Source organism: Micrasema longulum, unplaced genomic scaffold (genome assembly GCF_059751315.1).
Source record: "Micrasema longulum isolate JH-2025_06_02 unplaced genomic scaffold, ASM5975131v1 h1tg000506l, whole genome shotgun sequence".
Lineage (NCBI taxonomy): Eukaryota > Metazoa > Arthropoda > Insecta > Trichoptera > Brachycentridae > Micrasema > Micrasema longulum.
This window is the reverse complement of record NW_028277703.1, coordinates 6,548-78,636: the sequence shown is the minus strand read 5'-3', so window position 1 is coordinate 78,636 and position 72,089 is coordinate 6,548. Positions and strand designations below refer to the sequence as shown.

Here is a 72,089-nt window from a genome sequence, read left to right as displayed (position 1 = left end):
ACACGCAATTTACTGTATTAGACATCGATTATTTTGCTTCGCTGGTGCTTTCAGGTCTGCAAAGACGTAGTTGTTGCATAGAGATGATTTGAACACTTGAGACATTCTGCTATCGGATTTAACAGAGAAAATAGTAATGGTGATTAAACTCCGCCTTGAGGTACCCCAGCGACAATATAAATTCATTCCGATTGATGATCTGATGATACTCTTTTAAATAAAAAAACAACCAAATCGATTCAGTTTTAGAGTGCGTAAAACGGAACAGCAAAAAGTCGTTAGGTGTAATCATTTCGTTGTAATCAGTTCGCTGTGCAGTTGTCTTTTTCGCACAGTAACGGGAAGGTATTCACGATAGTGACAGTAAAACATATTCAAATACCTATTCTTCAAAATTCTCAACCACCGCGTTTCCTTATATTCTTCCATGCGTAAATTCTTAAATGAAAGCGTTGAAGCCTTTAATGATGTGAGTGCGATGGCACTTAATTAATTTACTTACTAAGAAACGCCTGAAAATGATTTCGAAGCGTTTTTTAACTCTTCTCTTGGGGAGAATCCTATAAGGACACTTACGAACGTAGTTAAAACAGCCAGCCATAGAAAAGTGAAACTGAGATAATAGCACTTTTGTAAAAGTGCGAATAATTTAATCTACACAAAAGTTGGAATGTTTTTAACTTTAACAAATGGTAAATAATGCATGCATTCGTTTTCTCATAATGAATAAAAAAATATATCATTAAATATTTAATGATGTTTAAAATCTGGCGGACCACACAACCTAAGATGTGCATTTTACAGAAAACAGCTAATCCTAGTAAAAATCTTATGTGTGTTATGTTATTATATATTAACCACGTTTATATTAGGGTGCTTGTAAAGAACCAATAAATTATTTTTTTATAAGATCTATAAAATAAAAACAATGTGTTTTAACCTAGTCGGACCGAAGCGGGGGATTCGAATTCCCCATAGACCGATTTTAATTCGATAACTCGAATATTATTAAAGCTATTGTCCCTATATTTTTTGTAATCTTGAAAATAACAGAAAATTACATTTTTCTGTTATTGGTTTTAAATTTTCAAATCGTTTAATATTAAAACAAAAAAGATGTAAATGTTACAAGGGTCAAATTCACTTTATGTACATAATTAGCATTTGGCAAACAAAAATGAATAAAATACACGAATGAGTAAAAAATGTGTACGTGAAAACATGAATAAACTATTGCACGATCATAAACACTTCCAAATTTTTATTCTCGTGACTTTTTATTCTATATACAAGCAGGCGATGGGGTCGTTTGGTCCTCCCGTACTGATCATATGTAATTTTTGGGTGCTTAGTGAGGAAGTTCGGTGATTTTTTTAAGTCTGGCTGACTACACAACCTAAAATATGCATTTTTTAGACAACAGACAGATCTTATATTGAATGAAATTGGTGACATTTATTTTCATCACATTTTTACATAGTAAATTTACAGAAGGTGATTATTACTTCTTTTTGTAAGCGACCTGGGGGGGTATTCTGGATCCTCTTTACCCCCTAGAGAGTGATTACTTTGATAATTTTAATTTGCTTCATATAATGGCCACACTGATGATTAAGGTGATTCTAAATGAAAGTACGAAACCAATTATTAATGGGTGGCGTAAATATTATAATTTTTAATTGAAAAATGACATTTTTACGTTTATTATTAATGGAAATTTTATAAAACTATTTTTGCGGAAACTTTACACTATATTCATTGTAACAAATACCATAACAATGTATTTTAGGTCCTTTTCACAAAATGGTGTACAAAACTAAAAAAAACTTCTTTTATTTTTTACTTATTTCATATTTTCGTTTAAAATCACCTTAAACGTCAAACAAATACGAACACGTGCAACTTAATGTTAAAATTTTAATTTACACTATTATTGCGACAATCGCTGTGTATCTTGATTATTGTTTTTAGATGAAGGTAAGATGACCGGTTTTACGCTTTAAGTCTTACGTCCAGTACCTCAATAATGAACGCTATCTTCATCTGTATATATCGAGATGGTATACTTAACTTCTGTACTATCTGTATCTTACCTCGGTATGTTCTACCTACTTGTCATATCGACATCATATGATCGAAACAAGCCAATGGAATGACCGCAAACAATTAGTCCGCGTTCCTTACGTCATTAACATTTAAAATAGTTTTCATTTATATTTTAAATAGGGTTCTGTAATTAAAAGTGCTCACTTCAAAGCGATTTAAAACTCTAATAAATCCCAATTCAAACAAAAAATGCTCGCTTGAACATGACTTTTGGAAATTATCTACCGATCTCTACCGATCGACCACAAAGCCGGCTCTTATAACGTCTCGATACATACACTCGGAAAGATAGTAAAACAGATGGAAAAAATATAATAACTAAATTATTTTTTAAGAGTGGTAACTTTCTGACGCACATAATCTGTGTCTGACGCCTAGATACTCATATTTGTTAATGGGAGAGAACCTAGCGACATTATTTCCACATCTAGGCGTTCGTCATATTAAAGTGACAGTTATGTCGGAATTTAATTCGACTTTAAAATTTACATATTTCTCTCATATTATTAATAGGCTTTTAAGAAAAAAAGTGCCAACCTCAAAACGATTAAAATTTTTAATAAATCATAATTAAAGGAAAAATTGCTCGGTGGAATAAAATTTTTGACACTTTTAAGGCGTAGATAAACGTATCGAGGGGATCTAGACTCGTCGGTATAAAATGATGTTAATGGTGGGGGGGTATCGATACTTTATCTTTGTAGCCGGTCGGGAGACTTTTATCGTCAACTATGACGTCATACTGAAGCTATGTCATTTTAAAGCGTAGATAAGTGTACCGTGACGAACGCTTACCCTTAAATCATCATATCAATGTACCCACCCAAAACTTGAAGGTGGGGGGGTTGGTAGTATATCTTTATAATCGCTAGAGGGAATTTATCTTCAACTATACCGTCAAGGAGAAGGTATGACGTTTTTATCTTCCCATCATAATCGAGGCCCTGGTACTATCAAATATTCAAGTGTAAAAACACCTTTTTAAATAAATATTTTATGTCAAGGTAGGCAAACGCGCTGACCACTACAACACGAGGCCGACATACTATAATTACACCAGTTAGTTTAATTAACAGTAATAATTTTGCATTGTATACTGTTTGGACATTTAGTATTTTTATTTTTTTTAAGTTAGAAAACTTAAAAAATAAAGTATTTATTTCTCTATCAAACAGAGTTACGTTTGTTTGTATATTTGCAAAAAATGTGTAAGTCCGCTGAGTGACTTTTAATAATAGGTATACAAAAAAATATGTTATATACCTTTGCTTACTTACGTGTCATTTACTTTCAAATATACCGTATATTATTATGAATGCATAATTTTTCATTACTTTTATTCATTACGTTCGTATGCCAAATTTATTATTTAAGGCAAATAATCCAAAGCTTCTGGAAATTTCCGTTACCAGTCGCTTAATTTTACTGGATGCAACAAGCACTACTGACATCTATGGAAAATAAATAAAGCCTCTTGTTTAGATTTCCATCAGGATTAAAATATTTTCTTGAATGCTTAGCGCGATAAGTGATAATATAATAAGGTTTTATTTAACATCCATTTAAAACCATCCACAAAAAAGAAGATGCTTTAAAATGGCATAGAAATTTAAAATATAATTCTATTTATTATTTACAATTATAAACTTGTTTTAAAGTGTAAAAAATTAAATATATTAAACGATGCAATTAAATAATAAACACAAATTAAAATAATATTTTTTTATAAACATTTTGGTCAGCTAATAAATAATAAAATGTCACATCAGCGCATTGACAAAGAAACGGATATGTCAGTCTCTTCTTCAAAAAAAAATTGTTAATCGGGAATATTTTGTGAAAATTAATTAAATTCTCTAAGAGTTTTGCATTGTTTTGTGTCCTTCGTCGACGCATAGATAGACCCGTTTTTTTCATACTAAATGCATCTCAGTTTAAAATATTGTGTTTCCATTTGTGTAAGAAACAGATGCTAGAAAGGCAATTAATTCAAATCCTATATATTGTGCGCTGATAATATTTGTATATATAATAAAACGTCTTTGGTAGCAATATTATACAAGTGTTGGTGCACTTAAGTCCTGTGAAAGCTCAGATATTCATATGTGTTTCCTAATTTTTTTGCGTATTGCCGACCATGATCCCGATTACAATTGAATGTTAACATAATATCTTCGATTATTTTCCATAAAGTAGCCGCCATTTTTTGTTTAAAAAAAAGATATTCATAAAATATTGATTTTGTAATATCTTCAATTGCAGGTTGCTGGCGAAGATGCTCCAAATTTTGCTACAAAGTGCTACTTACACATTAATTTTAGTACTAAATTTTTTATTTTATTTAATTTTTTTCATATAAAAATCATATAACACAAAGTATTTTACAAGTATAATACGTTGAATTACATTCCCAGGAGTTACAACAACTGAATTCGGGACATAAATAATTTTAGCATTTAGAAAATAACACATATTGAGAACAACAAAGAAACAAAGCAAATTTAGCACCTTTATAACTAAATATACAACAACAGAGATGAAGAACATTTAAAAGAAGGTAATATAAAAGTCTAGGCATCTACAGGGCTTATGACCTGTCAATGGCTGGTTTAAGTGGCCACAACAATATATACGCCTAAAACCTTTTCTTACACAAGCATAATAAATATGTATAAAAAAACGCTTTTAAGAATAAAAAAAAGTAGTGAATATACTACGGGAGATAAGGTCATTAACATCACATGCCATGCAGATGATGCTGCCATAGTGATGATGAGAACATATCCATCTCAGTTAGTAAATATCTGGATGCCTAAGAAATGTCGTATAGCACGTGATTATTGGAAACATAATTTGGATATACAAAACGTGTCAGACCAAATCATGATGTATACATCAGAGGCGAGGATAGATTGAAAGAAAATAAAAAAAAATAAAAACCAAGTAGAAAAAATAAATAGAAAATCTTAATAGAAAAACCAAATAACTGCTCAGAACGTCAGAGATGAAAATACTAAAGACAATCGCAGGGAAACCCAAAAGAGGCAGAATCTAGAGTCAATAAGTTAGACGGATTTGCGATACCCATTGCATAGTAAAAAGATTATGGAGAGATTACGTCAATAATTCCATTAATCGACAGCTTTAAAATTCCCTATACCATTGCTCACGAAATCCCGGCCGTTTGCCGTCTGCCTGGAAGACCACCAAGGAGAGGGAAGAACAGCTAAAACTCAAAGTCTCAGGAGTTAGCTTTTAGCTGATACCAAATTAATCGATCTTAACAGAGAAAAAGGAGAAGAAGATTAAACTTTCAGAAATAATTTTCACTCAGATCTTCCAAGTAAAGGTTTAGGTAAAAGTCCTTGAGAACCACGCTTTGCAATTTACGCATATAGACTATTAAAGATAAATTTATGAACTTTCCATTGTTATCGAGGCCCATGTTTTATGCATAACTTATCGGCCGTTTTCAAACTACAGTAAAAATCTACACGGCATTGCACAAGGTGGAGTGATATTTATCGTATTATAATGTTTTTTTTTTTTTAATCTCTACTCTATGTCCTTCCACAACATGTTTTACCTGCTCTTAGAAACTTAATAAATCAAGCGAAAAAATAAAAAAAGGAAATAAGTATCCACCAACCGTAATTTTACCTGGTCATGTGGATTGGGACGATTAATGTGAAATGGGCCATCTTCCACATTTTCTTTCGGGTAATCACGTTTCTACATACTTCCGTGTTCCAATTAACATCATTAAAACATAATTAGATCAAAATAACATATTTGATTAAAGGTATTATGCGCAAAATTGTCATAGAATATTATATTGCGGTAACTTTGCGGTTTACTATCATTGAAATTTCATTTTATGGATTCGCTATTAAGAACGGATGTTAAGTAGGTATTTTTATAAATGGATTCTTGGAAAATGTCTCTACTGGTATTCGGTTGAGGTATGGATTATTTAACCACAATTTTGCTTTCATGATAACAATAATAATATATCTACCTACAAAGACATCGTTTGTCTGGATTCCCACATACTCGACAAGGCAGTTACAAAATGCAATCCTAATTTTTACATATTATAGACAAGCTGGTAATATAACATTTGATGGTAACAATGAAAACGCCTGCCTCTTTCCTAAAGCTGTTCATAAAGATGAAGATGCCCTTAAATTCTAGGCTCTGTAAAATTAAATACCACAACAAGAAACCTAAGAACAAATGGTTTTTCATATTGAACACCATAGAACTATTATGGTTTTCATTCCGCCTTACCTAGAATTATTAGATCAGCCAAGAAATATCCTTGTCATGATATTTTCGATCACAAGTTGTCTTCTTTTTCTCTGTTTTCCATTCCCAACTCGTCCAATTTTGCTACCTCTCTGCCTCTCTTATCAATGGGCTTATATTCTTGTTCTTTTACTAAAACAATAACTTTTTTTTTTCAATGATATATGTAAAGCATATCGTTATTGAAAATGCCCACTGGGCGAATATATAAATCAATGAAGACTAGTGTAATTCTTTCTGATTTAGCATATTTACTACGAATTAAAAAAACTTAAGATGAACAAATTACAACAGGGTTGGACAATGCCTTAAATGAGGGAATATGGAAGTCTACGCATTTACAAGGCATATGACCTGTCATTGGCTGGTTTCAGTGGCCACTTTACACACTGTGTAACATTCATCATTTTGCATATGTTTAAACATCCATATTTCTTCAATTCTTCCATTTGTTGATTTTAGTGAAGTTAAAAAGCTGAAACCTTTATTGTTGTGAAGAGATTCATCTGACTGACTAGGCAACGCCTGAAAACAACTTTTCAATTTTTTAACTTCTTCGAGGACCAGTTGGTTTCATTACAATATTTGAGTTTGTCCAAATGTTCGTAGATAAAAGACTGGATTTCACCCCTTCGGGAGTCATAAAGATTAACAAATTACAACAGGGATGGAGAATGCCTTAGGAATTGAAGAAATATGGATGTTCAAACATTGGCAAAATGGTGAATGTGACACAGTGTGTAAAGTGGCCACTTAAACCAGCCAATGACAGATCATAATCCCTGTAAATGCCTAGACTTCCATATTCCCTTATTTAAGGCATTCTTTATCCCTGTTGTAATTTGTTAATCTTAATGACTCTGGAGGGGGTGAAATCCAATCTCTTGTCTACGAACATTTGACAAGCTCAAATATTGTAATAAAAAAAAACTTATTTTAAGAAAATTTAATATGTCTTTACAACCAAACCGCGAAAAAGTTAAAATATAGAAACGTTAAAAGCTTTTGTTGTACCGCTCTCTGCAGTATTATTGTCAACCGAACTCACATGGTCAGTACATTTACTTCATTTAAGTTTTCCCGTGTAGCAGTGAATGCAGAGTCAGTTCACAATCGGGACCGCGGCCATATTTCCCGTATTCTGCTTCGAAAGGAAGAAGAACGTAGTATTACAAAGCACATAAACAATAGACAAATATCACTTTTTTACAATTATAAATTAATAATATCAGCAACGAAAACCATTTTATCTTTTTAGTAGCATAAAAATATTTTTAAATTTACAATTTTGAATTCCTGAGAAAACGATTCATTGCGTTGACCACGCCCCTTATACGTCACGATTTGCTTTAAAGTTTGACGGTTTGTCATTACAGTAAGTACTTCGTATGAAGAGATCGTCGTATATTATTTTATACGCGTTTATTTACTTATATTAGTGATTCTACAATTATTTTTTATGCATTATGTCTTGAATAAAGTGTTATAAATATTATTTAGTAGTCATTCACATCGTCAAAACCTTTCGTGAAAAACCACGCCACAACAACGGCCCAAACAAATAGTAAGAAAAAATGCCAAACATTGTAGAAAAAACTAAATCTTGATGACACGCATGTCCCGATCAATCGTGTCGCATTTTCGTGAAGGCGTATTTTTTAATGATGTTTTTCTTAAATCCATGAATGAAAACATTTGCTAACTGTTCGTCGGCAGTTCATGTCAGAACTACGGGACGCGAACCTGACTTGGGAATGATGACTAACAATTTATATTTATTTTTTTTATTTTATTCATTGGGGATATCAACAGTAATACATGTAACAAAAATACAACAAATAAAATATGCAGAGAATAAAACTAATGACAGATATCCACAGAAATACATTAAATACACGTACAATACATACTAGTGTGTTTGTGTGAGTGTAAGTGAGTGAGAGGGTGGGTGTTATATTGGAATGAGGGTGGACATGTGTGTAAATATTGCACAAGTATCAAGTGTCGAAAATAAAAATATATTTAAAATATTAAGAATTAGAGATAAAATATAATAAAATAAAATAAAATAAGATAAAATAAGACTTTATTATTGAAACTAAGTATAGGGAAAGGGTGTACAAAATGACACAAGCGGGTAAAATGACATAGTAATCATATCTCAGAAACCAAACTCATGTTTGAACCGGCACAAGAATGAGCACTGGTTCGACAAATAAATACTCACCAATATTTAAGACGCTTATGGCGACCGCCCGAGGAGGACGTGTTGCGGGTTATTTTGTGAAATAAAACAATATTTTTGTTGCGCGGACACCGAAGGTATTATTATTATTTTATTTGTATTATTCTACAACACAAACTAAAAGGATATGTTGTGTCATTGTTAATCTTCATGAAAAACTATAATTTTGTAAAAATTTACTAAGTGCAATGTGATATTTTTTAATGTTTTTAAAAACTCACGTAGTGGGGCAAAACGACATATGTACCGGTAGGGTTATATGACAGACTATGTAATTTTTCCCCACTTAATACTTTTTTTTCTTTAGAAGAATAATAATGCTTCGCAATTATGTGCGTTAAACATGACATTTGAAAACAACTCCAAATATATCAGAGGCTAAAGTTAAAGGTTCCAAAAAACATATCCTGGAAAAGTGTAAACAAGGTATATGTAAAAAATTGATTATTGATTCAGACACTGGAGACTTTCTACTTACAGTTGATGAAGATGACTGCTCATGCATTTATTGTAATGAGTTATATACGAGATCAAAGCCAGGTGAAACATGGATAAAATGCATGAAGTGTGAAAATTGGGCTCATGCAGAATGTGCTGGTTTAAATAAAAAAACGAAGATTTTTGTTTGTGAAGTGTGCATTTAATATTTTTATTCTTTAATATTCATAAAAAAACTTATTAATTCTGTTTTTAAAAAGTGTTGAATAATCATTCCATCTAAGTATATATCGTATGTCATTTTGTACACCCGGTGGGGCAAAATGGATTTTTTCAGTATGTTTTTATTTTTGTATTTTTATTTGATAGATTTGTATTTTTTCCTACAACAACAGTGCTAACATGTTAAAAAATAGTGTACATTTTGAACCAAAGAGGTTTTTTACTAAATATGTTACCATTTTTTTTTCATTTTACAAAAAAATCTATGTCATTTTGTACACCCTTTCCCTAAGACAAAAAAGTATGTTTTAAGACGCGCATTTGAAATGTTATTTTTTTACAATCAAATGGATCAATAAGGGGATTTACGAGAAACAAAAAAAAACAATCAAATATGTATTACCATGAGGTAATTATGTTTTGATTAAGAATTATGTAGTTAGAGAAAATTGAGCCTATTATGAATTAAATAAAGTAAAAAAAACTATTTTCCTATTGCATTTACCTACTTGGTAAATTATACCACTAATTATTACAGTTTTATTCTTACAAACCACAAAAATTATTTTTTTTTGCCTACACTTATTAAACACAACATCGCATTTTATTTTTTTATTTCATTTATTGACCATATTAAAAAGTGTAAATATCTTTAATTGTAATTATTTGTGGTTAGGTAGATACGAACTTGCTATACCTAACAATAATTATCAGACTTAGACTCTAGCTCTTTTACTTCACAAAAGTCAATAGATGGAATAGTTGAGGAAATGTGGTAAGGTAAAAAAAATAATTTAATCATAGGCAGAATGGTTTATGTGGCAGGTCATTTTTTCCGATTAATCCGTGCTATTACGATCAACATACCTAGGCGTAATGGAGAGTATTTTTTTAAAATGTTACTAATGACTGCCTTAGACATAGGCAGCTTAAGCTGTTTTATCTTCCTGCTTGCAGATCCAACCTCCCGATGGTAATGCCAGTAGGAAGAGCAATGTCTTTACTCAACCGTATCTCTTCGGATATCGACATCCATCATATTAGTGAAACAAAGTTCAGAGAGGATAGCATCCTTTTTCTATAATTGCTGGGTATTTTTATTTTGCCATCTTTTTATATTTAAATTTTAGTATAAGAAATCCAGCCCGTCTCCAAACATTTGGTCATACTCAAAACACTGTCCTTATAATTTCCCAAATCTTAACTCTCGAATTATTAAACGCAGACTGCGTATAGTTACTGTTTAGACCTGTACATTAAGACATCGCCTGATCAACATTGTTCTATTCAAATTATTATAGCCTTTTTTACTATACACACATAATATTATACCTTACGAATAAATTGTGTTTAATTAATTTGGATTACTAAATAAATAAAATCTCAATGTTTCTGCTTAGCACGTACCCCATTTCTATCGTACTCGATTGATAATAAAGTGGACCCGTTAGAATCCTGACACCCGTCAGTCTTTTCACTTTTTCTATGATTCGATTCTATTAATTTCGGCAAAAGATAAAGGTAGATAGACGGAGTTTTGGAGTGATAAGTAACGAATTAATATGTTATCGCTAATGTATACGCGAACCTACTTGATAATAATTGTCACTCAATTATAATTATTATCAATCGTAGTTAGGTATCGTAAACCATTGGTTATGTTCAACTAAACATAAAACTGTGTACTTTAGATACACCTTAAATGCAATCATATCGAGTGATTTAAGTGTACATTGTTTGTTTCATGTGTTAGGGACAAAGCACCAATGAATGACCGTTTAAGGTTCAGCTTGTAGTGAAATCCACATTAAGGGTATAAATTTCATTATTTAAGCGTACAAAATAAAAGAAAACAATAAAAAACACATTGATTTTTCTTAGTACTTTTACTTTTTATTGAAATACGAGTATTACAATAATAATTAGTATTAATCTAAAAAAATAGCAGAATCACCAGTGAATAACCCATACCTATCCTAGTAAAAATAATACTCAGATTTAGTTATATCATAACATTATAAACCACCCTAACACATTAGAATATGGATATATTCAAAGAATGGCATAAAAAATAGCATAAAATAAAACACTTACTACACCTTTCCTTACAACTCACAGTTCAAAACTGATTGATTTGTTTCTTACCAAAAGATGTGTCCGCCTACTGCCTTTGTCATAGTTTCTGGTGTTAAAAGTTTTTTGACTGGACATATGTAGCAATTCTTATTATATTGTGTTTTATTAACCAATGGTCATTAACTGGGGGGTGGTCATTTATTGGTGCTTTGACCCTAGGTGTTACTCTTTAAAATTATTTTTAAACATTTAAGTGAATATACCGATTCAAATCGTCTTCTAAAAAAAAGCGTTGCATTTTTAGATAAAATGTTTGTAAATTAAACACTCGCCTAATTAATAATAAATAAGAATGCATTTTAACAAGACATAAAAATATATAATGAGCTTACATAATACCTGTATATTTAAAAAAAATATATTCATATATTTTAAGTCGAAAAACTACTTTACGGTCTAAAAAAAACTGCCTGTATTTAATATATATCTGTCTAAAATATGATAAATTAGTTTCACGTAAAACAGCTCCAACGTGTTTTGAAATATTAATTTCATTGGTCCGATTAAAGCCCCAGCTTATTTTTGCTACATTTATTGCGCATCCGAATGGTATAAATCTTATAATTGAAAAATCCATCAATCTTAAATGGTCGCATACCCCTAACGAATACTCATCACACGTGACGTCGTGGCTTCTGTATTTAAAGCTGTGATATATGAGGAGCTACTTTGGCGATAATGGGCCAGTTTCGGTAAGATTCCTGGCTAAATATGTGTTCAGCACCAGGAAAGAGGGCCTCTTCCTTCCGGATTGAAGATATTCTCAAGACCAAAGGAACTAAGAGAGAAAGAAGTGGCGCCAAAACACCAGAAAGACGACAAAACGTCGAACTATGCGATAAAGCCAAAGCATCAGGGAAGAGGTGCGAAAGTTACTACAAAAATGACGCAATCTTAAAATCTTACGACTCCGAAACAGCAGAAGACAAACTATCTCTAATATCTCAAGTATCTCATTTGATCAATAGTGAAGATGCGAGGAAATCTTTGGATTTGATGGACCATAGAAGGCTTCTGGAACACAATGAACGAGTTTCTGCTTTTACGGGAGTGGAGAGATTCGGAGCTTTTGGAAGATCTGGAGGAACTTGCCAAGGCTATGGGCATGGCCCGGCTAGGGTTTCATATCTACCAACCTCTCCTTATTTTGATTCCTATAGTGCTGCATATAATACCGGTAAGTTTAACACTTTCAATACTTAAAAATTAACTAACTAATGAACTATGTTTTAATGGCATCTCCTTGTACGGGTGGGTACTACGCCGAGAGGATAAAACGCAATACCAATGTATATTTAATATTTGTACTACGAATATAATTTACCTGTAGGTATTACATTTTGCTTTTTCTGCACATTTCTCAAACAGGCTTGCCGATTGTACTGACATTTGCATGCCCACTTCAAGAATTTCTTGAAGTTGATTGTGTCGTGTTTTTACTGGCCTTTCTAGGCTTCAACACCCATCGATGAACATTTTAATTTTTCTGTCGTAAATTTGAAATGTATGCCAAAATCCCAGAAATTACCTCTATTCTTTAGTCTAAACCATCGCAGCATCCGTTGCTTGTTTTTGTCGATGGTATTTATCGTAGCCCTAATGTATCTGCTTATACGAAGATAGTAAAACTTAAAAGCCCTTAAACATATGGAAAATCTATCATAAAAGCCAAGAGATTTGTCAAACTATATACGTATTTTTATTATCATAATCTAATGTGTACTTTAAAATAGATACAAATACCTTTACTCCCAGGCAAAGTCATTCAAATTTATTTTCCATTCATAAACGATCGTTTGATTTCGTACAAATGGAAGGAAAGAGTGACGCCACGAGTGACTAGTGAAAATTAAAGCGGGAAAATTATAAATCTTTTTTTTTAACTGGTTGTCAAAATAACTTATATTTAAAAAAACGTTATTCTGGCTGTTCCATTTTATAGATTTAAATTCGTTACCATTTAATTTAACTCTTAAAAGACTATGGTGAATAATCCCTTTGCGCGCGGTGATGTAACATCGTGTTACCACTAGCAAGAGACGAAATATCATAAAGTTCAGAGATTTGATAAAAATAAAACATGGAAACATACAATTCAATTATTTTTTATCCATAATTTATAAAAGTAAACATTTAATTAAGCCCTGTTATAGCAAAATAAATTAAAAATCATCAATGTGCAGCTCATTTTGCATGCGTGCGTCCCCCATCACTGTCAATAACCTACTGAATCTATTTCTAATAAACACTGGCCACAGAAGATTGTCTTTTTCTTCCTTACTATGAGTTCTATTATACAGATTTATTGCTGTATTGGCGGACATTCATTTTTCGCGTAGCAAAGGAATTACATTTTTTGTATTAAAATACAGCATAGTTATACAAACTTTACTTTTCGAATTCAGTGTGAAAATGTGCATTTGAAGATTACAAAAGAAGTTCGACTTCATCATTTAAAAAAATTAGAGAAATATTTCAAGCCTTGTTTCCTAAGTAGACTAGTGTGACATCATATCCGCATAAGAGTCAATCAATACTCGCTTACAAATCATTCTAATTTCTACGATATTGTATTATAAATAGGCACTTATAATGATTTGATTTATTATCAATAGTATGAACATTTATCGTGATTTTGATAAATAGTTCACTCCAATCTAGCGTATTTTTAATTCTAACAAATAATTAATCAGGCTAAATACGAAATCACTATTGTTGATTATTATTTCAACTGATAAAGGATATAAAATTACATAAAAATTGCTATCCATTATGAGCCACTTTTACATAAACAATGACAACGGAACATAAAAGTCTAGGCAAATACAGGGCTTATGACCTTTACAATAATTAATGTCAAATTAGTTTAATGTCACTACATTTTTAATTCTTTGAGTTCATAAAATTCAACAAATAAAAATATTGTTGTCCATTCTGAATGCAGCTGCCAGGATAATCTTTGATGTTTCAAAGTACAATCATATTACACGGTTGCTTCAAAGTCTTCACTGGCTACGTTTTCCAGAAAAGGTCGAGTACAAGCTATAATGGTTAATGTACAAGGCAATGCATACCACGGCTCCTCAATAACTTAAGGACCTCTGCGTTCCGGACGAGCTGGCAGATAGGCGCCTCACTCTCCGCTCAGCCTCCTGTTCTGCTGTAGGGAAGGTGATACAACCTCATTTAGGTAATCAGAGTTCCAAATTTGGCGATAGGCCTTTTGCAATAGCCGGACCTTTGGCGTGGAATGCTCTACCTCCAGAAGTTTGAAATTGTGCAACAGAATCGCTTTTTAGAAAAAAACATTATAAACTAGTTTATTTGTGAAATCGTTTCCTGATTTGAAAACTGCTACTTTTTAGATGTAATTTTTAGAAGTACAGACATTATGTGTATTATACATGATTTGTAAAATTTGTATGTTAGTAAATAGTAATTAAGAGTTAGCCTGTAGATAGACCTTATTTTTTTAATGAAGTATAATGTACAGCGCCCTTGAAATGATTACTCACGAAAACGGCGCTATAAAAATTGACGAATTTTTTAAAACTTATTTATTAATTGGGGTGTTCTGTAAACAAAATTACAAATGCTTTTTCACTTATTTAAAAATTATTTGTTTTTTTTTAAAGATATTTAAAAAATAATAATTAATTACCTAACGGTCTTACTAGACGAAAGAGGTGAAAAGTAATGTATAAAACAATAAATTATTATGAACGCTTTACTTCGCATAAATTTTTTAAAAATTAAAACACGTTTTTCGTAAACTTAAGTGTTTTTTATTTTATTTGAACGATTGGAGGGTATATTTTTATCTACAATGTATTGAGAATGTCCAAATGCTTGTAGACAAACTGGATTTCCTCCCTAGGGAGTAATCGAGATCTAAATTTGTTGCGACAGAGAGGGGAAACATTTTGAAGAGTTGAGAAAATGCGGATGTTTAAACATCGGAATAATAGTGGATGTTGCACAGTGTGTAAAGTGGCCATAAAAACCAGGCGACGACAAGTCATAAACCCTGTAAATGCGTAGACCTCCATATTCCCTTCTCAAAATGTTTTACTCCTTTGTTGCAACAAATTTGGGGTATATTTTATTTATATGTTCTGAAGAAGCTAATTTCATTGTTTAAATCTAAAGTAAGAATGAAAAGTCTAAAAACAAACTGATAGCGAAATATCAATTTAATGATTGTAACCTTTTTTAAATTAAATAATCTCTTTTTAATTTGCTATCTTGATCAACGTGCAAAATATACGGTTTCGTTATTCAATAAGCATGCTTTATTTTTTTTGTACACTTAGAAATACCAAACTTATATTTTGATACAAAATAATTATTTTATTTATCAAGCAATACTTCTTTTTTGAAATATTTCTATGGTTTTATTTATATTTGGTCATGACCAACAAAAATAAATGAGATTTTCTCATCTATGGATTTCAGTAAGGATATTATACCACAAAAAAAAATATCGCAAAGATGTGTTGTACATCTTTGCGATATCCAAATTATTTTAACTTACCAAAACTTCATACTAAACAATTCCTGCAAAATTACGTTTATTTAAGCACAAAAACTTTAATAGCCTCCCTAAAGAAATTAAGAAAAAAAACGTGAACTGAAAAAATAATTGCCAAAAAAATACAATTTTGATTGTATAAAATATTTATAATACATATACCTACTATTAACTTAGCGTTAGTCCCTCTTCAAGTACAAAAGCTTGTCTGTTTTTTGGAGAGGAACAGTATTAAAATAACAAAATACTAAACATTAATATAATGTAATAAAAAAACTAATTAATGTTACTTAATTGTTTGTAGTTTATAAAATAAATAAATCAAAATAAATGTTTAGGTAATGGGTACATATTTTATTTTTCAGTTTAATTGGGCGGGTAGTGTAATACAATACCCAACCCCCATATATTTAGTACTTAGTAGTAGCGAAAATATTTTTTTTTAATAACTTAAACAAAACAGTATTTTAAGATAATAATATAACTAAAATGTAAAATAATCCAACCTGATCCTATCTGCCTCAACCTAGAATATGTATTTATATCTAATGTCTATTTATATTATCAGTTTATTATTTTTGCTAACACGCACGATCGAGTGCATCGATCGATGTACGATCGTATTATTTTTTTTATTTGAAATCAAAAATTGGAAATGATTTTTTTAATATTACACAAACAATAATTTATTTAAATACGAGGCCCATCAAGTGATTCAAGAATGTTTAAAAGTGTATAGCGCATATTATACTTGTTGTAATGAAGATTCTTTATATATTACTAGAACTAACATAAAAAAAAACCGTTTTGTATGTACAGCAATAAAGTTCTACAAATGACCTAAAAAATATACAAAACATAGATGTACTTAAAAAACACCTAATCAAAACAGTTCTTACAGCCCGTGTTAGTGATATGTAATGTCAAATTATCGACTTTTTATTAAAACTATCGTGTCATAATAAATTGTATACCGTCAGCTCAGCACTTTTGCTGTTTATACGAATACGAATATTTTGTACAGAAAAAAAATGTAAAATAATGAAATACGTAAAGTTGAAACGATGTATTTTGTCATTTTGATTTTGAATTAAATTTCAAGCTCAAATCAAAACACGGCTGGATTAAAGGATGACTGAATTCGCGTTGGGCATCAGTTAAATGTCATAATTTTAGAAGGCTCGGGGTAAAACGCTGTCTGACTTTTCTGCATCAACACGCATTCACGTTTTTTCTCCAAAGATTGTGGCACTACAGTAGTGATTTTTGCACGATTTTGATTCGAGCACGAAAAGGCATCTTAGCCAATCACACGTGGAGATAAAACAAAAAAACAAACCCTTATTACGAATATATATTTTTTTATATGGGAGTTGCTTTATTATTTACCTTGCTTATAATATACAAGGTTTATATTTCAAAAAGTGGATTTTTCTGCAATTAAATATCTTAAAATTTATCTAAACTATTGGGATCAGGAGGGATATATTAATGTGGGCTAATCAGGAACTTCTCAACATTTGCTCATGTGGAGAGGAAACCACTCAAAACTCTTCAGGAGAAGCCGGCCTGTTGGCAGTAATCAACAGGCCTTCCGTTCCACTAGAGAAATGTTCGGCATTTTGTTCCCTACTTTGGTTTATTTTACCAATTACGATACCATTATAAAAAGTCCAAAATAAATTACGTGTGTAATTAATAACGAAAAAAATGGTTGTTCAACTAGCTAATAGCAGGCAAGCTAACGTTTAGGTAGAACAACGTCTGTCAGGTCCGCTTGTATATTATAAAAATATTATTACAAATTATTCAGTTTTTTTTTCAAAATGTTTGCTTTTCATTTTTATACACTTGGATACTTTATACGCATGGATTCGAACCAATTATCGAAAGAGTTTTTCCACTCTATACAAGAAAGTGATATCTCCAAAACCATGTTTTAGAGATGTAATTATGGATTATAAAAATACATTTTGATTGTTCAAAACGAACTTGAGCAAAAGCAATTAATTAGATATATTTTTAATAACTTCCTAATCTAGCCCGGAATTAGTTTTAAAAACTGTTTTGTTAAGATTATAATCTTAAAAATATCAAATGATATTTGATCTTGAATTATCAAAATATATATCATGTTCCTTATAAAACAATAAATAGTTAACCTTCAATATCAAATTATCGGTAGTAAATTCATACAATCAATATTTAAAAACAAATAAAATGTTATGTATAAATATATATTATTACTAGCTTAACCTGGCTTTGTCAGAAAACAATACCTTAATTTTGATTGGTTTTAGATAAAAAATATTATTGAATTATTTTAGTTCTTATTACTTACCTTGCTAGGTAGTTTCGCCCCAGAATTAAAGTAAATTTTGTTTTTTTTTATTTTTCGTCACTGCAAATTATTACACTGAATATGAATAAACCGACGAAGGCCAAGAGGAAATTGGATTTAAAATAGCATGGTGGACCTAGAAATGGCATATAATGTTGATTCTAAATTTCACGTCACCCTTAAAATGTTCCATTTTATACCTAAATACCAAGCAAAATTTGGCTTTAAAATAGCAGTGTATTAGGTATGCTTCATAATTAACTATAACACGGCAGTTTTATATAAAAAACGTGGTAAAATTAAAAAAAAAAACAAAGCAAACGAAAAAATAAAAAAATTAGACAGTTACATAAATTTTTTTAAAAAGAAATTGATTCTTTTTTTTTTTAATCGCAAAATATAAATATATTATATGCAAAGAGTAATAAAGTTATTTGAAATCTCAAAAAAACAAATTAAAATCAAAACTAAAAATGAAATATTTGCGTAAATACACAATAGTACCTTTACAACAGCTGTAAACATAGAAAGAAAAATAATTAGATAAATTTGAATTACCGTCCACCATCTTTGAAATGATAAAATAATAGAGTTGATTTCTATTAACTATACTTTATGTGAAAAATATCAGCAACGTCGGTATAGTTATTGCCGAGTACATGGAGTCGATTCAGAATAGCATTATACGAGTATACGGTTCGCGAATTGTTGCAACTAAACGGAGGTACATTTGGGCAGTTCCATGTAAAGTTATCTTAAATAAATTCAGTAAATCTATAATTTTTCTTCTCTCAGTAAGTTTCAACAAGTTTAAAGTATTTAATACAAAATCATAGCATTGAAAACCTTACCTGATAATAATTATTCGAACTCATTTATTTTCCACAAAAAAACAATTATGGACAATCCATAAACTTGTGGTCACAATATTATAATCTGATATTATCTTGTTGTGTTTTATTCAGTTGTTCTCAACAAAGGGGCCAAAGATTTATAGTGTGATATTTTTTTAAAAATAAATATGTATATGAGCAATTCCAAACAAACTTCTTTCGTATATAAAGTTTATATTTGAAGCACTAACTTTGTGGTTATTCATTATAATAAAAAAAATAAAACAACCTTGTTTTTAACCACTAAATTAAGAAGCTTGTTTGCTTTGAAACCGGTCAGTGAAAAATAAAAATTAGTGGTTAAAAACAAAGTTGTTTTATTTTATTAAACTTTGTTCGATTTTAAGACACAATTAAGGGTAACTTAAGTTCGAATAAAATTCATTATTAAACAGCAATTTTGCTTGTTTTATAAAATAAGAATAAATAATTCGCAGATTAAATAATGATTTTGGTCCTCATTTAATGCAAATTACGAAAAATATATATGATATTCAATGTTGCTTAGGATTTTACGCAATACGATTAAGGGCAATTGCAGTATTAAAACTTGGGATAGAAAAAGTATAATGTTTAATTGAACAGTTATTGTCAAAATGGGTACAGTTATTTGTTTTATTATTATTTTTTCTTGTCCATTCCATTTTGTCCGTTTTTACGAAAACGCCGCTCTGGTTTAATACATTTTTTTACTTTTTCTGCTGCCCCTAATAAATTAAGTTTTATCGGTGTAAAATTTAATTTGTATGAATTGTATCAAAATTTTACAATTAAACATGATACGAACATTTGTTGAGAAACCTTGTTACTTTTTTAATTACTTTTTTTTAACCAATTAAATGTTCAACAAAAAATCGAAATGATATATAATGCTAAGAACTTTTAAGTTAAATACTTACCCAAAGACAATTATATTACATTAACCCAGTGCCTCGATTATGAAAGCTATCTTCATATGTACGTTGACACGATATACTTAACCTCTATACTATGTGTATCTACCTCGGTATGTTCTACTTACTTGTCATCTCGACATCATAGTATCGAAACCAACCAATGAATGACCATAGTGATTTAGTCCGCGTTCCTTGATTCGTTAACATTTAAAATAGTTCTCATTTATATTTTATATAGGCTGCTGTGATAAAAAGTGTCCACTTCAAAGCGATTATAAACTCCAATAAATCCAAATTCAAACAAAAAATGCTCGCTTGAACATGATTTTTACATGACTTTAATTTCAATAACCTAGAAGGTACGTTTAACGATCGTCTGTATTTATCTACCGATTGATTACAAAGCCGGCTCTTTTAACGCCTCGATACCTACACTTAGAAATGTAGTAAAACAGATGGAAAAAATATAATAACTAATTATTTTTTTATGGTGGCAACTTTCTTACGCCTAGATTCTCTTATATGAGGGCAGACTCTAGCAACATTACTTTTTGCATCTAGCCGCTTGTTTTCAAACTGACAGTCATGTCAGAATTTCAATCGACTTCAAAATTTACTTTTTTCTGTCTCATATTTTTAGAAGGCTTTTAATTAAAAAGTGCCAACCTCAGAACGATTGAAAAATTTAATAAATCGTAATGTGAAAAAAAATTGACACTTTTAATACGTAGATAAACAAATCGAGGGGTTCTAGACCCATCGCGCGTCGGTATAAACCGATGTACTTACATCAAAACTTGATGGGGGGATTGGTAGTGTAACTTCGTAATCGGTCGGAAGAATTTTATCTTCAACTATGACGTCATAATGAAGCTATGTCATTTTAGTGCATAGATATGTGTACGGTGACGTACGCTTCCCCTTGTTTCATATCAATGTACCTACCCAAAACTTGAAGTTGGGGGTCGGTAGTGTATATTCGTAATCACTAGAGAGAATTTATTTTCAACTAAATCGTCAAGGTATGATATCATATTTATCTTCCCATTGTATGACGTATTTATCTTCCCATTGTAATCGGGGCCCGCGACGAGTGTTTTCGACTCGATGGTTCCTCTCAGATGAAATTCCTGAAAAAGGGAATCAACTGTACTAATCCTTGAGGTATTGAGTTCGATTCCCAAGAAATTCGTTAAAAAATTGTCATAAATTTAATTATCAACTTTATTTAACCGTCCCTGGTGATTTTATAAATACAGTGTATTATTTGATGATGCATCATTAAGTCCAGGGATTCCTTATCAGATCGGTTTATAAGGTATACCTATTTCCTGACGAATCACTTCCCTTGTGGCAATGTGGCTTCTTCCAAAGTTCAGATTGAGAAAATAAACATATTAATGTATAAAACTACGTGTAATAAAGATTATCTTATCAATTAGATTCCAGAAAAATATCCTTTTTACGAAAAACATCGGACTGAAATCGATTTTAAATCGGACAGAGGCTTTCCTAAAACAGCAAAATAAAAGGTTTATTGTTTTTTAATACATAACGTTGGACATAAAGGCAGAATTTTTCATAATTTAGGTAAAAAATATATTATGAAAATATATATTATTTTGACAAACGTTTTTTTTAATTTCCAGGTTTAATATTATGTTTTTTTCTGTTTTATTGCTTAATTTACTCGTGAATGTCTATGTTAATACTCTTAATTTCTATTACCTACCAACCATATTTGTTTTATGTAAAAATACCCCTGAGGCGTAAATTATTCAAACAAATTAATCTAAAAAAATATTAGTAACGCAGTTTTTTTATAACAGACGTTCATGGTGTGTAAAAATAAGAAAAAAGTCACATTTTGATTAATAACCGGTTAATTAATATAGGTAATCGAACAATCAATTGTGGGTTATTGAAATAAATTGATATATTACAATACAAATAAAAGATTTATTTTACATAATAATTTTAGAATAATAATAAATAATTTGGGTCTAACTAATGTTAGTGTGTAGTATGTAATGTTAGTATGTAACAACTTACCGACTTTTTACGTCTTCCGGTTTCGAGACGTACCCGTCTCTTGGTCAGGACACTTACTACACTAACACGCAAATATTAAATCTCTCCTTCCCCTCCTCTTTCCAACCTCCTACTAATTTTCCCACAAACCACTTAATATTATTGTGTGACAACTGTCCCACACATTGAAGGAGATATGCCATTTTAATTGCTCATTGTTTTGGCTATTTTTTTTTTAATCTTTATTTTAGTATTCAAAATTACGTTTTTATAAAGTTGCTATTTTGAATAAAAATAGAAGTATTTCATTTAATTTACAAACCTGGGTTTTATTGATCCTCAATCAAAAAGTATGCCGTCTCTACGGGTTTTTACCCTGTATTTTGTAAATAAATCCACAGAATAGATTGATTACCCATTTAAATCTTTTCGCTTGGATTAAGGACTTATCATTTTCAAATAAATCAGACTTTTATAAGATAACTTTTTTTCGATTCAGCTTAATATCGCATTTCGCTTTATACTTTATAATAATATTTTTTAAATCTGATAAAACATATCAACAAGTAATATAAAATGATACGAGATATGGTGAAAGATTATGGGTTTTGCTGCTTTTTTGTATAAATTGGTCAAAATGATTCGGCAGTTGAAGCTATTTTTCTTCACAATAATCAACAGTTTGAAAAATTGAAGACATCGTGTAAAAATAAAATGAATTCAGAATTCAGAATGAAAATTCAGAAAGTAAGTTGTTCAAAAAAATTAACAACTATTAACTCCTTTACAAATATCCGGCATATTGTTTAGAGTATTTTTATTTTTTTAAATTGTATTAATTTTATTATTATTCATTCTTTCTGTTGACACACACATGGAAGTTTGTTTTTAACAAAAAATATTGCTATCCCACAAAACGATGCCAGCATTCCAAATCTCAAATCAGCAATCAAACTCAACAAACATTTTTAATCCTTGGATCATGGATCTGTGAACATAGACATAATGGTTACCCAGTGTGAAGTGGAGTATAAAGTGTTCACAAAAATCAGCTAATAACTGGTCAACTAGTCATAAGCCCTGTAAATGTATTGACTTGGATAATCCCTTATGAAAAGCATTCCTCATGTTCGTTCAATTTTCTGTTAATTTTGATGCTTTGAACAAAAGAGCAAAAATTTTCATTGAAATAATATTTTTAATTACTCAATTATACTTTTAAAATACTTCATTGACCAGTTGGTATAACCAACAATAATTTTAGTTTATCTACAAAAAATTCAGAAGCTCAAAATATTTTTTAATCAATTAAGAAAATTGGTAAATCTCAAAGACCAGAAATGAAGACCTATTTCTTGAATCTTTTTGAAAGTGATAGTTTTTAGCTCAGTTTCTGTGAATAGTCTATATATTGTGTTTTAGGTTTAAATGTTTTTCTTTTCTTTTTTTAATACTAAGTTCACAGAATGTTTAAATGTTTTTCTTTTCTTTTTTAATATTAAGTTCACAGATTGTTTGAATGTTTTTATTTTCTTCTTTAATATTAAGTTCACAGATTGTTTAAATGTTTTCTTTCCTTTTTTAATATTAAGTTCATAGATTGTTAAAATTTGTTAAAATTTTTATTGTTTAAATGTATACTATGTATTGTTACAAGAAATGTACTATTTTTTTTATGTACCGTCCCAAATGAGTTTTCTCGTACAACTCCTGGGAATATAATATCATGATATTCATGTCTTATATGTTTTATTAATAAATAAATAAATAAATAAATAAGTTAACATGTTCTAAATTAGCGATGAAATTATCATTCACTAAAAGTATGTAGTACTTTAGACCAGTTTATTATCAATATAGTTTGGATTAATGATTATTATTGATAGTCTTAATCAGAACGTACAAATATTCATTGCATTATCTAAGTCTTCTTAAAATGAGGAATTTTGCAAATAGGCTCATATCAGCTAATAACTAATAAATAGGTTGTTACATTTTAATTATGATGTTATAATGATATCTGGTGACAAATCAACCAATCATTTTTTTTAAAAACATAACTAAACATTTTTAACATGAAAAAATGAATAATATTTTTTTAATTTTTTCAGGATTCTTACCTGAGAGTAGTCATCGAGTCGAAAGCACTCATTCAAGGTTGATATGTTTATTTCATCCACAAAACTGAATTCTTCATCTATAAGATGTGTCTATACAATACATAGTATAATCGAGAAAAGAAAAGTTAATATTAAAAAGGACGAAAAATACATAATATTTTATTTTTTTATGTGCTTTTTTTTTTTTTTAATGCATATTCTTTTTATATGTTGATATGCTATGTATTTTTTTATGATATTTTTTGCTGTGTATAATATAATATATGGTCTTATTGGTTGTTAAAGTGTCATACATATGTTCGTCCCAACTCAACACAGGACTTTGGTTCCATGGAGTTGGGATTTGTACCTCAATTAAATGTGACATAAATACTCGTTTATTGTAAATAAAATAAATGGACAAACCTCAGAGTAATAATGCGTAACCTAGAGAGAATCCCAAATGTAGGAAAACCATTCTATGACTATTGGGTATTTAGTTAGCTACAGTTGGCAGCAAAAAATGTTCCGTATTCAGGTCGAGAATTGCCAAATGGATATTAATTTGCATTGTAAATATTTTTTAATATGTACCTGTTTATTTATTATTGCAGGGTTATTCAAATTTATTTTTTTATAATTCACCTATATTTATTTTATAAAACTGAAAATACATGTGTGTTTATTTTTTATTTTATTCACAATATACTTATGTTACATTTATTGAGACATAAATCCCAACTCCATGGAACCAAAGTCTTATGTTGAGTTTGTTTGTTTGTCCGTCACATCTCCGAAATGGCGAGTCGTAACGGCCTGAAATTTGGACACGTCATTTAAGATGCGATTTCAAGGTTAACATTGCTATTTTCGAGTTAAATTTGAATCGACCTCTACTCGATAAAAAACTCAAACCTTATATGGATGCCTAGTGCGGCCTTGACATTTTGACCATAATCAGCTGTCATTATCAACAGTTGACATACTTTAATTCACAAATTTATCTCCCAAATTAGGAAAAAATAGTATCTGAAGTAAATATGTTGATATAAGGAAAGTTTTTAAGCAACATAATACACGTGTCGGGACAATAAATGCCAAAAATCAATGTAAATCATGGCAAAATATTCGAAAACAATTACCTGTGAAAACTGACTCCTTTAACACCTTCAAAGCTCCTACTGCTGCAACCAAACATACTGCAACTTACCATAGTCGATATTTATTTATTATAACGTAAATATCCAAGTTATTTACAAACAAAGCCAAGCACAGCTACAAAATCATCCGATCGAACCGTTATGTTTATGTTGTCAAATAAAACAAAATGGCAACCAATTGGTTGCTAACCAACAAACCAACATCGCTTGCGTTCTATGAAACATGGTGGTAGGGCTTCTCTCTAGGTTACGCATTATTACTCTGAGGGACAAACACTGTGGAATCCAGGTTGATTATCGATGCAAGGAATTTATTCAATATTTTTTTTTTATGATTGGTAAAGTTATTTTATCAAGAAAATCACCACTTTGTTTATTTTTCAGATAGGATATATGTCTTTATGTCCTTAGCTTATTATTCATATAGAGTTGTCATTGGATTATTTTTAGTAATCAGAGTTAAGATTTTGTAATGTAACAATGAAAATTGTGGAAACAAGTATCACTTGAAATCATTTTAAAAATACAAACAAATCACTATTCGAACATTAGCTAAATTACACTTTACACAAATAAATGCGAACGATCATGTTCCCTTTTTTTTTTGGCAATTCATCAATTCATCCTATGAAGTATGATTTCTGCCACCTACGTAAATGCTTTGATGTAGACTGGGATTTTTAATGTACAATTAAAAATATGTACACTTAACATTACATATGTACAAAACGATGATTAAATAGCAGCCTCCTAAAAATTCACACCATTCTCAATCAGAAATCTTCCTATGTGATGAATCACTTCGGGGTAAGCGAGGATAGGAGAGAAGCGACATTTATGGGAAAATTTGTGTATTTAAGTTTAAAATAATTCCTATGTCCTTCAGTAATTGGGCAGCCAAAAGGCATGTGGTCAGGCGTTTCCAAGTCTTGGCCACACTTCCACCGTGGACTCTGAACAACGTTAATTTTAAACAAGTGACTGTTAGCGCAGCAGTGTCCAATTCTTAACCTGCAAATGTTGGATACAAATCTAATGGATCGTCTTACCTTCATGTAACAAAAACAATCAATATACTGTGGGATTGGTGTACCATTGCAGTGCCCTATGCATTATTAGGTTTGGAAAGGAAATGATGATGAAATACGAAAACGTGACACCAAATATGATGATTTTCACTTTAAACATTATTGCGACCCAAAAAATCGTAATTAAGTAGAATTGATCAAACCTTATTCGTTTTTCAAAATCATGTTGAACAGTGAGTGTTGGCAGTATTAAGCAGATTTTCTACATTGGGCCGTGTGAGGTTAAATTATATTTACTTATCTATATCCATCTCGTTTATTCTTTCATTCCAGCAATCAATCAGTATCGATCATTGTGTATTATTGTTGATAGAGTATAATCCTTGCAATTTTGATTACAGGTACCTATCGCGAATATTTAATACGTTAATAGCATGCTTACATCGGTAACATTGACTTATGAAAAAAACACATAAATTGTATCACTTTTTTGCCGTATGGTTTATTTATTTAGTGAGCAATCAAAATAATATCACGGATAAATAATAGTGATTAACACAACTAACGTATGCTAAAAAAGGATTAAAAGAACGTTTGAGTATCCAGTACTTGTGTACTACTATTATTAGTGAAATAAGTACTAAGTTCAAAGTACACAAAAATACACAATGTTCGTTTTTTACTAAGTGTTTTGTGGGTTAATATTTAATTTAGTTAGTTATTTATTGTTTTGTGTTAATTTTAATTCTTAATTGTTCAATAACAATTACACGCCATGCGGTTACAGGCGCATAGGCGGTTGGTATTCTAGTTGAACGTTTCAATAAGGTTAAATTTTAATGATTATATGGGAGCTAGATTACACCACGTCTTGCAGCTACATAGCGCACGGGTGTTTAGAAATCTAGCCCCGTTTACACTGCACAAAAAAATGAGTCAGACGTGTTTAATTTATAAACAATCGTTTACAAATAGCATCTAGATTACATGTTCTGTAGCTACAGAGCGCATGGGCGGTTAAATATCTAGACCCAATTTAAGTCTCTATAATGTCTCAAATCACGTGTAGATGAGTAAACTTAAAATATTTTTAAGTATGTCTGAAATTGTTACAGCCAAAATTATTATGCACAAAATACATTTATTAAAATTATTCTGAAAGTCCCAGTCAGATCAAGCTCCCTCGATATACATGAAAAAATAATGTTTTGTCTGTAAAACAAATTAATATAAAAGTTCTACTACTATATGTATTAAAAATTTCGCACTACCTCCCATTTTCACAAAGCAGATGTGCTAGAATTACTAGACACTGCACTCTGATTTATTATGTAAATTACGCGCAAGAGAAGCGTTCCCTACTTTCGCGAGAGCGTTCAGAATACCGGTCCAATTAAGTGTTAAAACTCCTTAATTAATCATTTTGATACAAAGTAGGTACTGGGTTTCTGACACCCGCATAAAATCTGTGGTATTTATGTAACGAGGTACAAGTCACTAAAATTGAGAAAATGACTGAAATGCAGTCCCACTTTAAAAGGTTTAAGAAAGGTTGAGTGAAGAAATCAAAATTCAGATTATTTTTTTCAATTCAATATTTCAAAAATTAAATCGGTTAACGTCATATAATTGTAAGATACTATTAGGTAAAAAAATTGACGTAACTTGTACAAAAAATGCTTTTAACAACATAAAAGAAACAAAAATGAGACGAAACACAGTATGGCTTGTACCGCTCCACATATTTCATTCCTAAAGTTACGCATTTAAAGTTCATTCTAAAAACGTACCCAGATTTGCATGTTAAATAAATAAACCAGTAAGAAAGTTTAAATGGCTCCCCAGCACAATTAGCTAATAGTAACAGGTACTTATTTACCTTAATGACGCAAATATATCAATCAAACGTTTTGGCTTTCTACTAGTTGTACATACATATTACATATTATACTTTTCCTTTTAAACTGTTTTTAACAGTTACTTCGTCAATAACGAAAGAACTTAATGGTATTGACTTTATTAAAAGGGAAAAAAAACTAATGAGTTTGATTTGCACAGAACATTCGTACCAAAATTGATGAATGTGTAGGATTTGATGCATAGAAGCTTCTACCCAGTTAGAGGTGACGGAAGAAAACGATTATATGTTTTAATGCGTGTTTATTACATATCTTATAAGCAGAGTTACCAAAATAGTAACTACGTAAATGTTTTACGGTAGTTAATAACTGTGTAAGTACTGAAATATCCGACTAAAAGATGGAACTAACTTTATACGCTGACTAACTAAAGATGCTACCACTTATATGTATACAGTTACTGTCCAGTATTCATTTTACGTCCTAGTGGGATCCGAAGATCGTGTACTGATTCTGTGTTTCTCGGCAATTTTATGTATATCTGCTCATATTAGCCGTTTGTTATTAGTTATTTTAATTTTTAGACATATATTGTCAGCATTCAAGAAATGTATGTTTGTATGTCAGTTCATAAAGTCAGTTCCATCGTGTAGTCGGATAGTTCAGTACTTACACAGTTACTAACTAATGTAAAAAGTTTACGTAGTTACTCTTTCTGTTACTCTGTTTATACGACGCACACATCAAAGCATATCATCGTTTTTTTTCTGTCACCTCAAACTGGGTAGGAGATCCCATGCATTCACATGCATCAATTACTAAATATGCCATGTTTTCCAATGCGTTAATATATTTGTCAAATCATTCGAATCACTATTTTCCAAATGTAGTTATTTGCAAGGCATCATTTTTTTATCTAGCGATAAGTAATAAAAAATGTGTCTGAAAATAATTAAATAAATAGCCAGGAAGACGTAATATCTAATCCACAATAACCTTACACCCAGAAAACTATTAGATAAATAGGTAGTATAGGTAGTATGTACTCGTAGGTACCTACACATTCCAATGATAACATTCGTGTGTCGTATTATGCAACGGTGTTTTTTTAAGCGTGATACATATTCTTATTCTTAGTGATAGGGGTCAGTGCTATGCAAGCTCTTGACGTCACTGCGATCTGTGATGATCTATTACAATATGTATCGCCCTCCGAGCCCAGGTCTGTAAAGATCCTGGCTACTGTGTGGAAGGCGAGAGTTTGCATTTTGCTAAATCTCTCCCTCCAAGCCCAGATCCGTAGAGTATCGGGCTATTAGGTAAGGGGCGAGCTCTTTAACATTCTCAGGTTTAACCAGTGGTCCCCCGAGGATGAGGCTCCTTTTATGATGTAAAGCATCACATTCATATTGAATGTGAATAGGAGTTTTCTCATCTGCACTGCAGAACTTACATCTAGAAGTTTCGAAAAGGTTCATCCTCGTAAGGTGTATGTTCAATTTTCAGTGCCCTTACTTGATTTTGGCTGAGCTTTATTAGGTCAAAAGCAAAACATTACTTGTACCCTTTTATCAGTTCCTTCTCGTGGTGCTGACCAGGTTATTTTTGCCAGAGTATTACACTCTGCTTCCTGGCCCATGACATAAGCTCATTGCGAGGAGCACATTTAGGCAGCCCACAGTAGGGTTCAGGGCCTATCGGGGCTGTCTCAGCTTCCAGCCATGCCAATTCATCGGCTGCCTCTTTACCGTCGATGTTTGAGTATCCAGGTACCCAAATTAATGTCACACGGTCACTCTCACCGCCACAATTAAGTACCCATAGGCACTCCAGGGTTAATTTAGAATTGATCTTGACAGAGTTCAGTGCTTTAAAGCATCTTGGCAGTCTGAGAAAATATAAATTCTTTTGTTTTTGTATTGCCTGCGCAGATTTTCATGTGCGCAGGCGTAGAGTTCTATTTGGAAGTCATCGGGATACAGCCCTAGGCTAGTGAGAAACTTTTCGCGAAGCGTGATACTACTTTAAATTCAAATAAAACAAGCAAGTATTTGTTGAAATGAATTTGTTTTTTATTGCGTACCCAAGAAAGAATGAAAAAAAATGTCCTCCGTGGCTACGCGTAATGCATTCTGTCGGTCCAGTTTTTGGCCACTTTTTCCAACAAATTCGGCAAATGGTGCATGACATTTTGGGTTTCGAAATTCAAGAGAAACAGTTGTTGATTATACAAATTACGACAGGTATGGAGAACATATAAGGGAAGGAAATATGGAAGTCTAGGCATTTACAGGGCTTACGACCTCTTGTTGTCTGGTTTAAGTGACCACTTACTCACCGTGTAACATTCACCAGTTTGCCTATGTTTGAACATCCATATTTCTTAAATTTTTCGATTTGTTGATTTTAGTGAAGTTAAAGAGCTGAACCCTTTATTGTCGTGAAGAGATTCATCTAAACAAATTATTTCACATACTAGGCAACACCTGAAAACAATTTTCGTATTTTTAAACTTCTTCTTGTACTGGTTGGTTTTATTACAATATTTTTAGTTAGTCCAAACGTTTGAAGACAAAAGACTGGATTTCACCCCCTAGGGAGTCATAAAGGTTAACAAATTACAATAGGGATGTAGAATATTTTAGAGCTGTTGATTTGTTTACCTACATAGACCATGGACTTAACTAAGCCCATAAAAAATAATCCAATGCCGTCAAATCACCGAATCGTGAAGGGAAGAGAAAAAGGGTAAGAAAGGAAAACGGAGAGAAGAGAAAAAGCAGTCTGATTTTTCTTCATACAAACGTGTTCCCATATTTTCTCCTTGGATTAATGTAATTTGTTTCTTATGCGAGCTAGGACGATCCAAAAACCTTTAAAAGCGCCCAGTTTTATGTGCGCTCTTTGGGCGTACGGTATACAAATATATATATGAATATTTTTAAAAACCGCAAAATGTTCCGAAACGGAAAATTTCACCCTGATATTAAAAAAAAAAACGAAGAAATCGGTTCAGTTTTGGGGTGCGGAAAATGGGACAACGAAACGTCGAGTTGTCTTTTCCGCCCAGCATTGGGGAGGCATCTGCGAGAAAGTGACAGAAAAACTATGTTCAAATACCTATACATCAAATTGTTCTGCCACATTCTTCTCAACGGGAATATTTTTTGGTAATAATGTTATCGCTACACTTGTCACGCAGTACATTTTTTGATACCTAAAGTCAGTTTCCACAATTCGCAAGCGCTTTTGAGTGTAAAGCGTTCCTTTATTAATTTGAGGAAGAAGTACTTATGTATTGTTACAAGAAAAACCTACATTAAAAAAAAAAACCTCATTAGTTTGAGAAGGCATAGTATAACCAATCGAAAGTTTAAAAAAATAACAGCCTACGTAATAATAACATTACGTTTTTAGTTTTTACCGGATTATTTTCAAACACTCCTTATTTAAGTAGATTAAAAAACCAACAGATAACAGATAATAAATTGCCTATTTAAATAAATGAAATAAGCAATTATTATGATAAAGATTAGCTTCATGATGATCCGACGCCATTTAAGTAACATAAAATAAAGTAAGGTACCTAAGTTTTTTTATGGGTCAATCATAATTATGTAGGAATTAATTAGCTTATAAGGGGTAATCGCTTATTTTCTTACGAAACGATTAAAATTATCGATATCGGTAACAATTTACTTGAATTTAATAGCTCAAATAAATTTTATTTCGGCGTTATATGACTTTTCTCTAATAAACTTTACAGTGTTATTGAGTTAAGTAGCTTTATTTATTGGGAAGACTAAGATATTATTGGGCTCAAGGTTTCCGGAGTCACCACTCGTCACACACAGTTCAATATTTTTTTATATTTACAGGATGTTCATTTAACCCTGCCACATCCGAAGCCACGATGATCAGTATGAGCAAGAACATATATATTATTTTTTTTCATTCATAAATTTCATAAAAAGTACATGTTTTTGTAAAATTCTAAACATATCTACTTTTACACATCTAGTAAATGTTATCACTGTAACTCTCCAAAAATAACATTGGCACATTAAAATAAATTTTTAGAACGAATAAAATTTTGAAAAATAAAATATCTAAAAAAGTAAATGATTGCTTACTTCTGCCGGGGAGAAACGAGGAGGGGGAGGAGGGAGTCTGATACACCGCCTACCGCGTGGCTACGCCCCCCTCGTTTCTCCCCTGCAGAAGTAAGCAACCATTTGTTTTTTTAATTTAAAAAAAAAAAAAACAATGTTCTAAATATTTTTTTTAATATACTAATATGTCTTCTTGCCCATACTGATCATCGTGGTTCCGGATGTTACGTGGTTTAAAGAACACCTGTATAATATTACCTATGGACTATTTTAAATTGAGATGTTTGACATATTTATATGTACCTTTCTAATGAAATTAGCTGAGGGGCATATATAATATATTGATTTGTATTTGGATAATTTATGTAGCGCCATTTTTTTTAAATCACTTCAAGGACACTGAACAATAAATAAATATTCCAGCTCGTCTTATAAGTTTATAGGTTTCTAGAACCAACAACTCATTGACTTTTTTTTTTTTTTTAATAAAAAATACAGAAAATTCAAAAGTTTGGTCTAATATTATAATTTTAGAAGAAAAAAAAATTGTGCTGACTTAATTTTTTAAAACAAATACAATCTTGTTAAAAAAAAACACACAAAACTTGCCCGTCTCAGTATGGGGTATGATCCTAGTTAGACTGACAATAATACTTAAAATAAAAAAATATAACAGATGCAATGTTTGCATATACTTTTTACTTGTATTTTAATTTATGTTTTTTTTGTGAACTGTTTTGAAAACAAATAAATAAATAATGTAAAAATATGTACATACAGTAAGGTATCATTTACCATTTAAAATCTGAACCTACTGTATTTCTTTCTTTCTGTATTATTTAGTGATTTCTTTTTGGTACTAATACCGTCTTTATACTAAATTTATTCAAATCTTTTCCACAAAATTTATTGTTTTTATTTACTTTCATTTTGAACTATTGAAATTCCTTACTGCATTAAATGTGTTGTTTGTTTAGGTAAATATGGTCTCATTTATCACTGTCAAATAATTTATGGAACCGCAATATATGCATGAAAAGGCATTATAGGTATAAACAACATAATATATTTTTGTCAACAAGGAATTGTTCTTTTCGAGAAATTTGAACATTTACCTATAATTGAGTTGATAAATATCAAACGCCAGTATGTCTATAACATTCCACCACAATTTCCACGTGGGCTAGCACGTGGGCTTCTGAATTGAAACAGAGTTTTTTGGCAGTGTTTTCATTGTTATAATGACGACATGTTTTATTTTGAATAGTACTGAAATGGTCATATTTCTTTTCACTACATTTTGTGAACAATGTAAAAAAATATTTTTCGTGGACATACTGGCGTTTGATATTTATCGCCTCAATTTTTGGAAGCATTATTTAATGAAATAAATCTAGTTAAGCACATAAAATAAGTCACAACCTTTTGCAGGTTGAGATGAGTTGATCGTAAATAGTGCGGTATATATTATTAGAGTGGTATAAATTTTACATCGCTATAAAAAAAATTAAGACTGCCATCTATCAATATAATGTCAAAGCTTTTCAACACGGTTTAGGTCCTTACTACAAGCTAGAAATTAGGTTGAGTTTAATATGGTGCATGATAGAGGGTGTTGGTAACCATTATTAATAATATTGTGTTAATTGTTTCAAAAAGCATGATTCATGATTCATTTTATTTGAAACCACACAAACATGGCGTATGCCTTAGCTTAGGTTTACCGGCTTTACCTCTCAAAATGTTCACTTATAATTTAACGAGTTCCATAAGGTTGGAAAGCAGGCTCCTTAAAATGGTTCCCTTTTTTGCCCATAGCTTGCTATAACCTCATTATTCTTTTTTTTTAATATTACTACTTATGATTTTTTATTCAATAGCTTGTGTCATTGATGGCCATACATGAGATCAATGAGAGCCACATTCTGAATTTTAATATATACAGGGTGTTCTTTAAACCCTGTCACATCTGAAACCACGATGATCAGTATGAGCAAGAAGACATATTGGTACATCAAAATAAATTTTTAGACCAAATAAAATTTACAAAAATAAAATATTAAAAAAAAACAAATGTTTGCTTACTTAAGGGAGAAGAGAGGGGAGGGGGGAGTCTGATACACCGTCAACCACATGGTCATGCACCCCTCGCTTCTCCCCTGCAGAAGTAAGCAGCCATTTGTTTTTTTTTACTATTATTTTTTTTTTTAATTCTGCGTTATAAATATTTTTTTAAATATGCTAATATGTCTTCCTGCCCATACTGATCATAGTGGTTTCGGATGTGACAGGGTATAAAAAATATCTGTATAAAGAGACACATCATAGTCACATTCTAATTTATTTAGGTATTCTATACAAATCTTATTTGCGATACAATGCATAAAACATGTATAAAGCATACTCATGGATGACCATTTAAAAATGAGATAGAAAACACAAAATATTAGCTCAACATTTATTTAATAAACAACGAAAACTTTACACCCGTTTTCAGCAAATCTGTCAGATGCGCCTTTGTTAGCTGAAAACAATGTTTTGATTTTACAAGCATCATAAAGGAGTATAAGGATTCACAAGTATATATTGTAGGTACATAAAATGAAAAATAATCAACCGGCAGCTTTCTTTAAATTAGCAAGTTCGAACTTTGGCACAAGTTTCCAAAACTCAATTATGATATTATTTGACTTGTACTTGTACTGCATTAATCATGCCTTTCAATAAAAGGTAATGGGGGAAGAAAGTATCTATATTTGTATCAAGATATATTAGGAGCCGCACTTAATGCAACGAAGAGGCGCATCTGTTCCTGTCTGCTGCCTTATCACAAGATATAAATATAAAATCATAATATAAAATAAAATATAAAAACAAAATAAAACCCCTTACATAAATATGTACTAAAATATTGAACAGTAAAACTCCTTCTATACTGATTAATGAGTGCCAGATTTTATTGCTTTTAAAATAATATAGCAAATTAGAATTATATTAAAAACTTACTTAAACATGGAAAAGTTAATTGCACAATAGGGTATTTTCACAAGCCGGGAATAACATTAAAAATATAATATATTTATCACAGCTGTTCTGAAACAATTATTTAGAACTTGAAAAAATTGCCTCCAAAATTGAAATTTTTTGATAAATTGTAAGAACACATAAAAAATAATCATAAATTTAAAAAATCTATTAGTTCATAAAGCTACCATTCATGTAAGATGCAATGAATTTTTATCTATTACAAATCTTTCTTTAAAATAATGTGCATTTCCTAAATATGTCTTTTTTTCTAACGTTGATTCAATTATTTATTTTTCAGCTGCAACAGCAAACCAATGGTCTCTTCTTTCTCCCTCTCTCCTATCTGCCTACCCAACTTCTCCCTACTCCCTCACTCCCTCTTACCTCCGTCACTTCCCCCATACCCTGCCCTTGGCCTTTACCAAGAGAAAAGGCGGTCAGGTCAGGTTTACTCCACAGCAAACCCAGAACCTTGAACGGAGATTCGGCTCACATAAATACTTGAGTCCCGAGGACCGGAGGATACTGGCTGGACAGTTGAAGCTCAGTGACAGACAGGTATTTTTTATGAAATAAAGCTATTATTAAAAATTGCAAAACAACATATTTCATTTATAAAACATTCAAATTAGTACGTGAAATTTCTTGGTGGAGATTCATTGTAATTTATAAATAAACGAGCTGAACCCGGGAATGCTTTGCTATTGCTAGATTTGAGTACATACTTGTATATTCCATTATTATTTTTGTGTTTCTGTTTACATAAATTGTGAGGATAGATAATTTTGATAAATAGGTATTCGAATATTGTTTTCCTATCACTGTCTTGCAGATGCCTCGTTAGAATAGACAAAATCGACGTTTCATTGTCCTGTTTTCCGCATCTCAAAACTGAACCGATTTCGTTATTTTTTAGACAGAGTATCAGAATAAAATTTTCTGTACTGGTATGTTTTGCGTTTTTTAAAAAGAGTTATATTTGTATACCGTGTGCCAGTTTTTTTTACGGGTTTTAGGGTGGTTCTAGTACCCATAATAATATATTTTTTAAAATAATGAAACAATCGTAGCAGGTAATTATTAGTTTTTTTAAATAATTTTGAATTCCTGCGAAAACAGTCTTTGCATTGGCCACGCTCGTAATACGTCACGATTCTTGTAAATTTTGAAATTTGTTCGTAACATCGTAACGAATCTTGACATCACAATTATCAATGCTAAACATATTGCGTTATTATAGGTGCACATTTTTTAATAATTTATTTTTTAAAGTTGTGTATGAAATCATTTCTCCACAGATTTGGAAAATACAATTAATTTTTCTAAATCCATTTCATATATTTTTATCGGTATTCGTACTATGTGATATATCCCCATTTTAATGATTATTTACTTAGGCCGGGTTGTTTGACTATTAGCAATACCCAGTCAAAAATTAAAAGCCATAGTAACAATTTTCAAAACGGATTTTTTTTCAAAGAAGGAATATATTTTCAAAACTAATACTAATGATCAAATAACCTGGCCTTAGTTTGATAAACTAAATAAATTTCATGAATAGCACTTTAATGACATACTTAACTTAAATGCTGTCCCTTAAAAAAATTTGTAATAATATTAAACAAAACCAATAAATCAAAATATTGAATATTAAAATTTTTAAATAATCATCTCCTAAGAACACATTCAGAATAACACCTTCAACTTCTTCTACAATATAAACCCCCCCCCCACACACATTAAAATTTTCCAGCCTTAAATAAATACATATTTTACATATAAAAAAATAAATATTCATTCAAGTTCTTCTCATTTACCCAGATATAAAAATTTTTAGACCATTTCTGAAAAGTCGTAAATAATTTGTGCCGGAAAAATGTGAATCGAATTGAGGAAGAATGGGATTTCAACCTCAGACTATTGATCCGTGAGTCCACAACACTATTACGGTACCACAAACGGATTAATTTAAACTGATTTAAAACTATACAAGTCCGATGACGTCGGAAAAGCAATGTAAACAGAACTGGAGAACCCACCCACACCTAGAAGTTTCCAAAACGTTCATTCTAGCAAGTTGTTTATTTAGTCTCCAGTCCTCATTCGGTTTCGGTTAAATTTTCCATACTTACCTATGTAGATAGAAAATAATATAATATCTCAGAGTCAAAAGATTTTTTGGCAAGTGTCAATATTTTTCAACCTATTTAGAGCATTGCAGAAGTAATGATTATGATCACCTAATAATATGAAATGAATAATTACTTTAGTAAGTTAAGAGAAAGTTTACTGATTAGCTATTCGATAAAATACCTAGGTAGGTACCAAAAATTGCATCTGTTTTCTTTTTACAAACACATGTTTGTACATTAAACATAGGTAAAAACACAAACAATTATTACCGTTATAGATTTAAAACAGGTATATTATAACAATAATTTGAATAATGTCATTAAAATGTATTATGTAACTTAGTAGACATTATAATAATAAATATGTACGTCTCCCCTCCCCTCCTTATCCTCTCTTCAAGCATTTTTGTCCTTATCCCGCCCAATTTACAGTAACTTAAAATAAATATTTAAAAAATCTTTGATTATTGATGAGTACATGAAAATAACATTTTTATATGTATAAATTGTATGTATTTATTTGATATGTAATATATTTTCTTTACTAACTTTGTATACTATGTGGAAATTTGTTATTAGTTCTGAGTTTATACACTATATCTGTTTGTTTACTAAAAATATGTATGTAGAACTGTTGATTTCCCAAATAAAATAAAATAAATAAAGAGCTCCATAGAAAAGATATAATAATACATTATTAAAAAATAATTGATCATGATTTTGCAATTTTGATGTCCTTTCCAGACAGCAGATAGATTTTAAAACTGTACCTACACTTTTTGAGTACAATAACAATATAAGCCGAATGAATAAACAAAAAATGTATGAAGTTTGTTTCCCTAAATAGTAAGGTAATCTGTAATAAGGAAATCGAGTAGAGATAAATCTGCCTCGTAGTATAATGGTTGTCCATACTTCAAACATTGCCAACTCATGTGCGGATTTGAAGAATGAAATTTTGTTTGCAATGTCACTTTGAACATGTGTTATGACATAATATTAGTATGAATTTAGTTGAGTTAGTTACGTATAATGTGCATCTAAAACAGTATGCAAACAAAAACAACGAAAATTTTATGTATGAATCTGTAATGTTTGTTCTTTTAATACTGCAAACTTATTTTTTTTATTAACCAATACAATAATTTGAGGTTGATATCTACCTACTGAGTGTTTTAATAAATACAGGCTGTTTTGTGTATCCTTTCTTCTGACAAGTCGTTTTTTACTTGCTTTATCTCAAATTTCAGGTGAAAACATGGTTTCAAAACCGAAGGGCAAAATACCGCAGGGCCAATAATCTATCAACCCCAGAATCGGGTGAAATGGACAGCGATAATGGTTCTGATGAAGACCAATCTTCTGGAAGCACAAACCGAAACAATATGTTCCATAGTCCAAAACACTCTCCCATTTCTGTTGGGTGACAATATGAACTGAGTAACTCCAATATATTTTGTAACAAGCACAAGTAAATGAAAAATATCCACTAGATTTTAGATGACAATAAAATAATAAAGATAGGATTTTACAATTTAAATAATTAAATACTTATGGATCTGTAAATAACTTTAGCGGGTAATTATTACCTACTAAATTTTAAAACCAAATTATAAGTTCAATATTTACATGTCACAGTAAAATATCATGTGCTAATTAAGTTCTGCTTTAATAATGTTAACGGGCTTTCAATTTCAAACTTTTGAAGTTGTAATATATACATGATGTTGACACATATGTATTTATAATGGTTTTATTGTTATACAGTGAACTCTACATTTACTGGAAATCTTTTTAATGTGGCATTGAGTAAGAAAATTATAGATTGTCTAAAAAGTTCTGATTTTATCGATTTTAAAATCTAGATATTTGTATATGGTAAAGAATTGCTTCGGTGTGTAAGAACTTTAATTTATATTTAGATCTTTTTTAACTTTTTACGTAAATTTTTTTGTCGCTGAATGCAAATTTAACACAGCAATTTTTTTGATAAAAAAATATTGATAAAAAAATGTAGCTTTATTCTTATGACAACACTTCAAAAACAGAGGCATACAGTGTCATGCTATTTGCTAAGCAGGTACCACGACTAACTTTTTTATTAATTTTTAGTATTTTTTTTATAACTTACATTTTAGGTTAAAAAAAAGCAAAGCATGTTACATGCTTAGCGAATACTATGACAATGTGGGTAATTATGTCATGCTATGACCATTCTATTTCAGTACCTACTGTTTCTAACACCCCCTCTGGGAATGATGCTTCTAATCACAAAACAATGCATTCAGTATTGCCAGTATACAAAATATTTTTTTAACAGACTGTAAACAGTATTCTAACATGCTTTTTCATGTATTTTTTAGTTTAATTATATGACTACATAATATAATTAAAATGTGCCATTGAATACAATATTGATAATATACAAACAAACAAACCATCACGCCGTTTCCCCGTAAGGGTAGGCAGAGAGGATAGAACGCCACAACACTCTATCTTTGCATACAGATCTCGCTTCCTCTACATTCATACATCTTCTCATGCACGCGCGCCGATTATTCCGACTTTTGACATGTCCATCTTTAAGTATTTGTTGGATTTGGTCATGCCATGTCTTTCTCGGTCTTCCTCTATTTCTGCATCCATCAACATTCGCATTGTAAATATTCTTAGCCGTATTGACTGTTAAAATACATTTAAAATTGCTGCAATATTAATTTTTCATTTATTTTGTGGTAGGTTATCGAAGAAATAAAAAGTATTTATAGTATTACAAATTATTTGCAAGATAAACGTATTATTAAAATTATCTTTATTAGATAGATCATTTATAAAAAATAAGTATTATATTAAAAGTATAATTTTTACAAAACTAATTTTGTAAAAATAAGTCGTTCGCTTCCAAACCTCCATAAAATGGATTTTCAACAAAATGCATATATTTATGGGTTTCTGACAGAAGTTGGTAACTACAAATTTTCTAAAATGTCATTTCTTCATAACCGGCATCAAATAATCAGTGTTTAAAAAGTAAATAAAAATATGTTATATTTTATAAATAATAAAGAGAATGTTTTATAATTTCTAACTAGCCCTTTTATTTAAATTGTTGATTCGGGATGAGCTTTTAAATTTAAAAGTGCAATATCTCACAACTAGTAAAATGTTAGTTACCAACTTGTTCCAAAAACCTAAAGAAATAATAAAAAACACTTCAATTTATAAAAAGGGTTTTGGCAAGCAACTAAAACATTGTTTTGTTTTTTGTACAGTAATTTATAGTGGAATTTAAAACAAATTACCCAAGAAAAATTTGAAGTTTTATTTTTTATCTACAAAATTACATTTAGACATTTTTTTTTTTCATTTTTGATTAAAAAGGTGTTTGGAATTATACGTCACAAATCCTAAAGTATGTTTTATTGAAATAATGATTGGTGGTATAAGAATGGAGGTTTTATGTCAAAATTCACAAGATTTTGCATAATTATAGGTGGGTCGTGTAGTAATAATCTGTCAAATTGTAATAAAAGATAAAAATTATGCTAAAATTCATGTGAGGGTAGAAATAGGTGATCACTGAATGAAAAGACAGGGAGAATATTATTTGGTGAAGACTATAAACAACAAAAACTTATTTGGCATTTGTTTAAAAAATAACCAAAACAAAGTGTATTCATAAATAAAATATAAACATTCAACAATGATAAAAAGCCGAATTTTTGCAAAATAGTTTTTTTATGTCCGCCTCGTGGTCAAATGGTCAGCGCTTTTGCTTACCATGCAAGAGGTCTTAGGTTCGATTCCTAACAAGGCCGACAGGAAATATTTATTTAAAAGGGTGTTTAAAACTGGAATATTTCATAGTTCCTTGACTGGCACCTGAAGCATATGACTGATCCCCTAACCTTTATGGTACAAAAGAAATTATTAAGATCAGCTGCTGTTCGTGCACTAATGCAGAGCCCTATGCATCATTAGGTAAGAAAAGGGAATAACAAATGAAAAATGTTATTTAAAAACTCTTTGTATACAATGTCAATTACAAAAAATGTTACTATGGCACTTTTTATTTATTTAACATTATATCATGGGTTTTGAAGTGTACTTTTGTAATGATTTTTTTATTTTATATTCACATTATAAACAATAATAAATAATAAAAATAATGTGACCTCACTGGACTTACCTGTGCCGATGACAAGTAACAATAAACTTTTTTAATTTTTTTACATGTGAGAATATACCAATCAGACATAATATACAGACAGAAATTACAAAATGTTAAGACAATTTTAAACACTGCCTTTTAATGTTTATATTTAATATCTGTATACCTATATTATAAAACGCACAATAAAAGAACAAAAACATAACATAAACTATTTGTTTGTGGAGCAGGTGATTCAATATTGGTTTGGGCGAATGAGAGAATTCATTTTATTTCTACCCACCTCTACTATCCATTTTTTTATAGCCTTTTAATTATTTTTTATGTAAATAATGTACAAAATATGTTTTATATAGTATCCAATTTACGTCATAAGTTTATTTTAAATTGTATGTATAGTGTGTGAGTATGTAACTTAAATGCCAAGAAAATAAACTTTTTAAAATATGAACAACTTGGCTAATAAAAAAATATTCTTGAAAATAGGCTAACAAACATTAACCGTTGTTTGATTCCTTACCATTCTACTCCAATCCAACTATAACGAACTAGACAAACAGTGAAAAATAAGATGATCAGAAAGTGCATAAAATAAATTGTTAATTTAAATTTATATTTAATATATTTTCTATAAAAACTAAAAAAGATAAAGATAACTTTTATGAAAAAACTAGCTGTATATTTATTCATACAGTATTTGTGTACGGAGAAATTATAACAAAAAGCGAGTTTGTTTTCTTTTGAGACCGAAACATACAAACAAAATATTTAGCATTTTAACATTACAGGGATGACAGAATGTGATTAAAACTATAGTCCTTGTGTCCAGAATTATATGATTCTTAAAAACACTATTAACATATCCTCATATCTCACATCTAGAATTTTTAGTGCAAACATTGATGACATCAATATTTTTTTCTTTCCGACATCTAGCGGAATTTATGTAAAAGTATTTAATGAAAGGGTTTATTTATCAGTATTTTACAAAGATAGAAATAAAAAATATTTTGTATCGGGTCGTGGTCCCGTGGCTAGTATACCAGATTCACAGATCAGAGGTCTGAGGTTCAAACCATACTCTACCCCAACTTGATTCCCATCGTACAATAGTGACTTATTTATAACTCATTGAAAATGGTCACAAAAATTTATTCATTTGGATAAATCATAAGAAAGCAATTTTCCTTTTTATTTTTTTAAAAAGTACCTTCATTGTTTTCATTTTATTTGCGTTTGATAGAAAACTAAAGTCATTAAAACAGTTTCTTTATCCATTGAAATATAATATATAAATTAGTTATTTACATTTGGTTAAGCGGTGTGACTCCTAATAGTTGTAGACCTGTCTTTACAACTACCCTTGCTGCATGAAATAATAATAAACGTTGCTCTCCCAAGTCCTTCTCTTGATTCTTAACCTGTAATACTTTAATTGCATTATTTACAACACTACTTACTTTGAATAAATACATAACTAAAATGTAAGCTTCCATTTCATATCTTGATCTCTCCACAACTTCTTCAAATCTTGCTAATTCATTAACTAGCTTTAATGCTTCAGGCTCTTTGATGAACTCAGGTTTGCAAATAGAAGGAATTTGGACTCCCGAGTTTTGTTCCATACTCCACAGTCGGCAATGAAGATATTGAAGCCTAATACCCGTATCTCCTGAACTCCGTAATGCATTCTCCCAGGAAAATTCATAATCATTATGTCTGCGTTGTTTTAAATCATTTATTATCACGGCTGTTGTTCCCAACACATCACTTATTGTTTCATCATCTAAGCTTACTTTGGTTGCTGAAAAATAAACATAAATCAAGTGATTAGAAAGAAATTAACAAAAGAAAACTTAGACATTATATTCCTATCACGGGAAGTGTTTTACTTAGACAGATAGTCAAGGTATCATTAAAACTCATATTTTAGTAGGCACCTCTATTATACATAATATCATAGCATTATGTCACAAGCAAGCTTCTATATTTATGTAAGTATGTAATCAAGAATTAAAATTTATATGAGCAAGATGTAAAATCTTGTAACCTGCACATATATTTGACCAGTAACTCGTATTGGTCACATGGTTAACACGAACAGTTTCAGTGGATAACATTTTGCTGTAACTTTTATCAAACCAATGTGTTTAGTGTTTGGAATATTCTTGTGTGAGGAATATATTTGATTACATCGGCAGAAAGGAAGTATCTTTTCAAAGTTTACATCATGGGTAAACAAAATAATTTTTATTAGTAAGTGTAGGTGAACACATTGAGAATATCCCCCATTTTAGTTACCAAACAATTGCCAACAAACATTTGTGGCGTCATATTAAACAAAAAAATAACTAAAAGTATGGAAATATACAAAAAATTATATTTTTGTTGGTCACTTCTTTCTACACAGTGACAGTATTGATTAAAATTTAACTTACTCAGTGAATCCTTTTGTTGTTGATGCATTTTGTCTCTGGCTTCATTTAAAATGTCTTTCAGAAAAACAATCTTTCCTCTTCGGGTGCTCATTCCTTTAACGCGACCAAATTTAACATGTTTGCAAGAATTTTTAAAAGGAACATTCATTTGATCTATAATTGCAAACAATGATCTGAAGTGATCTGTTTGAGCATTATCTACTACATATAACATTTGGTCAAATGAATAACGCTTAAACCTATCCAAAACAGCAGCTATATCCCTTGTTAAGTAGAGAGTTGACCCATCGCTTTTGAGCACAGTAACATTTCTACCAATCACAGAGGCATATTTTTTTCCAGTATCATCAGTCTTAATTATTCCTTGATTTTCCAAGTCCACTATAATATTGTGTATTTGTTTAGAACTGTACATTGATTCCCAATGATACTCGTCAAAAGTAACACCTAATCTGTTATAAATGCCTTTTAATTCTTCAACTGTGAATTCTTTGTAGGCCTCCCACTTTGAAATATCTTCGAGTTCTTCATTTTCCATTTGACTGAATGCTTGTTTTGCTCTTTCGCTTATGGTACTATCAGTTTCTGCAAGGGTGTTTGCTTTGACATATGCATTATAAAGTAATTGAATAGGATTTTCTTTAATTTGTTCAATGCTGTAGTTGGAGAGGTCTACTCCAACTTGCAATAATCCAAACTGAGTTCCCCAATCACCCATATAATTTATTCTAACAACTTTCTCATTTAAATAGGAATTGATATTTCCTATAAAATTACCGATAATAGTTGAGCGCAAATGTCCAACGTGAAATGGTTTAGCAATATTAGGAGAGCTGTAATCAATAACAATTTTCTGCGGGTGTGCTGGCTTTTCTATAATTGGATTAATCAAATCATCTAATGTATTTTTTATAAAGAAATTATTATCGACTTCGAAATCCACACCTTTGAAGCCTTTATTTTGATTTTCAGTTATGTTATTTATAAAGTCAAGCGATGAAACATTTACAGATTTTATGAATTCTTTCATATTTTTCGAATCTCCAAACGGCAAATGCACTTTAAATAATTTATTACTCTTACTATTTAATATCCGATAGGCTGGTTTATTTCCAATAATGTAAGGATTTCCATTGCCACAGAGATGAGCCACCTGTTGGTAAAGAATTCCAATTATTTAGAAATTAATTTATCGCCTGTTTATTACCCGCTTGAAGGTTATTTTAATATTGATTTGAAGAAATGAATGCATAACATGTTCATATGTAGGTGCAAGTAAAAACCAACAGTCCCTACTTCTCTCTATAGACTCAAGACAGTGATGGAAAACTGTTCAAGTATGTTAATCGTCGAATAACATTGAACCGGGCATTCAAACCGGGTTGTGGTCCCGTGGTAGTATTGTAGACTCACGGGCCAAAAGTCCGAGGCTCAAATCCCACTCTACAAAACTCTATTTTAATTTTTCCAGCACAAGTTATTTACGACTTTTAGGAAATGGTCTGAAAATTTAAATATTTGAGTTGATGATAAAAACTCGAGTATTTCTCTTTATATGTAAAAAAAAACATAAGTATTCAAGCTTTTTAGGGAAAAATTTTCATGGAAGATCATGTTAATTTATTTATTATAGCAATACAATTTTGTAGTAAGCCAGTATTTTATTTTTACAAAAAAATATCAATAGTAGTAGTAATTACTTTAAGATATTTAATACTGCATTCTCAATATCACACCTCTTTTAATTTTATGGATATCGTAAATATTAAAAAAAAAGGTAGGTACCATTTTTTTAAGGTGCGTTTTTACTCAAATATCACATATTTTGTACATGGCTATACATGAAACGTCAAAATACATTATTTTAGGGTTATAAAATATAAACTAAACATATAAAAGCCGAAGTAATATACTAGTGATAAATTATTTATTACCTGCGACATAACATGTTTTTTAACCCTGGTCGACATTATTCGTTCACAGTGTCATGTAGATAAAGTATCTAATGTAATATTTAAACAATTTATATTAAATTATTTTTAAATAATAACAATGTCACGCCCACACTCTACAATAAATTATTATATGATGATAAATTAAACATTAATGATATAAATATATAAGGTAATAGTTCAAATAAATAAATATTGCCACACCGTTACACATTATTATTTATTTCAAGAAAAAGAAAACACTATTTTAATATGAATATAGTCGCTAAATTGAACTTTGACGTCACAGCTGCGCAAGATCGCCATCTTACATTTTAGTTCAGTAAGTTCAGCTTGGTTCGGCGCTGGTGTCACAGCTGACCTGTCATTGTCGAGTTTTTCGCGAGTGGTGATTGTGCCGTGGGAAACATTGTGATAAAGGGGTCGCCGTACCCCGATTAGTGTAAATAGTGAATAGTTTATGTAAAGAATTAGTGTAAAAATGGCTGGGCAGACTATAAACGACAGATTGTTAGCGGCGAGGCACAGCATAGCCGGTCAGGGACTGGCCAAATCAGTATGCAAAGCCACTACGGAGGAAATGATAGGACCGAAAAAGAAACATTTAGATTGTAAGTGATGTTTTTCGCTATATATTGTGTAATATTCAGAATAATTCTGTTAAAACGCCCCAGTGTTACGTTTTTCACAAACTGTATCGATCTCACCTTGACCTCGTAATAATTCATCTAAATTGGAAGCACTGTCATATTGTGACCAACTTCTTTTCGGCTTCATTGTATTAAAAGCTAAAACCAAATCAGATATTCTTTATTCATAATATTATGTCAATATTATTTATCAGCTTCGTAGCGTTTCCTTGTGCTGTCAAGTTAGGGAACAGGATGTTAGTACCTACATATTGTATTATTTGCTCGATTGGAATGAGGAGACATTTTTCTACGTACAATTTGCGTATATTATTTAATTTGGTGCAATTTCCGTCAATATTCGGATTCAGTCACACAATAAACATGTCATTATTCACCGCCCTCCTTTCAAAACCAATTTATCTTTGAATTGTGACAATAATTTTTAAATTTACAACTCTACATACAAGATATAAAAAGTCGTACATAAATATTTATTCCCAAATTCCTGAAAGTACAATCAGGATGTTGTATTTTTTACGATTCTTATGTTAATGTTTGTTTTAAGTCCACGCTGTTGGCAAAATAATATAAAATATTGGATAGATAGGTAATGCAATATTATGATTCATACTTACTTTTGGTTGTTTTATGTTTCCTTTGACCAGTACTGAAATTTATGTGTTTTTGAAGATTATCTCTTTTTGATAAAACAAATTTTTCAGTACCGTTATAAATACTATAAATGTTAGATACTATTAACATAAAACAATGCAATCAAATATTACTTCACGTTTATCTTCTGTATTGAAAACAAATTAAATATGTGAATATTCTTTAAAAAAAACATGCTCATGATATTTTTAAAATAATGGTAAAAGGATTATGTTGTCAGAATGTCTATTGTTTTATCTTTATTTATCATCGAACGAACTTCTTTTACTCAATTAAATAATACGTTTCTAATACATTTGGTAACCTACTTTTCGGCATGCCATTCATTGCTAGATAAAAAAATACTGACTATTTTTGTAGTTCCAAAGACTTTCATAATGTACCGACCGAATTTATTTAACATTTCGTCAATTTTGCCAGTGCAGATTGAAATAACTGCGAGATTAAAAATAAAGCAAATGTATTTCTTTAAAAAATATATATTATAGGTTTAAAAAACACTTGACAGTTACGAAATGGACGTTACAAAATATTCTAGGCATGCGTGTAAAGGTAAAGCGGACCCAGCATCAAAATCCAAGCAAATTAAACGAAATACAACAAAAGTTACTAAGAATTTGATAACGTGTGCATTGTTAACCTATTATTAGTTTATGTCTTTTTATGCAGTGGCTTCCGCGTCACCTGACTAGCATAAACTCGTTATACAGGTGTGGGGTAGTGAGCGTAGCAGACAGATGTATATTATGGATCATCAGGTGAGAGGGAGACAGGTTATTAAAGTGACGCTCCCGAACAAACACCGTCTTACCACAAAATAACTGCATATTCCGCGAACATATTTTATTTGGTAAACTTTTACTTGGAATATAATACTAATTAAGCATTCGATTGTATTATCATTAGTTTGTCCCACCTTTATGTGCGAGTATAAAAAAGGCCTGATCGCATAAAATCGCCACGCGAAATTTTTTACCACGTACGAAATGTATTTTACGAAAAAGTAGGTTTTTTTAAGAAGAAAACTAAAGCCATAACAAAAAAAATATTTACAATACGCCAAAAGTATAGGACAATTTATAGTTTTTTTTTTATTTACATATGACCAAAGACAATGACAAAAAGGCATACTCGTGTAGAGCTACTCCGTATCACTTCACTTGCAAAAAAACAATAGATAATTAATCTTATGCTTGAAGTGCCAGTCCAGGGATTATAAAATCTTCTAGTGTAAATATTTTTTTGTGAGTCATGTCGGGAATTGAACCTCTTGCGTAGTAGGCAAACGCGCTATCCATTTCGGAGAATCAGCAAGATATCATTATTATTGAACATGAAATATTAAATAACATTTAGCTTACTCATTACTTGGATAAGTTTTAGATTTTTTTAAAGGGAAATTCTAGAACTTTAAATGTTTTTTTTACTGTCATCGAATTTTTAGTTTTCAAAAAATATATAAGTATGTACTGACTACTGACGTAAAAAAATATTTTGATAATAATACAAGGACATTGTTTCAAAATTTGTAAAATAATAAGGTTCGTTTATTTAGGAAGGCACTACTATTGTTTTTATAAATGCATTAAGCACCATAAATAATAGCTTTGAAAAAATTAAAAACCCTCGCATTTTTTGTAAAAACCCTGTACGCTTGTGAAACCATGAGCGGACCAAATAACCTACGAGAAGTTTAACTTTTTGACTGGGGATGATACAAACATTTAACTTTTCCCGTGGGAAGGGTTGGTTTTTGTATTTAGTTTTCAATTAATACAAAGAACGTTTATATGTAAACAGAATGTGTTATATTTTTTTTGATTATTGACATATAATTAATTTTTAATTTTCTTAACTTGTATCTAGAAAACCACATACCCAATATCAGTTTTGACTATCACTAATCCCTTGGCTTAAAATATTCAATAAATTTTATTCTTAAGCATATTTTTTCTAAACAATTAGATTTTTAACCTTTTTTTTTTGTTGATTTTTTAGATTAATTTTAAACCTTTCCGCACCCAGTGGTAGTGCTTTGGTATACTAAATGCATCGTACTTTGATAATCTGTTTTAGGCAGCGGTCCAGGGATAGTCCAATATTGCAGTAAACACCATTTATCCCCTTCAGACCTAAAATTAATTTCTGTGGATATAAAAACCATTATGTACTTACTAAAGAGATTATTTGATTTTTTTTTATATATTTGTAATATTTTTTTTATCTTTTATACTTTATATGATATTTAATTTAAATTTAATTGAACAATGGGTATTAAACTGATAATAAATCGAAAAAGTTAATGTAACATATTGTGTAACATAATCTTCCAATGTATGTTTATTCGATCAAATCAGTTAAATTTTAGTGAATTACGAGTATTTTGAAAACTTGGCTAAACTATCATTTGAAAGGACGACTAAAATTCGTTCCAAAACAAGCACATCAGCCAGAAGTCAGCTGTCAAATAAAGAATGAAGTTTTCGGTGTAATGACGACTACTTACTTGGGCAAAAAAATAGAGTCGTACTTAGAGATACTAGTCATTTTAAAATAAACTCGCCGCTTTTTAATTTCTGTGTGGGAGAATAAATAAATCTGAAATATCGTGTATTTAATGAACACCCGGGATGAAAGGGTTAAAATAAATATTTCACGCTAAACCTGCCGGGAATTGAATTCGGGACTTCAAGCGTGATTTTTCAGAATTTTTACCTGAGAGTAGCCATCGTTCTAGTTCGCATATAAAACTGTTTTCAACTACTTAGACACGGAAAATAATTATTGAATTGAAATAAAAAATGTGCCCATTAACTCGAATTTTCCAAACGATAATAAGTTACTTGCTTAAGTAAGTATTTGTTGAACACATCAGTGGATAGAGGTGTAATGTGACAAAAAGTGGCGATATCTGAGATTTAAGTTTTGAACGCCAGTAAAATTATTGATAAAATAACACCTTCATTCGCTTTCAAAAAAAGTTTTGTTACTTTTTTAAAGTGCTGTACCTATCTCTTAATTGATGTAAAAAGGTACATTTTTAAAAGTTGGCGACATGATGCCTTCATCCATTTATGTCTTTAATTATCTAGCTACCTTCACTAGTTTATCAGTTAGGTGTTACATTATACCGATCATTATATACAAAGAAATTGTCAATATTTGTTTACATACTGTTTGTTTACCCAATAAAATAAATAAATAAAATAAATAAAAAAATATTTTAAGAACAAAAAAATATAGCATTCGGCAAACTTTGGGACGAACTTTTCCTACCTTTTGCGTTGATTCTGTAGAAATATAAGATTTTTTCCGTACATTTTTAAATAAAAAAAAATACAAAAATGTTTATGCGTTATGTAAAAGGTTAAAAGAAAATTATTATAATATGCTAAAATCGCACTAAGCAATACTTATCCCTTTTAGGGCACCGATTACAATGGGAAGTTAACATTTATCTTTAATTTTATCTACAAAGTAAAATTGAGTTTTCTGTATCAGATATATTTAGTGTACGGTATTCTTCCTATAGAACAAACCTTTTGAACTTTTTCAAAGGTGGTGATTGGTAATTATGTATATTTATTTATACATTTCATAATACATACATTTTTTGTTCACTTTGCCCAGCTGTATGAAACAGTACTTAACATTTACATTTATTCTTAGGGTTTAGGTTTATTTTTTTAAATAAATCTTAGGTAAAAGGAAATTTATGTTTTTTTCAATAAAAATACTAAGCCAAATATGTTAGTATTATAAATTTTTGTAAAAGCCAGATTTGCCGTTTATGCTAATAAAATAAAAGCAGAATATGCGTACAATTTTTCTTCTAAACATGTTCAATTATAGGTTACCGATAAAGATAATTTAAATGTTCATGCAAATATACATACTCATTTTCGTACACAAATATCGGTTTTTGTTTATAGAGAGTAGAAGATAACTCTGTTAACCTCCCATTGTAATCGGGGCCCAGGAATAATTAATAATATTTTTTAATCCGATGAATCGTCGACAAAGAAGGTATTTCTCAAATTTACCGCTTATTTATATCCCTTTGAACATACCAACTTGAGTTCATGCATATTTTTGTTTGCTTTAAAATGATTTTTAATAAATACTACGATTAAAATAAAGTGGATGTTTAATTATTATGACATTTAGAATAATATTTATTTCTATTATGGAGCCGTGAAGATATCTGCGGTCGATGCCAGCGCATGCGCATTCCTCTACACCCGCCCGCCCCACTAAACAACCCTCCTATACTCGTCATGACTTGGCGGGCGGAGGGGTCTACTGTACCCTCGCTGCGGTAGGTCGCACGAGGTCATTCATTTAAGATTTTCAATAATACACGTTTTCTAATACTCTTTCCGCATCCTAAAATAGGGAAAAATGTTTCCAGGGTTGCGGTTGAAATCATCGGTGTAGTTTCGTAGATCTAACTGAAAAATACAACCCCATCTATTATGTCTTCATCTATTATATCTCTATTATAATATATATTTTTTTCAAACTACATAAGCAAGTACAATCAATAACATTATTTGAAGTAATGAGGAACTTCAGCCTTACGGGAAATTAGATACAATAAATGTTTTCTTGCGCGCGGTAAAAATTGGAGCATTACATTGTACCATAAAGTTTCCTGAAAATGTACGAAAAAAAAAATTAAAAATATTTTTATAAAAACGGACCGCTTTGATCGACGTCACTAGTTCATATGAATCAACCAATGATAAGAGAGTTATGGAAGATTTTCGGTTTGCTTCCCGTCAATGGACAGAACTGATCGAGAATAAGCGGAAGAGAACCTCTGACGTCACACGCGGAGTTATTTCAGAAATACAAGACTTTAAAAAATCATAGCGCTGATAATCAAAGCAACAGTAAGATAAACCCGAAATATCCGATTTTGTGTTTACTTAAATATGTTAATAAATTAACGTTTTCAAAAAAAATATTGAAGTAAGAAAATATGTTATTCAAAATATGCTATTCTTCAAATAATTTTATTCGGACCTTTTCCACAGTGCACACCTCAAAGTCTGATAATCTCAGAATATGTTCTTCAGACATATCTCACTGTTGCTTTGGGCCAGCGATATTAATAATGAGGATGTTCTATTTTTGTTATTTTTTAATAGACTATTAAACTAACCCATTTTTTTTCTTTCTATTTTCATATATCGAATTATCAGCGCTTTGATTTTTTAAGTTTTGTATTTCTGGAATTACTCCGCATCTGACGTCCGAGGTTCTCTTCCGCTTATTCTCGGTCTGCTGATTGGTCCGTTGACGGTAAGTAATCCGGATATCTTCCACAGCTCTCTTATTATTGGTGACGTCGTTCAAAGTAGTTGGTTTTTATCCAAATATATTTTTCGTACATTTTCCAGAAATGTACGAAAAATAACACAATCAAATGCCCCAATCTCAAATTATTACCGCGCAATAGAAAACATTTTTGACCAATTTTCCGTAGGGCTGAAGTTCCTCATCATTGCACAGTGCTCTTCATACAAAATACAACATAAAATTAGTTCCGAGGTGGTAAAGTATAATATTTACAGCGTTTGGCATTGTAAAGTAAGTAGAGGTAAGTTGTTTGACTCAAGTCCAATGTTCTAAAATATCTTAAATGTAGATCCGAGAGATGTTGTTGTTATTGTTATGACAGTGTTAGCCGTTAACATATTGGCTCCAAGAGATAATGTTTGCATACCTTAGAGGTAACATGCCAAAGCATTCATTCAATAATTTGATGTATAAGTAAGCACTTATTCTAAGATCTTACTTCTATTACCAACTTGTAATTATTAGCACTTTTAACCCTTTATTAAAAGATAAGTCCGCCTCGTAGTGCTGTGGTTGACGTGTTCACTTACCATGCTTGAAGTCCCGGGTTCGATTCCAGGCAGGGTGGACATGACATTTTGATTTTAATGGTGGTTCTACGCTGCAGTATTTCTTAATGTTAAATATTTATTAAACACCACAGTTGAAATGGACTTTTGTAACGGGGTTATACATGGAAATAAACACAGTTTTTTTACGCTGCTCAATAGCAATTTGGTCATGATAAAAGAATGACAATATTCTACACAGCCTTATATGAAAACAGCCAAATTAAGCAGTAGAGTTCCATTTTTTTTCAAAGCGATTGTTTTTAAATATGATTGAAACTGGTAGGGCAAGGCTGTTCAACCTTTTTAACAGTCGGGCTGAACGGACGATTCAGAAATCTTTGGCGGGCCAAAGAGTTCTCATTTCCCGAACTCATTTTTAATCTGAATAGGGTATTTTCTAAAATTTGAAATAACGTTGAAAATATATGAAATATTTACGATTCTAATGATATAACTATTAATGCATATAAAACAAGATTTCATTCATAATTTTTGGGTTTTATGATGAGCACATACAAAACTACTCGCTGTTGGCGGCACATCGCTTTGACGTCATACGTCATGACTGAGCTTTCAACAAACATTGTCCAAAAGTATAACGCTTTAACGTGATACGTGACGTTTGTTCCATAGGGTGCGAAACGTTTCGTTTTTAAGTAATCCAAAATATGCGTATTTTAAACTGCTGTAGAAAATTTATCCGAGGTCGCACGGCAAAAATAATTGTATTTTTACTTATTTAAAAAATACGTGTATAATAAAATCTGAAACGACCCTATTCCGAAATTGTCATGTTTGAAAACAGAAAATAAACGTAATTGGTAGTGACCGACCGAAATTTCGGTTTCGTCCAAAATTTGGCCGAAACTTCGGCTCAGACTAAACCTGCGGTCGGGATGTGTCGGATTACGTTCGACCGTACTCGGGTTCATATATTCATATCTGAAATATAGCTCAATTCGAGATATTGGATTGTTGTCCATTTAAATAATTAGTTATTGTATTGTCATTGTCTGACATAAAAAATAACTACGATTTTGTGATTTGCTGACTATAATTCGTAGGTCTAAGATCTTTCATATTTATATTTTTGTCATTCCTTTACAGTTATGAAGTTCCCATAGTGTACATTGAAGAACTGTTACATATTAATGAACTTTTTTGACCCATATGAATAAGATGGTTAATAGACCCACAAAAACCCTTGGCTTTGTTATCAGAACAACAAAAGAGTTTAGGTCTGTTGATGCATCAAAAATATTATACATGACCTAATTATGTTACCCATATAAACAGTGTGAAGAAGGTCCAACACAAGTTGTATGAATTTCAAATTTAACATTACAATTGAAGAGCTTAACTATGAATGTTTAATGAAGCAGTTAAAATTAATATGTATTAGTGATAAAAGGGAAATTTCAGATTTAGTGCTGCTTTTCAAGTTATTAAATGATATTCTTGACAGGCCCTAGCTTTTAAATTGTGTGAATTTTTATGTAAGACAGCGTGGGACGAGACAAAGCACTACTTTCTGTTGATTTGCATAGTTCAAACTATGCTAAATACTCACCTATTCCACGGCTCCACATGTTAGCAAACAAACATGAAAATTTAGTTTATTTAATTTTTACTACATAATGGACTTAAACACTACAACGACTTACCTTACTACTTGAAAACTTTTACTGGAGACAAATTTAAAATCAATCTGAAAAATCAAATGATGACTGAACTAACTAGACTAGACGAGACATAAAATGACTAGACAATATAAAATTTCTAATGTAACCCTAACGGGTTTTTTAAAATTGAAATTAATAAAAAAAAAATATTTATACAAATTAAAATTATTACTTTTTAATCACTTCTTTTCTAAATTATAAAAATGTACCAAGTGTTAATACTTGTTTATCTGTTTATACTATGATACATCGCCTCTGTTACTTCAATTACTTCATTTAAAAAAATATTTTAACCCTTTATTTTTTGCTGTTTTTGTATATTTTCTTTACTTGTGTACAGGTGTTTTGGATTTTGTTTCATTATAATTGTTTTTTATAACTACATGTTTAATACTTTGTTAAAGGCGTAAGCCGTCGAATAATTAAATAAATAAGTTTTGTATAACATAACGATGAACCAAAAAGCGCTAAAAATAAACAAATTTACGCATTAAATTTATTCAACACTTTTATCGAACGTAAGGTTTACCAATAAAAACGACTAATTTTTGGTGTGACTTAACTTATTTAAATAATTTTTGGTTTCGGCTGAAAATATTGTTTTGGTCGGTCGCGAATAATTGGCTTACTGCTGTTTTTCTTGGATCAGTCGATTTGACCGAACGCATCTGCTACTCAAATTCCGTAATAATCTAGTTTTAGTAGGTAATAATTGTTCCAGTGGGGATTTAGCATTTGCAATGTAAACCATGTAGTCGAGTGCGATCACAGTGTGTCTAACGGGAACATTTGGACTTTGGACTGGTATCTGAAGATAGGGAAAGTGGTAGTTGGGCCTCACTATTCCGCTTATCTCACATCCACATGGCGAGAGAACTTCCGCCCCCAGATCGGACGGTCAGCCATGCTTGAGATAAACTAAACCGTCATTTTAACGGATTCTGCGCGCCTGATGGCATCAGGCCGTTGCGTTTGTCCGGAACTCAATAACTAACTAACCTAATTTTAAAACCTTAGTTACTAAATATTTTTACTCGCCATACCAGAATTATAAGTAAATTATTATTATTCGCTTAACCGTATGATATAAAATTTCTTGTGTATTTCCGCACTTTTTTCGGTCAATTTGATAAAATCTCGGTCTGAATAAGCAGTTTTTTAGCCTTTGAATTATTTCGTAAGTTGGGAATTTCTAAAGTAGTTTCTGACGACATTGTATTGGTGCTTTGTCATATTTGCTTCTAATAATGCGGATAATGCCTCATCAACAGATTTTTTTTTTCTTTTAATGCTCTTCTGTATTTCGATGCCTGTGTTAGGATCGAAAAAATAACACATTTTTTCATCCTTGATGCCTCTAACGGAACTTTGGCCAAGAAATAGGCTAAATAATCTGTAGCGCCGCGTATAATACTTACAATAAAATAGGACTTCGTCAACACAACGTTAGTCATTTGAAATCTGTCATATCAGTTTCCGAGAATTTCTTTAAATCGGATATTGGTACTAGGTATGTACGGCTTGATCGATTCAAACGGACAGAATAATGGTTACGATACAAAATAAGCCCGTATTCCGTCTTCGATTGCTCGACGTCCCTATTGTGTCTCTCAAAATTTTATCTGCTGGTCAAATGTCGTAAATGTTGTGTTTAGTTTAACGAATTAAGGAAAAAATAGTGTGTTAAAAACTAAATTTGTTATTTACAGTATTAAAATGCTTCATTAATGGTTAAAAAAAAATTACAAGCCGCAAAAGAAATATCACAACTACATCATTATTTCACTACGATAGGAATACCACCCTTATCATAGTGGTAGAATAAGGATGGTATTCCCATATTCATATCACCACTATATCAGGTAAGGTCCTAAACCGCTGAAAAAATATCTGCCCTGAATTTTTTTTCCAGGGATTATGTAGAGAACTTAATTAAATCAAGTGATATTGTAAGAGAGCGTTCGAACGTTTCGAAGAACGCGTATATTTTTATATTGAACCTGTCTGATGTTATTATAATTAAATTTATTTTGCTATCTGTTTCTCCTTGTTAATTATTGTGGTTGAACATGGGCACAGCTTAAAAAGTCATAATGAGTTCATGAATCTGTAAATCTGTAATTTTAATTGAATTTAAAAAATCTCACCTTACAGTATTTCGGTTCATGATGTAGATATATACTCATACAGATATTGAGTGTGTATATTTTTGATTCTTGGGTGATATTCCAAACGCTCTCGCGGCCGTACAAAAAGCTTTTATCTCGCGTATTTTGTATGTAAATCTATTTTTTGTAATGCGATGCCGTTAAAAAAAAACACGAGACGATTTTTGATACATTTTTTGCCTATGTTCAATAGAAAATGTAATAGTAAAAAAACTGAACTTCCCATTGGCTCATTAGTGAATTGATTAGCACCGGGTAAAATGGTATCGCTTGTCGAGCAAGTCTATCGCAGAGCGCGCAGCTATCCGCTGATAAAATATACACAGATTATTGTAATATTCCTCGAACTTGAAAATATTTTCACGTTCAAATAAGTAATGACTGTAAGACTCAGCGTGGGTACACAAGCGGTGTCTGGGGAATACGTTATTTCTTCATGTATCGTCAATAACGTCACTGTTTCCGAGAAGCTGATAACCACATTTCAGCGGCCTTTAACCTTCGCCAATACGAAGAACTTCGTGTTTTAATGTGAAAAAAATGGACGTTAAGTAATTCTAAACTTACAGCGTATGATTTTAATATTCATTAAATATCTGGCACAACCCCCCTTAAATAATAAGAATAAAATAATAAGTAAAAGGAGTTTACCCAAAAAGTGGTGTAGCGCGTTTCAACAACAAACTGAATAGATTTTAATTTAAAAAAGAAAAGAACACATCCAAATACTCCGAATAGGAAAATATTACATACAACGAATACCGATAAAAAAATATATGAAATGGATTTAGTCCTAACGCTCCTATATACCTCCACGAAAAATTTCAACGCTTATCAGTTCATGGTTTACTTCTTCGTTTTAATTCTCAAGGCACTCTCTTAATACCCATCCACAATTCCTCTTTCTCCTCTAACTCATATAGTGTCCATGCGGCTCGACTGTGGAATCATCTCCCATCCACCATCAAACATGTTACTACAGTATCTCAGTATCTCTGTTTAAATCACGTCTGAAGAAACATCACCTTTCTCTTCCGTAATCTCTCCTCCTTTCCTGTTTCCTCTTTTTTCCTTTTCCCCATTAAGTAATGGTATTGATTTACAATAATTTATACACAAACATATTTATTTCTATTTTTATATACGTATCTTACATATTGATATTTGAATTGGAATGAAAGTCGGGTCCCAAATAGACAAATTAATTCAATTTATATTTGAAGCATTAATGTTGTAGTTATTAGTTATAATATAATCAATATAAAACAACTTTATTTTTAACAACAATTTTTTTCTACCGACCGATTTCAAAGCTACACAAGCTTCATTTTCAAATCAAAAAATTATAAATGAAAAATTATTTTGAATACATTGATAGTTATATCATTAGAATGTAAAAATCCTTGCTATATATAAATAATATTTTAATGTTAATGTTTTAACATTCAATATTTTTAACGTTATTTCTGACTTGTGAAAATACCTATTCAGCTTGGTATTACGGATATTTGATGCATTTAGTACTTAAACAGGTTTTATTTTTGTTTGTTTATTTAATCGCGCCTTCATTCAATTTTATTTTAATTGAATCGAATGCACGAAGGTTCTTGTGTAGTACGTTCACGTAATAGTGACACAATGAAAGTAAAAGTGGGTGGCATACTTTCCGACAGCCAAAACTCACTCATTTGTGTTGATCGGAAATTAATGTTTCTGTTGATGTGTGCAAGTATTGTATTATTTTCAATTCATTCTTTATAACCCTGTTGTGTAAAGTAAGCTAATCGATTTAATCGAAAATTCCACTTAAGATTTTAGGTACAGGAAATTAAAAAAAATATTTTTTTTTTGGGTGAAATCGTTCGACTAACATTGCAGGAGCTATCTGAAGATACAAAAAAAACATTTATCTGTGTACTAGTAATCTATACTAATTTGTACTGGTTGTTAACGAAAAGCGGACTGTATAATGTAATAAAGAATGTCATTCAATTGTGTACAAAGTTGGAATATTTGAAGAAAGGAAAGGATCACAGGAATGGACCTACCTTTGATGCGATGAGGATGTTTTTACCATTGGCTCACGGGATGATTTCGCTATGAATTATTGAACAATTGAAAATATCAATTTTTCAACGATGCAAGACGCTTTCCGAATTCTTATGCAATCTTATGTTATGTCAAAATTTTGTTTATTTTCTTCCAAATCCAAATGTTCTATTTTAAAAAATCTTCTATCTTGATTTTAGATAGGTACCATAAGGATGGGTTAAGGGAAGGATGGGAAACAAAAGTATTCGGCCAGGAATAATATCGATAAATGCTGTTTTATACTAAACACTAGCGATGGGATAAAGTGTACTTTATACAAATAGGGCACACAACAAAGAAAAAAAATAACGAATATAAAAGAGCGTACACACTTGGGCACCCTGAAAATTTTGAATTAGCGAAACACTATAGAAACAGGACATATATTCGCTTTCGAACCAAAGATTGCATAAACCTAGAAATTACAGTGCACGAATTATGAATGAGGCATTTGAAACACACAAACGCCCAAATAACATAAATAAAGACGACGGGCTGAAGTTAAACTCATCATGCTCCCCGGCACACACTACACACTACAAGCATGACACGGAATGTGCCTACTGTCGACTGCGACACGGTACAAATTACTAGTACATAAACACATACTTTTTCTACAAAACACACAGTTTGCCCTAAAGATGACTCGTCGGAACGAATCCAACATACACGAGATCTCCCAAAAAATATACATATTGATAACAGTGACCGTGAAAACTCACGCACCTATATAGCTGAAGTATGATTGAAATTATGGATACAAAAAGCAGATTTAAATAGCTTTTTTTTAATGAATACCGTATTTCTATTATTATTTTCTTATTTTTATTGACAAAAAATGTGTTTTAATATTAAGACTTGTTTTTTTATTTTTTTAATATCTCAGGTTATTAGAAGCAAACCTAGAAATCTCTACCAAAAACGGAAAATCAGTCATGAATGCCGACATAAACTATACATAAAAACCGACCTACCTAAATAATAGCGTAATTCAAAACCGCATCTAAATCTTGCAAAACAGATTTTAATTAGTCTAATTGACACCGCAAACCTAGCATTCTCCATTGAGTTAGTGAAGCGTAATTATAAATCTCACAATTCAAGTTTTTCGCAAATATCTCATAACTACTCCAATGGTGATTTCTTAGTTTGCTTCTTAAACCCTCCTCTCATCTATCGTATTTTTCCAGGAGCCTTTATCGAAATTTGAAATATAATGTATACCCACACACAGGCCAAGCCTTTGTGGGATTTTTTTTCGTGTTTATATAATAGTGTATTTTGTATTAGTAACTTATGTATACTCATTTTAAAATACAAAGAAAAAATCATAATAAATTAAAGAAAAAAGTAATAATAATACGTGCGAATAATGTGTTCTGTAAAACCCGTTACTTTTTTATTATTTGTACATTTATTTATTTATAAACGCCCTTAAAACATTTACATGGATAGGTACATCTGCTGAGTGGAATCCTGACTTAAAAGTAAAATCCAGAGCTGGGATAGGCAGGACATCCTTATACAAAATGCAAAAACTCCTAAGCAATCGAGACCTGAGGTTAAACATTGAACACGAGATGGAATGCCGTATAAGCATACGTGTTATCCGTGCTTTTGTATGGAGTAGAAGGATGGACTTTAAAAATCTCAATGTTAAATAAACTTGAAGTATTTGAAGTCATGGCCACCTCCTTTACAAATCATAAGGGTGGTATAATTAAACCAAAACGATAAAAAAAAGATTTTTTAAGTATTTACAAAATTAATAAATAATTGAAATAAATAACTTACAAAGATTTAAATGATTTGTTATGAAAACGAATTTTATAATGAATAATCTTTCACAAGGTTGTGTGCTCAAATTCTTTCTCACTAAAATAATTTCTTTAAAAAACATTGTTAATAAACTAATAAAAGTTGCATAACTGGACGCCATTATGCGTAATTCGCACTTGAGGAATTTTCGACGGAAAAAATAACGAATTAAATCTACAGAAAAAATGCTATGTGCTGCTTTTGCAATATACAAGATAGTCATGAATTTGTTGCAACATACAGCGAAAGCATTTTTGAGAAAGGAATATGGAAGTCTAGGCATTTACGGGGCTTATGACCTGTCCTTGACTGGTTTAAGTGGCCACTTTACGCACTGTAACATTCACCATTTTGCGATCCACATCCACATTTCCTCAACTCTTCTATCTGTTGATTTTTGCGATGTAAAAGAGCTGAAACCTAATAGGCGTTGATTTATGATTCAGCCGGATGAATCTCACCCACGTAATAAAGGTTTCAGCTCTTATACATAGCATAAGTCAACAGATGGAAGAGTTGAGGAAATGTGGATGTTTAAACATAGGCAGACTGGTGAATGTTACACAGAGACGCTAGAGATTGAAGTGAACTCATATTGCATCGTATGTGTATACCTAAACGTAATAAGTACTAGAAATTGATTATAAAAAATCATTTTAAAATGGAAGGAAAGTATTAGAAAAAAATATTTTGTAAGCACAGTAGAACTCCAATTATCCGAACTCCGACTTTCCAAATCGCTAAACATTCGAATTGCTTTCAGAAAAAAAAAATAAGACGGAAATTTTCTGCGATTTGCAAAATGTCGACTTTGCTGCCCGAAAACGGACGATGAATAAAATAAATAAATTTTATAAATAAATATATTTTTTTATAAATAAATAATTTTTTTTACACCACAACAGGCCAGGAGGCCCAATTACAGTGGTGAATTACAGAACAAAACATCCAGGCTTGAGAAAAATCACATTTGATTTTTGTGTTCTCACCCGGAATCGAACCCGGACCTTCTGTGCGTGAGTCAAGCGTCTTAACCACTGCACTACGGTCGTCACTGATGATAGTCAAACAGCTTACTTTGATAGAGATGTTTAGCAAGCAATGACTTTCGTTTACAGTACGGTACGTACATACTGTACTAATGTACATCACATGTAACTTTGCTTAACATGTGAAAGTGTCGCCTTTTTATTTAATTAATTAAAAGCTCGTTTTTCATTTTCAATCTTTCTTTTTCAACATACATGCAGCAATTAATTAAAATATACTCTTTTTTTCGAAAAATATAAAATTATCCGATTTTTTTATAATTCGAATGGGTCCGGTCCCAATTGATTAGGAAAATTGGAGTTCTTCTGTATCTGTAAAACGTCAATAATTAATATTAATGATCTATAAAATAGTTTTAATAGCATTTGATAACTCTATATAGCTTGCATATTACAAAATGCTAATGACACTTATCATAAAGTTCGTTTAGCTTATTTTAATGGACGCAAATGTTTTTTCTCCATTGAAAGGTTAGTTTTGATAGCTATAAAAAATATTGAGTCCAACAAGTATCTTCGTAAAATGTTTGTTGTATGGACGATGGGCGCTGTTACTATGTGGAATATCTTTAACGGGAATAAACAAGTTTTTAAAATTTTATTTATTTATTTGGCTTTAATGCCGAATCATTTCATGGTCACCTCTACAGTGTATCGGGTTCGTTGGGTCACTTGATCATATCGTCAGTTCCATTCGAAAGTCGCCTATCTGCCATTTTTGCAGAGCTTTTATGACGGTAAAATAACTGGTTACGCGCGTCGTGGCAACATCCAGAGACTACAAAGATAAAATAATATAAATACTCATCGTTCGAATCTCGCACAGTTCATTCAAATTTTAAATGACTTCTGCTTTATGTGTGCGTAACAATAAATTTTCTTATATTATTATATTGTGCGTACGGACACAAACGATGTTCGTATGTTTACTTGTTCCACATACAGGCACTAATATTTTTTTAAAAAAGGTACTTAAATGTCCGAACGCACTGTACCTATTTAGATAAATTAATGTAACCCATTCCTAATTATGTTTATGATTTGCATCTACTCTAAGGTTTTTTTATGCATAAAAAAATAAACCATGTGATCGCACAGAGTTGACTTTTTGCATATTTGCATTTTTTTCTGATTATGTGATGTTATCAGACGCAAAAGCCCATTTCGTACATATCGTCCAAATCCACGCGGCACGGTAAAATTAGGGTGGATCATTTAGGTATAGTTGGTATTTTTTATTTATTTAATGCAATCTCAGATAAAAATTCTGCAAAAGGAAATCGAGCGGAGATTTGTTGGTCTCTTGGTGGTGTACTGGTTAGTGCATTCGTCTGTATTAAATAAATAAAAACAAGTTTAATACTATAAAATACCAATCTACCCTGCGTAATTTTATCGTTCCGAGTTTTATTGATTAATTTTAATTATTTATTTAAACCCTTTATGTATATACAATTTTAAATACATATGCATAAGGGCGGGTATATTACCTTAAGGCAATTTATTCCTACCCGCCCCAACCGTTCAATTTGAGAAATTTCAGTGGCATATGAACATATTGTTGGTTTATTAATAATTTATTTATTAAACATAATATTTATAAAAATATATTTTTGAAGAAGTAAAAATAGACTAAATATCTACATTTTACTATAAATAGAGGATAGGGTAAAGAAGAAAGGAAAGAGGGAGAATAAGGAAAAACTTGAATATTCAGGAAGTGACACTTCAAGCGTGGTTTGAATGTAAATAAAGAAGGGGCGTTTCTGACGTTATTGGGTAGATTAACCCATAATCGAGCAGCTACTACTGTGAAAGAGGAGGCAAAAAAATGAAGCGGTGAATGGGTATTGAAAGGGTTCTCTCGTTATTAGAACGTTGAGTTAGCCCATGCTGTGATAGAGGGTTGAAGATCTCTCTTAGATAAACAGGAGAAGTGGGAACATTTAAAATATTGTGAAGAAGTTATATACTGTAAGTGTTTCTTCCATGCCTGATACTGAGCCAGTGTAGTTGCGTACGATATTCGGTTATGTGATCGAATTTTAAAATCGGCTTGGCGATATAAATTCAAAGAAGTCGTTTTTCGATTTTTTAGGAATATTGGAAATATCACTGGGCCCTTTGATGTCCAAAAATATACAATATGGACACATATTTTAATTAAGGCATGCCAAACGGGTTCAGACGAAACATGTTTGCTAAAATTATTTTAAGATGTGTGTTTACCGCCACGATTCACGATTATGACGTCGTCGATTGAACGGCTAACTACACTAATTCCTTTTTTCCGTATATGAACCATTTGAAACAAATTTTGAATCGGATTGTAGTCCCGTGGCTAGTGTTGCGGACTCACGGATCAGAGGTCCGAGGTTCGAACCCCCCTCTACCCCAATTTGATTTCCATTTTCTAATAGTGAGTTATTTGTCATTCGTTGAAAATAGCCACCAAAATTTATAGATTTTGGTAAATAAAAGCATATTATAAATTTCAAAAAATATAATATACGCACTTTTTATCTTTGTTGTCAGATTTTTTTTTCAATTTCTATTAATTTTCCGTAAATACTGTATTTTTATCAGATCTGTCAGACATTTTAAATTTATCTACCGCCTAACTTTTAACTTTTATTTTGTCTTTTAATTTTATCTTTTAGTTTTAACTTTTTTAATTTTCACTTTTAGTTTAAATTTTAACTTTAAATTTCAATTTTTAATATTATGTTAATAAAATTTGTATAAAACCACTCACCGACTTATCTGTCTACCGATTTCGAGACGTAACCCGTCTCTTCGTCAGGACAACAACACTACACCAACATGCAAATATCACTACACACCTTCGTCATAAGTCGGTGAGTGGTTTTATACAAATTTTATTAACATAATATTAAAATGTTGGACCACAAAATTAATGCTTTGAATATTAATAATATTCAATTTTTAATTTTAACTTTTAATTTTAACTTTTTATTTTTATTTTAACTTTTAATTTTATTTTAGCTTTTAATTTCAACTCTTAATTTTTACTTATTCATATGCGCACTTACTACCTGCATCTAATAAATTATTGATGGTTGTGAATTTTACTAAGAAATATAAATGTTCATGGAAGCAGAGAGAAGGGGAGGAAAGTATAGTTGGAGTTATCCAATGTCTTCTCCCTTTTATGTACTTATTATTTGATATTTATATTTTTACATATATATTTTTTTTAAATTTAATTATTTTTTCCCTTCCCCTCCTGCATTCATGATAAATTTATGTGTAATCTGTAATTGGTCTTACTTTTTTTAATTGTTCTTTTGTACCTTGTATTTATATAAAGACGATGTATGATTACCTTATTAAATAAAATAAAAATAAAATAATATATTATGGAACATGTTATAGTACACGACTAATCCAATAATCTCATGTACAAATATAATATGATAATATATAAATATATAAATATAATGAAATTTAACATTTAATAAATTTGTAATAATTCCTAAATCTCGTGTACGCGTAGTTATAAATTAAATAGAAACCGTTTTGTTTTGATTGAACGAAAATAGTATTTTTTGCCGACATGTTTTCGGAAGTAATTGGAGATGTTTGTTTCTGGTCCCAAGTAAATGTAAGCATACTCGTACAAAGCGAGAGGTCAATTGGTCTTTTCGCCTATCCAATACGCCCATGTAGTCGTCTTGTGTGACCTTTCTCCACCTTTAGTCGCTGGAGTTAACTGCCTTCCCGTTGTTGAGTTTCGAGTATCATTTCGTGCCATTCTTCACAGTTCGATGACTTATGTACGCGAGCGATACATACTCCATACCGACCGTACCTTGGTCCCCGCGCCCGCGTCTCGTTCATACCCGTGACTATTTTTACAACGTTTTTTGTCGAACTCGTTACGCTCATTGTACCGGTGGTTTTTTGGTATAAAAACGTTTCCGATGGTAAATCCGCACGACTAGTAATTTTTATATAGTCATGCATTTGCAAAACATCCACATCCATTTTACGTTCAATTTTTGTTAGGCGGAAATATGGATGTAAAATTACGTAATTTTCACAAAAGGCGCCGTAAAATACCATAATTTACGGTATTTTACGGTAATTTTTGGTAAGAAACGAATATAACGTACTAATGTGTATTTTTCAAAGATATTAAAAATACGAGTAGCTTTGTTTTAGGACACTTTACATGACTGTGAAAACCAGGTTTAGATCCATCGGATGGTTGTCGAGATTTATTATAAGTATGGGACGTTCAAGGTCATTCGGTATTTACTTTTTAAACTTTTTTTGGTAAAAACGGTTAAATTTTGAAACTTAATAGGATCAGTGGACATATGGTCCTTAGTAAAACCTAAAGTTTATGGCCATGAACGACCACCGCTCATGCCACGATTTTGAAAACATGGTGCTTAAAATCAGTTTTTTGTGTATAATTACGTTCCTGTAGATTTTATGGATAAAAGAATATACGAAAGTCTGTAAAAATAAAATTTACTTAAAAATCGTAATAATTTTTTTTTATTTAGACCCAATATTTTCCAAGATTCACGTTTGAACATCAAATAAATTTTAATTCAACAATATTTTGATTTGTCAAAATGTTTGTAGAATAACTGTGTTTCAGAGTTATCAAGGTATTACAACAGATATAGAGAACATTGTAGAGAACATTGTAGAGAAGGGGATATGAAAGTCTAGGCATTTACCGGGCCTAAAGTAAGATAACTAATTTCGTGAAAAACACAACAATTATTTAACTTAAAGGTAAACTTTCAACCGGTTTTAGTCATTGTTTAACTAAATATCACCGGGAAAAGGTTGGTGTTTGATATTTTCAAACAATTATTCCGATTTTTGGATGGAACATTTTAATCGAAGGCCTGGTCTGATCCTCCAAATCTATAAATTCGGGGTCAGTTTAAATTTAAACCGGAAATATTGATTAGTCATTCTAAATTTTCACACTTGGTGACTTCATCACGTTAATTATTCACAGATATACCTACATACAGGTTTATTTTTCAAACGCCGCGCTACGAGTCAGGATCCGTCGATAATGCAGGTAATCACTTAATTGATTTACTACGATAAACTCCGCAACCAACAAGCCACAGACAGTGGCTGAAAATTTCAAGTTTGTTTTTCCATGATTTTTTATTTTGGTATACATAAAACATTAACGAAAACGAAGCAATCTTTTTTATCGGTAATATTAAATAAATAGTTCAAAAACATAAATAAAGTAATATAAATTAAACTCTTTCATTTACTAGGGCTGCAAAAAATATTAATATTCCTTAATGTGACATGGCGCCCAGGTTTTTTTTTAGAATTTTGACACACATATCTTAAAAGGTTACCTATCATTGTCCTAGTTAGGCAGTCGAAGTAATTTTATACTAATGTAATCCTATCTATGTGTAATAATATAATTTTTAAAAATAATTAAAATTCACCAGAGATAATCGTTTTTTATTTATTTTTTAAATTTTTTATTTAAACTTTTTCGTTTTTTTTTATAATATGCATAAGAGGTAAAACAGAGTATAAAAAAATAAAGGATAATTACATAGCAATGAAAAACATAAAAAATATTACATTTAAAATCATGATTATGATAAAATTATAAATAAACTTGTCAATGAAACTTCTTGGTTAAGTTTTATTTTTTATTATATTGACCAACGAGCGCTTTCGCCTAAGTGGGCATCTTCAAGACTGGTGAATTGTTTACAACGTTTACAGTTTTTATACTATTCCTCGAAATCGCTCGAAAGCGCTCGTTGGTCAAAATAAGAAAAAATAAAACTAAACCAAGAAGTTTCATTGATAGTTTATTTATAATTTTATCATAATCATTAACTATGGAGTTTTATCATGAAATATCAACAAAAAACATAATTTAAAATCATGTTTTGAAGTACGCGTCCTTTCGAGAAGTTTATAACCCCGCTATGCCCCGGACCCTGCCTAGCGATAAAAATGGGTATAAACAGAGAAATAAACTCAAAATTTTGGCAAGTTTTTTTTATACGAAGCATCTATATTAGTATCACCTTTGATAATAATATATATATATACATGTACATATTATGACCTTTATCGGTTCATTGATAATAACACGAATTTTTAATTTAATATTCCAATTGTCTAATGGAAAATTCGAGATAACTCAAGTCGATTCGTTTGTCGATAGTGTCAGTAGAGTTCAGTGCCGAAAAATGACGTTTATTGGCGAAAAAAATTAAAGTACGTACTAAAATCAATCAAAATAAGTGTTTGACATGTAAACATTGCAAGGTGATATTCCTACCAGCTTCACTAGATACAAAACTACCTGTTGGTCGACATTCATTAATTGGACGGCAGGTATCTGAAATATTCAACTTTAGTGTCGTTGTAGATACTGACTTTTAATGTCTATATTTACTGTTTATCTCCAGTGCGGAGTTTATTTAAAATAAACATTAATTTTATTGCATACGGTTGCATAGGTAAACATTAAACATAATATTAATCAAAACGGAACTACATTCGCTTCCCATCCATTGCCGTTCTAGGTCTCAGTTCCGATACAGTGCTCCTTCTGATTTCACTATCGTATTATGAGAAAGTATGAGTGTGTTGTTTGCGCAGGCGTATCATCAGATATAACTGAAACTCACGCGAATTTCTTCTCCCGTAGATGCGGATATCGCCGGCAACAAGCCTTATCTATAATCTTATCATTCCTAAGATATTTTATAGGTAAAATCGATTTCTAAGTCCCTCCATACCAAATTGGACTAACATGATTCATTTTTTGTTGACGTCGATTTTCAGATTGTAAGATTCGAAAGAATTTACTATTTGCTCCGAAATTGCTGCCATTTCACGACTTTCGTGAAGTAGCTCTTTTACATTTGTTTTATCGAAGAATTGCAAGTCATTCTAACAACGTTTTGTATCTTCCTCTAAAGTAAAAGTACTACTATTTATCGTTATTTGGTAAGATTACACCATAGAAGCGGGCATGTCCAATATTACGTAATGTAGGTAACTAGGCGTTTTGATAAATAACTGATATTACATCAATCCGTCGTACAAAAATTCGGTAGGACAGAAGTCAGAATATTAGAGATTGTCTGTGTAAACATGTTTAAAAAAATCTATCAGATGAAAACACCGTTTTTTAAGTATGAAAAAAAAATCTTTTTTTTAAGTATAATTATTTTATTTATTTATTAAAACACTTTATAAACAGTTTACATACATATGCATAAGAACGGGCATATTGTCCTAAAGCAATTTCTTCCTACCTACCCAAACAATTCAATTTGAGAAAATCAGTGTTAAATGAAAATATTTTTGGTATTATATAATATTTTCCCTATAGAACAAAATATTAATAAACAATATGTATTTTTATAAGAAATAAAAATTGACTAAATATCTACTTTATATTATGAAGTGATGAGGGGGTTCCTTCCCTCTTTGGGAAGGAAAGAGGGAGAGATTTTGTAATTTTAATTTTTGCTATTATTTAATAATGTACATGCTTCCACTCTCCATTATTTTGTACCCAACTCAACACATGACTTGTGGCCTCATAGAGTTTGGGAAACGTTATTATAATTTTTTTGTAATAAATATGTATTTGTATGAACAAATATATACATAAAAAATAATTAAAAAAAGGATAAACTCAAATATTCAGGAAGTGACATTTCTTACGTGATTTGAATGAAAATAAAGAACTCTGACATTAGCGGGTAGATTCCATAATCGAGCAGCTACTACTTTGAAAGAAGAGGCAAAACAATTAGAGCGATAAATGGGTATTCAAAGGGTTCTCTCGTTAATAGAACGAAGAGTTCTGTACTGAGAATTATTATGTAGGTGTGTACGTTAATTTGAACTTCTGCGGCATCTCTCATACAATTTACCTGCATTGTTACATTTGGATGGCATTTAATGTACTATCTAATGTAAACCTGTACTGCTTCTTGTTCAAATATTAAGAAAAATAAAACAAAGTAGACCAGCTCACCGTTATAATATTATCACTGGTGCAGTGTAGGTGTAGTGGGTATGTAGATTATAATAATAACAAATTTCTCTTTATTTTGGCGATTGTTTTACATTGACATCAGCTGTTTGCGCTTTATGAATCGCCCTTGAAAATTTCTAATATTATGAAAATGAATAATGGATTCAATGTTCGCGTCTAGATAAATGGCAGGGTCTGTGGCTACGTGAATAATATAACGTTGTCATCTATAATGATATTCAATTGAATATATCAGTCTCAATTGTAGAAATTTATCGATCACAAATTTTACGCCTCTGTCTGAAAGAAAAAATCAATCACTTTAAACTATTGCATTTTCAACACGTAGTGTGTAACCGACTGATGACTGTAACTGTATTTACATAAAAAAGTAATACCATATGTTTTTCGGCGTACTTTTGAATATTAGACAAGTGTTGCAATTTTTAAAAAAATTGATTCGTCTAAGTACTTCTAAAGTATTTATACTAACGTAATTCAATTTTCTTTCACAATCGCTTGACGTGATATATTAAATCAATTGTTTCGAATTACGCATCAATTTTAGTTTAAACATTCAGTGTTCAAAGCTCGATTATTTACCTTAGGTTTGAAACTAGATACCTACAGAACAATACTAATTTATCTGTATGTATAATAAATGATCATTCTCACGTATCTCGCTTTAGCAAGGTGGTTTAAAATGTGTATAAAATGCAGATTGTTTGAAATAATCCTATTAATTTGCAATTATGCTCCACAACATGCCAGGGGGTCGAATAACAGCACGCAGGCTCGAGAAAAGTCAAATTTATTTTTTGTAAACTTATAATACATATAAGAAATCAAACACGGATTTGAGTCTACTGAACACTAGTTTTTATTTAAATTTATTAAATTATATTTAAAAAAAAAAAAAAAGTACAGTTCTCAAATAATATACTCTGAGCTTGATCCACATAAATAGCAGACATGCACAGATGTCATATATTTAAAACAATTTGAGATATAATTCATAAATTCGCCACGTTGCGATGTGCAAATCTAAATGTTGAAATCTTCATCATGATATTTTAATATTTTCTTCTAAACCAGGTCCCGGAATATAATGCTTTAGATCACAAAAACACCACCCAAATTTATTTACTTAGTGCCCCCTTTCCAAAAGAAAAATTATTCTATGCCTCCCTATAAACGTTATTTTTTAAATTTACGTGAAACAGAATACTGGATGATTTTTTATGCACAGATCTATGGTATCATAATTAAGATTGGCTGATACTTAAATTGTTTAAGTATTTATGAAGTTATCCCAATGCGACATATTTTTTATTATTTCAAAAGCGAAATAGTTGAAATAGAAATTTAAAAGTGTTTATTTAAATAAAATACTAAAATTAAATTACAATATAGATTGCTTCTATGACATTATTAGTGAACAATGTCAGAGAAGCAGTAAAAAATAATTATGATGATGATGAGCTGGGTATTATTATTTTATTTATTTATTTTATATTTGTTATTTAATTATTGTGATCTCATCAGAAAAAAACTGCCTAGAAAAAGAAAGTGCCCAGAAACCCCGTGCTTAATGCATTTGACACTACATTACGCTTTACAAATAAAGTATGTATGTCGGTAAAAAAATGCACCACTACATGTAACATCTACTTTGTCCTAACGTTTAAAAAAATGACACATCATTTAAACAATTATATTTTATTGAAAGTTATATGGAAAAATAGTTTTGTCGACCTTTGTATTGCAGATGCAATGCGCGTGCGCGTAAGATGTTTATTTCATTATTGATGGTCTAATAATCTCAAGGTTTTTTTAATTGTTGTCACTAATTTATTTATTTATATTAGGATAATTTATATAGCGCCGTTTTTGTGAAAA

At 30.8% G+C, this 72,089-nt stretch overlaps 2 protein-coding genes across 4 annotated transcripts; one reads left to right on the top strand and one right to left on the bottom strand.

Annotated features, from left to right (window-relative positions):
- Positions 1-12,126: 12,126 nt before the first annotated feature.
- Positions 12,127-43,539, top strand: LOC148281003 (hematopoietically-expressed homeobox protein hhex-like). 2 transcript variants are annotated; one of them, XM_088227469.1, is made up of 3 exons: positions 12,127-12,632; positions 35,731-35,990; positions 38,815-43,539. In XM_088227469.1, the coding sequence occupies exons 1-3, from the start codon at positions 12,167-12,169 to the stop codon at positions 38,989-38,991; spliced, it is 903 nt and encodes a 300-aa protein (XP_088083595.1). In that variant the 5' UTR covers positions 12,127-12,166; the 3' UTR covers positions 38,992-43,539. The 2 variants fall into 2 exon arrangements, with proteins under 2 accessions (XP_088083595.1, XP_088083596.1); XM_088227470.1 differs by lacking the exon at positions 12,127-12,632 and adding an exon at positions 34,514-34,572.
- On the bottom strand, positions 43,001-48,469 carry ArgRS-m (arginyl-tRNA synthetase, mitochondrial). Of its 2 annotated transcripts, none has more exons than XM_088227467.1 (3): positions 46,108-48,469; positions 44,174-45,326; positions 43,001-43,539 (listed from the first exon to the last, which is right to left on the bottom strand). In XM_088227467.1, the coding sequence occupies exons 1-3, from the start codon at positions 46,141-46,143 to the stop codon at positions 43,040-43,042; spliced, it is 1,689 nt and encodes a 562-aa protein (XP_088083593.1). In that variant the 5' UTR covers positions 46,144-48,469; the 3' UTR covers positions 43,001-43,039. The 2 variants fall into 2 exon arrangements, with proteins under 2 accessions (XP_088083593.1, XP_088083594.1); XM_088227468.1 differs by having other exon boundaries at positions 45,257-45,326.
- Between the last annotated feature and the right edge of the window lie 23,620 nt (positions 48,470-72,089).

Excerpts from the sequence above, each read along its gene's own strand:
- ArgRS-m (XM_088227467.1), bottom strand. The coding sequence starts at position 46,143 with ATGTCGACCAGGGTTAAAAAACATGTTATGTCGCAG. Across the intron at positions 45,327-46,107 it reads AAAAACATGTTATGTCGCAG|GTGGCTCATCTCTGTGGCAA; the intron begins GTAATAAATAAT and ends CTTTACCAACAG. Across the intron at positions 43,540-44,173 it reads ACAACAAAAGGATTCACTGA|CAACCAAAGTAAGCTTAGAT; the intron begins GTAAGTTAAATT and ends TTTATTTTTCAG.
- LOC148281003 (XM_088227469.1), top strand. The coding sequence starts at position 12,167 with ATGTGTTCAGCACCAGGAAAGAGGGCCTCTTCCTTCCGGATTGAAGAT. Across the intron at positions 12,633-35,730 it reads TAGTGCTGCATATAATACCG|CTGCAACAGCAAACCAATGG; the intron begins GTAAGTTTAACA and ends TTTATTTTTCAG. Across the intron at positions 35,991-38,814 it reads TGAAGCTCAGTGACAGACAG|GTGAAAACATGGTTTCAAAA; the intron begins GTATTTTTTATG and ends CTCAAATTTCAG.